At 35.7% G+C, this 72,089-nt stretch overlaps 7 protein-coding genes and 1 pseudogene across 7 annotated transcripts; 4 read left to right on the plus strand and 4 right to left on the minus strand.

The window, feature by feature from the left end:
• Positions 1 to 3,673: 3,673 nt before the first annotated feature.
• LOC111388364 lies at positions 3,674 to 8,635 on the minus strand (annotated as a pseudogene).
• Positions 8,636 to 10,934: 2,299 nt separating this feature from the next.
• LOC111388371 (cyclic dof factor 1-like) lies at positions 10,935 to 13,817 on the minus strand. Its single transcript, XM_023013051.1, has 2 exons — positions 13,495 to 13,817; positions 10,935 to 12,647 (listed from the first exon to the last, which is right to left on the minus strand). The coding sequence occupies exons 1-2, from the start codon at positions 13,726 to 13,728 to the stop codon at positions 11,397 to 11,399; spliced, it is 1,485 nt and encodes a 494-aa protein (XP_022868819.1). The 5' UTR covers positions 13,729 to 13,817; the 3' UTR covers positions 10,935 to 11,396.
• Positions 13,818 to 23,374: 9,557 nt separating this feature from the next.
• LOC111388365 lies at positions 23,375 to 24,333 on the plus strand. The gene is made up of 2 exons (XM_023013043.1): positions 23,375 to 23,883; positions 23,973 to 24,333. Exons 1-2 carry the CDS (start codon positions 23,375 to 23,377, stop codon positions 24,331 to 24,333), a joined length of 870 nt encoding a protein of 289 aa, XP_022868811.1.
• Positions 24,334 to 34,949: 10,616 nt separating this feature from the next.
• LOC111388353 (geranylgeranyl diphosphate reductase, chloroplastic) lies at positions 34,950 to 36,753 on the plus strand. The gene has a single exon (XM_023013032.1). The coding sequence runs from the start codon at positions 35,229 to 35,231 to the stop codon at positions 36,615 to 36,617; it is 1,389 nt and encodes a 462-aa protein (XP_022868800.1). The 5' UTR covers positions 34,950 to 35,228; the 3' UTR covers positions 36,618 to 36,753.
• A 4,075-nt stretch (positions 36,754 to 40,828) lies between these two features.
• On the plus strand, positions 40,829 to 43,902 carry LOC111388346 (malate dehydrogenase, chloroplastic-like). The gene is made up of 2 exons (XM_023013026.1): positions 40,829 to 41,098; positions 42,354 to 43,902. The coding sequence occupies exon 2, from the start codon at positions 42,362 to 42,364 to the stop codon at positions 43,598 to 43,600; it is 1,239 nt and encodes a 412-aa protein (XP_022868794.1). The 5' UTR covers positions 40,829 to 41,098; positions 42,354 to 42,361; the 3' UTR covers positions 43,601 to 43,902.
• A 401-nt stretch (positions 43,903 to 44,303) lies between these two features.
• LOC111388348 (protein EMBRYO DEFECTIVE 514-like) lies at positions 44,304 to 46,810 on the minus strand. Its single transcript, XM_023013028.1, has 2 exons — positions 46,371 to 46,810; positions 44,304 to 44,868 (listed from the first exon to the last, which is right to left on the minus strand). The coding sequence occupies exons 1-2, from the start codon at positions 46,725 to 46,727 to the stop codon at positions 44,557 to 44,559; spliced, it is 669 nt and encodes a 222-aa protein (XP_022868796.1). The 5' UTR covers positions 46,728 to 46,810; the 3' UTR covers positions 44,304 to 44,556.
• A 369-nt stretch (positions 46,811 to 47,179) lies between these two features.
• Positions 47,180 to 52,509, plus strand: LOC111388347. The gene is made up of 8 exons (XM_023013027.1): positions 47,180 to 47,201; positions 47,814 to 48,071; positions 48,332 to 48,403; positions 48,789 to 48,853; positions 50,747 to 50,903; positions 51,490 to 51,573; positions 51,675 to 51,764; positions 52,123 to 52,509. Exons 2-8 carry the CDS (start codon positions 47,820 to 47,822, stop codon positions 52,258 to 52,260), a joined length of 858 nt encoding a protein of 285 aa, XP_022868795.1. The 5' UTR covers positions 47,180 to 47,201; positions 47,814 to 47,819; the 3' UTR covers positions 52,261 to 52,509.
• Positions 52,510 to 55,417: 2,908 nt separating this feature from the next.
• On the minus strand, positions 55,418 to 57,078 carry LOC111388385 (myb-related protein 306-like). The gene is made up of 3 exons (XM_023013068.1): positions 56,801 to 57,078; positions 56,478 to 56,607; positions 55,418 to 56,280 (listed from the first exon to the last, which is right to left on the minus strand). Exons 1-3 carry the CDS (start codon positions 56,931 to 56,933, stop codon positions 55,620 to 55,622), a joined length of 924 nt encoding a protein of 307 aa, XP_022868836.1. The 5' UTR covers positions 56,934 to 57,078; the 3' UTR covers positions 55,418 to 55,619.
• Between the last annotated feature and the right edge of the window lie 15,011 nt (positions 57,079 to 72,089).

A 72,089-nucleotide genomic window follows, 5' to 3' on the forward strand; every position in this document is an offset into this window, starting at 1 on the left:
TTATCGTATAAAGCACTATGATAACATCAAATCAAAGAATCAATTCTACTACAAAACATTAAAAATTAATCATTGACATACATCCATGTGCAAATGCAATCTATCTCAACCAAACGTTCACGTGTTCATTTAAGTATTACCACACTTTAACATGTGAAATCAACTACTTACTTCACAAGTAAGAAATGTCACATGTGATGATCTATCGATAATAAAAAAATCAATATCTCGTTATTACTTCCGACCATAAATAATTTAAAATTCGATCATACGTAATTTATATTTCACAATCACAAATCTTTATATTTAACGAATTACAGATATTTGAATCTGACTCTATTATTTAATTTAATTAAATATTAGTTAAATAATAGATTTACCATAAAATTAGAGAAATTATATATTAAAAATGTTTATGTCCAAAGTTGATTAAACGTAAGACATAACACTTACACTTTGTCGAGTTAGACGAAATTTTAGAGAAAGCTAACTTTCTACTACAAAAATATAAACAAAAGTTAAAAAACGATATTTGGATCCATCGACTTTAATTTGTGCGAATCATCCTTGTGTCTATTTCCTTCGTTGAAGTTTTTAAAATAATGAATTTATCCTCGTGTTTCAATAAACCAAAAGCAAAAGAAGAAGAAAACTAAAATAAAGAAATAATTTCAACAGGAATAGTAAATCTTTCCAAAAAGTGCCAATAAGTTTCACTAATTACAATTTGTTCATTTAAAAAAAGAGTAAATTTGTCATTTTACAAAACTTAAAGCGGTTAATGAAAGATACAAACAATAAGGATGTTTCGTACAAAGAAAGAACAATCTGAGTAACCAAATGCCAAAATTAAAATCATGGGGATGATTTGCTCAATGAAGACAAATGATATGAATGTTTTGCGGCAATTACCATCGCATATCACAAATGTCAAAATGCACCTCTATAAAGTATGCCTTCATTGTGAGTGAAAGAGTTAATTTCATCTGATGCCATTGGAGCCCAAGTGGTAACCAGGCTTCTACAATGAGCACCATTCATATCTCCGTTCTTTGTGGTAATCATCAGGCATTACCTGGTTTCTGAAATAAGACACCAACTTCTAAGAACAGTTCATATAAACAATTTTAACCTAAACAAGTGGACATAAATAAGCAGCATGCTAGAGGGAATGCTCTGATGCAGAATCCGCGGGGCTCATGGCCTCTCAGGCCACAATACAACTACCAAGCAACCAATGTAAATTCTATGAATCCATGTGAAACCACTATCTAAATGAGGCAAGAGCCTCATCCCAGAAGAACTCCACCAAGTTTATAACTAAACTCACTAATCAAAATCCTATATCTTTCAAATAAAAACGGACTTTTGAACAAACGATTAATCTCTAAAAGAAAATTCTTCCTATCTATCGAATACCAAAAAAAATGGATTTAAAAATACAAAAAATTCAAGTACGAAAAATCCTTTCAGCAATCCAGAGGGAAAATACACTATTGACTTTAATTGGTAACTGCTAAAAGTTTTATCATAATCAAGACAATAATTCAAGGAAAATTGAAAAAAGACAAAAGTGTTTACAACTATAAAAACATTTGCCTCAGAGGTAGTGACAATCTTGTATCATCATCATCATCTTTTATCTCTGATAATACTTATTATAAGAAATGCATCACAGGCAAACCAAAAACATAAATTCAGGAAACATATGCGTGGTATGGCATCAATTATTACAATTTTTTATGGTAGTATAGCTGCCTCGCGATGATCCAGCACAATTAGACCAAACATAACACAACCTAGAACAAGCACAAGGTCAAAAAAGAAAATCGTTTGGACACTGGGAGAATGCCTCAGCTGCGATGATTCATATGCATAAATAATCATAGTTTAATCTCATAATTATGCAATATATGCATCACTGGCATACCTTTCACATTCTTCGGTAAGCACAAGGTAGAATTGATTGCAAAATAAATAAATAAATAAAATTTAGATTATGCATCAGAGAGATTCCCATCGACAAATCATCATACTCTCAAGAGAGTTCTGATGTCCCTGTCTGTTTTATCGTCACTTGCATTAACAAATTTATTTAAATTAATTAAATCAAATTACAAAATATTGTATTTCAGCGAAAGGAATCAAGTTCAATAAATTTATAGCCAAAAATAAATAAATAACAAATTCAAAAATAGGAAGGAACAAAATCAGGTTTAACGCCTCGGAACCTCAGATTAATATTCGTTTCATAGTGAAATACTCGAAGTATATTTAACACCATCATCGGCGGAGGCTTATTTCAGTGTAAGATTTTAATCAAACAAGAAAATGAGAATTCCAAGAAAAAAATAAAACCTAAATTAAAAACCGACATTGAAATTAAAATGTGAATTAATCAACAAATATATTGACAATCAAGAAGAAGAGATTATCGACTTAACAGTGAAACGAATTTCGTTTCAGCTCAACATCATGGCGACGGCTGTGATTTGTAGTTATATATATAGCAGTTTGCATTTGAAGAGTTGGGGACTCGGGCTAGGGTTTAAGAATGGATCACAAATATTTGCAAATACACCCCTGTAGGCTGTTCTTTTCGCTTAAATGCCTAGAGGCTAAGGGCATATTTAGCAAAGTTTATAATTGCTTATGAGTCGATCAAACTATGACATTGTTTAGAAAAATCTCCCAACAACTTATTTTGGCAAAAATGCCTAATGTAATGCTACTATTATTAACAACAATAGGGGTACCTCTTGTTTTCTGGCCTGATGGAACACATCCCGGGATTAACCTCTCTCATGATACTCCAAGAATGGAACGGTGAAAGATCCTTAAGGTTGGAGTTCAACCTTTAATAATAGGGTAGTTATACTAATATCACATTTTTCATAGCAACCTCATTATTAATCATCTATTAGTTAGCAAATCGTGTCCCCATTTATAATTTTTGTCCAAAATTTCAGTTTATTTGCTCTAGAATGAGAGACAAATATTTAGCCACAGATTTATATTTATTGTATTTTTTGTTTATTTAAGAATACCATTGATAAGTAAGTGTTTTTCTATCTTATAACGAATTTATTGGAAGTGTATCGTCATTAGGGATAATATGTTAGGTATTTACACTGTTTGGTGGGGATTATTTTAATATATGTCAAAGTCAACAATTAATTTTAATTACATATTTTATGGGACTCACAATTTTTCTACCATATATTTCATTAACTTTTATCAAAATATACTAAAAATCTATTTTAATTCTCACCAAATAGGGGCTTAATGTTCTTTTCCCCAATGATTGTTTAATCTTTGTATGACAGACTTCTAAATCTCTTTCGTTGACATATAAATCGCAGGTCAATGGATAATCTAAAGAAACTATAGAGGATGAATTGCAAGTACTTATGCATCAATTGTTCAGCAACTAAAATATTGCGTATTTTTTAGTCGCTTCAGATTCCTTTGGTGAAGAATATGATCAAAAATGGTGTTCAAGAATACTATTATTAATGATTTTTTAGAATATCTAATGTTTATATTAAGTTTCGATTCATTAAAATGTTCATTTTAACGTACCAGATATGATTTTGAAGGACGACTTTTTACATAGTGATTATCATGTACTACAAAGCTTTACCAAACTAAAAATGATATTGAGCAACACACATAAAAAAGAGAAATATTTGAAAATTAAAGTGTAAATTCGGTTTCAGGTTCATCCCAAAAATGAATTTGAGCAAAGAAAACGGTTTGGACCAAACGACATACTATACACATGAGAACGTAGCATTCCAGAGAATTTTTCTTGTCGAACTCTTGTCTGGATTAAGCATGAGGAACTCTACAAACACTCAGCAATGGTCCAAATCTTGTGATCATGACTGACTGAACGATTGAAGCAACTACGACACAAGTACTCCAGCTCAATATTTTCATTTACATGAATACCGATCATGATTATACTCGAGACTCCAAATCATTAGAAGGGCTTAATAAGGAGAAGAAATATCTATTCTAGACCAACGTATACCATCTGCCACCGCACATTGGGCAGCCATGTACCCAGTGGCTGATCCACCATTTTACTTTCATGTTTTGATTAACACTACTAGAACCAGAAGAAGCAAAAGCTGAAGTTTGCCGCAAACATCTTATGCACTGCAAGAAGCAAAAATTGTATAGGATAGAGAACATTCAAGACAATCTAGAAGTCATGGAGGAAAAGCAAAATATCAAATTCATTACCAAATGAAATGGTAACTTGTACCAGACTTCTCCAATCTCTCTTTTCCACAAAGCTGTCACCACATCTCTTTGGGAACCTCTTAGGCGCGATGAAGTGCTCAATCCACGAGCTACATTTCTTTCAGACATCTTACGTTTCTTGGACCACATGTCATGAGCTCCATAATGAATATCCGATAAGCTGTTAGATTCATCTGCAACACTTGCATCCTCTGGATCAGACCGAAGTTCCATAATCCTCCTTTGCCATTCTTCACTTGGAGAATGGATTTCCAACTTCCGTAGAAGCAACCTTTCAGCGTCTGCATCTGTAGGCAGGGTTATGCCCTGCACGAAAAATATGTTAATAAATGGAAAGGACATGCATTTATGTCTTAGATTTCATTTTAAGTGCGATATCAATTTAGTCACGGTTGCTAAGCTAATAGTACATAACTGAAAGCAGACAACTTCATCAAGAGATAAGTACCTGCGTACGAGAGTCATATAATGCAATCTCTGGCAAATCAATGCAGTTTCCTTCAATATAATGAAGACAAACCTTGATGTTCCTGTGTCCAACTTGAGAAGCTGGCAATGGATGTGACATCAATTCCATCCACTCACAAAGCTGTCGGAGTATGAGAAAAAGGACCTTCACCTGGATAATCCAACAATCACCTAAGAATATGAGGAAGAGACTTTCCTAATTACAGCTCAATATCCACATGGAAAGGGAAAAACGCAGTTCACGTGTAACTTGAACGAGTTGATCACTTCTTAAGAGAAGATGTCACAAGCCTACGCCGTTTTCATGCAATACAGATAGCACTTACCTAATTTTTTTTAGTATTATTTAGATAACTCAAATGTGCAAGTAATGACTCAAATTTATTGATTCTTCATGTTTACGTAAATAAGATATTTATAAAAAATATGTTGCCGTATTTATTGATGCATTAGTAGCTCAACTTTGCTTTTCCACCTAGATACAGCTGTGAAACTGTCTTGATATTGCTTTTGCTACCAAATACTAGTGATCCTGGAAAACTAAATGTCGAAGATAACAGTTCAAGTAAAAATTAAATGTTACAATGTTGAATATTCTGCTGTCTTAGACATAACGAGATGTCAAGGAATACACATGCACTAGTTTTGAGCACCTCTCCTCAGAGATTTGAAGAGAGATCATTTTACCTCCTGTCAAGCCAGAAGGTTCTTTTATTTTTTTTCTGATGAGAGATTTGAAGAGAGGTCATGTTACCTCCTTACAGGTATATCCTCGACCAGCATAGCCAAAACCAGATTCAGGCAGCGCTAGATTGTCCATTCTGCGATATAGAAAATTCTCCACAGATCCCAATGTTGAATTCTTCATTCTGTGACTGAAAGGACCCCTTAAGGATCAGAAAGGGACATGTAACGCCGTGCACAACCCACATAACAGAACAATGCTCAAACCAATCTTTGAAGGGTAAAACAATCAATATGCGAGAGCTCGAGAAAAAAGACAAGTACTTGTCAATACCTTCAGCTATCACAACATCTATCACTGAACTGCCACATGCTGGTTCAAAGGCAATAGCATTGAGCCCTGTTGGGGTTTTGATACCTAATAAATACTGGGCTATAATGTTAACGTGGATTAATTATTTCATAGGCAAAGGCCGATGAATGAAATAAATCCAACAACCAAATCCATGAGCTCCACCCGGCCCAATTGTATTCCATCTTGGATGACTTCAATCTTGACCCGTTTAAACCTCTTAAAGGTCCAATTTAAAACCTAACCCTAGAGTATATATAAAGCTATAACCCTAGGTACTTTCTTGTATGATTTGTGTGGTTTTGTGAGAAAAATAGAAGAATCCCGATTGCCCCCTTGGGTGTGTGAAAAACAGTTCCAAGAAGTGTCCAAAACGTTTGTTTACTTTGTGTAATTGGTGGTTCCTTCATAACCTACCTTTGTGGTGTCTTCTCCTAGCCCTTGCGGTCACAAATCATCACATTTTCTTGTCCTACGTGGGTAAGATTGAAAAGCAACCAAAGTGAATTATATTGGTTGTGGTTTGGAATCGATTGGATTGGTTGTTGGTAGAAAAAGGTATGTTGGACTGAATCCAAAAAGTACCGAATTGAAGATTCTTGGAGAAAGCTTTCACAACAACCCCAAAATATCGAGTTGTAGCTATTGATAAACTTGGCTACCTTATGGTCAAAGAAGGTTTAAGGCAACTTGCAATCAATGAAAGCCCTTGGATCAAGATTAATCCTAGCCATTAATGCCAACTTGCATACCTTGAGTTTGCCTATAAATAAAGGGACTTGGGCCGCACGGTTCTAGTTATTCAGGTGTAATGAAACTAGGTCCGTGTCAAGTGAGTGGGAAAATGAGATAGACTTCTGGCAAATAAGGTCTAAGCTTCGGCGGTACATGACGATGAGGGCGTCGCCAAATTTAGCGCGGAGCAAGCTAGCCCCTATGTTGGTCGGGTGGAAGAGGGCATTTCCATTGCGAAGGTTGGGCCGTAGCCTCAGGATTCACACGTGCAAAAAAGTTTGAAACTTTTGAACAATGAATAGCTACCATATTGCCATAATCTTGCTCCGTGTGTTTCATCCCTCGCTTTTTTTCTAATAAGAAAAACTCCTGCCAGCCAAACAAGTATGCAGCGGGAGGGGCAAAACCATCCCAAGGAGGAGAGTTAAGTGACGAGCCTTAGGGGTATCTTGAAAACTTTTTCTAAGGCCAGGAGTAACCTCCCAAATGACAACAGTCAATGTGTTTGCAATTGGAACACCAGCCACATGCAAAGCACCAGAATCTGTAACAATTGCATCAGCAGCCTTAATCCCACTAGGTTCTGCTATCAATAGAACATTACTTGTGCAAAACCATTTTGTTCGTCCACCACTCTGATTAGGAGGCCATTGGGACCAATGGAGCTGAACAGAGCCCGAGGAGAAAACAGAGCGCACACAGAAATTTGGCCAACCAGTTGTTAAAAAAAAAATCAAATTGCATTAGTTAATGAGACTTAATCAGATGTTAACATCTGCTGAAAGATGATTCATGGGATCAAAAATCAAATATAATTATCGTCAGTTAATTACAAACAGACAGTACCCACGGAAAACTATGAGCAAAGCACGGGGAGAGGAAGTAGGTGACCACTCAATATAGTGAACACCATCATCGTGAGAATCTGTTGAAACATCGAAAATCATAGATGATAATTCAAAAATAATACAAAAACCTAGTAGTAAATCATCATGAAAAATGATGAAAACTACATTAAAAGAAAAGAAAAGAAAATAAAATCAAGCTAGCTAATAGTGTATTACACCACCATGTCAAGTAACTTGTCTTCTGTTTGAAGTCATCAATTTTACAATCAGTTATTATCACAAATTTCCTCCTAATTTTCATCTACACATAATACTAAACATCATAATCATCCTTGCATTACAAATGCTTAAATTTAACAGGCCTTCTTATATATGCAGAATGCATTTAGATTAGGCTGGTTAAAGCAAGGCAGCTGTTAGCCTAAAAAAAAATTGCAAAACACGAGATGTCAAATAAAGTAAAAGCACCCATTCTAGACTTTTTCTTACCCACATGAAGAATCATTAAGAAAATTGTACAATAGCACATTCTTTTGGACTCTAGACAAATTGCACAACGCCGTACAATATTAGCATCAATTTGTAGAAGATACCTGCTTTAACATTGTGAATAATTGTACTTTCCGTCAGCCTCTCTGGATTCAGTATATATATATATATAGGAAGAAATGAATCTGGCATTGATTATGTATTGAACATTCAATGGCAAAAAATAGATAAATAATATTGACTTCTGCAACTAGTAGACAGCACGTATAGAGTACAAACTAGTGATAATATCGATAATCATTTTCGTTTGAAAAAACATGCAACTTAAACAAATTATTTTAGAGCCTTTGACTTGTTAAGGGAATAAATCCAGGGTAAATATCAAAATATTGAACAACTTAAATAGATCTTGGACCAATCCACATTATTAAGATGGACCACAAGTCTTTAACAACTTTGGTTATCAAAACATTACACTTCCATTTGATTCCATTTCGAGTTGAAGAGGTTCCAAAGCCTTCGAAAATAAACGAAATGTAAGTGTAAAATGGTCATGCCAAAATCAAGAAAAGGATTATTAAAGTTTGATCCATGAACCTTGAGGCTGTTGCACAAGTTTCTGCTGCACATGTATATGTGCGCACGCGCGCGAAAAAAATCCTAATAAGAAAAAGAAAAAGAAAAATGCTGGAACTCCAGGGATTAAATCGTGGGATTGGCTCCATGGCCGAGGTGGCGTGACCTCGGCCCCTGATTTGAATTCGGCGGGCTCCATGTGATGCAACATCGAGGTCCGAGGTGAGCCAAACCCGGGATTTAATCCGGGCTCTGAAGCTTCCCTGTGATAAAAATGGGGAGGGCGTTGACTAAAATGACGTAAGAGAGCAGATACATGCTTTCGACACTGGGCTTAGTGATTTGTGTATTGGGCCATTGGATTAGTTTGTTGGGTCTTTTGGAAAGAAGATAAGTAGGCCAAATAATTAGATCGTTTTGTGGGTTAAGTCTTGGACAAGAAATTAGGCCTACCATATCGGACCTAAAGATGATTCTATATCTTTGGTAACAATTATACGATAATACTATTTAGCATCATTGATATTACAATTCATTTAAACGTCACTACGATATACAATTAAATAAGTCACATATTTTTTTAGCATATCACAGTATCATTGATGTTGTAGCACCAACTTTGCTAGATGAAGATTATTTAATAATTAAATGTGCCAAAATGTCTGGGTCCTGCCCTATTAGAAATTTGGGGCCATTTTCTACCTGAACCTGCTCTTATTTATTTAAAAATAAAAAATAAATTCAAACGATAAATGAGAAATAGAAATATTTTAATAGTGTCTTGTCCATCGGATAATAAGGGTTCATTTGATTGATGACATGTACTATTTATGGCGGTCATGATATCATATCTAAAATTTGTGTAATGGGTAGAAGAATTAAAGCTCACTGTACAGATAAAATGTACACGAATTTTTACTGATAATGAGGTGGCAACATTAAATTGATTACTTTGAAGTTTTTGTTAAATGTTCAGTGAAATTATGCAATCTGTCAAATTGTTTGGCAAAAAATTCTATACATGTAGCATGATTGGACAGAAAAGGATGGCGACAAAATTTAGCAGCATAAAGTTTTTTGTGCATGGATGGCGAATATTTTTTCGAAATTTGTTATTTGTACACATGTGTACACGCCCCCTCACAAGAAGGGAGGCCCGCCTATTTTTTATGGAATGGTTACAATTCAATTGTCCATACCCTGCCAGCCAGCCTACTCTGGAACTAAATTATTTGAAAACACAAACATTAGATTTAGCACGTGTGGCAAGGAGTGTTTACATGTATGTATGGAGAAATTGTAACACCAACTTCAATTTATGGTATTCTTGCAAACGGGTCAACAAATTTATTTTTTTGAACAAATAGTTACTCAACTTCTTAAAGTTATGACACCATAATTCTCGATTTACAGTTTCTATCGATTTTACTGACTAATTTTATCATAATGTTTAAATACAAATAATTTGAATGAAAAGATGAAAAATAAGAAAAAGAGAAAGAATAGAAATTCTTAACTTCACTACGCAATCATGTTCTCGCCTGCTAAACGTGCCACTGTCAACTTCTTTTCCCACCACTTCGAGTATGAGAAAGTCTGCTGGTAGAAATTCTTTAGGATGCATTACAATTTTTCACTAAAGGGGTAAGTCGAAACGATTGCAACATTGATTTGAAGTGAAACCCTCATTAGTCAATGGAGAAATCCATTACACAATATCTTTGACTTGTAAACAGCAAGATAGGCTAACTTTGTTCCTGAAGCACTTACCTAAAAAGGATACCAACCACATACATGTAGTTTGAGATCACATCCAATGTTCTCTAATTTCAATTTTCGTCCCAAATTATTGGTTCTATCTCCCACACCACTCTCATCTTTCCCAACGTGAAGTAACATAAAGATAAAATCGTCTTTTCAATTAAAATTAATATAAAATCGAAATCATTGAAGATTGAGGACTCATTTATACAAAATTCATAAATTGAAGATTCCCAACTCCAGTTTTCCCTACATAAAGGGAAAAGGCAAAAGAAAAATAAAAAAGCATAATGGCAAATTGAAAATGCCAAAAGCACTTATGGAACTCTTTGCAGATGGCATTTCTGGACCCCCATAACAACTAATAATTCTTGTACATAACTTGTGGTTTACATTTGATGTAAACATAAAAAATATCTCAATTGCTTATCCACTTGCTGCCCTCATTAACGTATCCAATAGTCATCTGTATCCAACTTTTTACAAGTTAGTATTTATAAATACTTGACAATGAAATGTCTACGTCACGTTGACAAGATCTCAACTTAGAAATTTTTCGTGCTTGGACACCATATCAAAGGGAAGTTTTAAATGAATAGGGGCCGTGACAGGCCCCTATGACAGGGCGCCCTGTCACGGCCCCTGTCCGTGTAGCGCAACCCCATATTAAAATCATTCACTAACATGTTTAAACGATCAGAGAAATGTTCTTTCATATTAATATAGTTCTTCATGTTTAGTCTAATAGGTGCAAAAGATCGCCTTCATTTAAATTTTGTGTTCAACTGAAAGGAACGACTTACATATAGAATATTACACATCGAAGTTCTCAATTTTGATGCAGAAGGGGAAAAAAGAAAAAGAAAAAGACAGCTTCTCAAACAAATTTTCAGCACTTGAGTTACACTGATTGCATGTAATTCAATGTCTCGCTCTTGATCTCCCCTTCTATCAGTGTTTCTCTACAAATATATGTACATTTATAACACAGTCGTCAATGGAACGAAGTACCTCCTTATACTTAAAAGACAAATAACAACTAGTTTTCACAATGGTTTATTCAAGGATGCCCCTCATGCCCAAGGCCTTTCAGGAGAAACTAACTTTAAGCTTCATTTCTGTTGCTAGCATTCAGAGGAAGTAGATGTAAGGCTTGGTAACAAGTAAGAAATTACTCGTTGGAGAAGCCGATAAGTGGTTAAAATATCACTTCAGGCACTCTCCTGGAAGCCAATGGACCTAGATAATGCTGCAGGGTTCGCATGCATTACAGGGGAAGCAGTAGCCACAGGTTTCTTTTTGTCAAATTTTGGCTGCAAGGCCTTAAAAAGGCCTTCTCTTGTTACAGAATCATACTTGATCCCAAGCGTTGCCCATATTGGACTCTTTGCAGCTTCATCAGGATTATCAATCCGTAAAGTTTTTGGGATTACAATAGAACTTTCTGAATTCTTCTCTACTATACATTCTTTACTCTCCGGCTTGTTTGGCACGAGCAATTCCCCATCCCTTGAATGCTTGCCCAATGGTGAGTCGGGACTGGAGCCCAATGCCTTTTGACTTGGTGTAGGCGACTGTAACGATAACCATGTAACGTTCCAATAAGGTGTAGGGTAGAATGGCATGGGAAATCCTGCAGGGTAGATTGGTGGCACTGGAACTGCAGAACCCCAGGGTACAGGCCAAGGAACCTCTGGAAGACACGGAACTGGATACGGAAACCCATTAATATTTTGCACAATGGGCTCGAGGGATCCATTCTTGCCTCCCTCTATCGTTGACTTTGATGTTGTGACGGCCAATCCACTATAATAATCATCACCATTCTCGACAATTTTGCAAGGAATCGGGGTCTCTTGATCAGTTATATAATAACCATTTCGAATACCTTTTGGTACTTCTATCTCTGAAAGATTCAGAACAGAAGCCATCGATTCACAAACTTGAGAGTCGGGAGTGAAGGACAGAACAGTGCCATTAGGTCTAAATGTTGAGTGATTGAATCCATTTGGACTGTCAATTCTAGATGCTTGAAGGGCTTCAGGGATTGTAATATGATGACAATAAGAGGCAGAATTCTTGTTCTTGCGTCTACCAGCACCCACTGGCACATTCCTCATATTACCACCAGCTGTCCAATATCTTTGACAACTCCTGCAGAAATGGCGAGGCTGATTGATGTTGTAATTGTTGTAGTAACAGAACTTTGTATCCATGCTTTTACAGCGAGGACATGGAAGGATTTTGTCAGGCTTTTTCAGTTTTTTGTGCTGTGAATTAGTTTCATCACTTTGATCATTCTCACTTTTAGGAGGATGTACTGATGCAACATCTTCATCAATGTGGGGAGTTTTTGGATCATCAAATTCCAATGAAGGATTAGAGTTTAGGGATTCCCCTGAAGCTGGAGGCTGGTCCTTTTCTTGTGGTTTTGATTCACAACACTGTCGTGCTAATCCGTCCTAGAATTGCAAAAATAAATTCCCATGAGTTGGATCTATAGTCATTTCAGACTAAAACGCCTATAAGTAATTGGCAATACAGTAAATCATTCGCCACGAAACAGTAAACAAGATTAAATCAGTGGGAGAAAGATCTTTCTCCAATTTTCTTCTAATATAGCTATAAACCATTATGGTAGGGAAGATTGCACAGTAGTGATAGAGATGAAGGAAAAAGGAACTAAAATCTCGTTCATTGCAGTGTTGAGTCGTGTCTAATACTGAGTACCAAACATGCACTAAAAGGACAACATCACTAAACTATGTCTTGTAGATTACATATAGCATACAGCAATTCTTGAAAACAAGTACCAGAGCTTGATCAAGCTTCTGTTTGATATTACTGCGAATCCCGACCCTACTGTATACTTGAAACCAGAAAATTGGAGAAAGTAGAACCTTTGAGGCTCATGTTGACGGTTGACCCCAAAAACCGGAAATCAGAAAACTGATTCTTATTCTGCATTCAATTTCAGGTTGATCAAAAATATGAAAAAAAAAAAAAAAATCAACTTATAGATTCAAATTCTGAGTCCAGTAGACAGATGAGTGTATAAGCTACTCAAGAGCTCCTTCGATTTCATAAATTAGATTTGAAATTTTCTTAGTCTTACACAATCAAATTATGAACTACACAATTATAAGAATTTAGGATATTAATTTTTAAATGAAATTAAACAATTCAAGAATCCAAAACACCCATTAAAATCCAGATTCTAAATACCCTGGTAGTCCAAAAACCACCAAAATTTCTCTGGAAAAAGTGACAATGAGGGCAAAAAACTCAGAAAAGTAAAACTACAATGACCTCTTCAATCTGCTGTTTTTCTTCATCAGCATCTGCTTTTTCTGCATCTTCTTCTTGGTCGACTCTGCTCACTTCATTATCATTTAAACAGAACCTATTATCGGACCCACCACAATTTTCATCATCAATCTGGTCGGAAGACTCGCCGCCGGCGACCACGGCAACCTTTTTCCCGTTCCGCAGCACAATCTTCATCCCAAATAGTTTTATCTCCGGTTGCTTTACTTCAACCATTTCTTCCCAAAAAAAAGAAAAAAAAAAACACTTCGAAATGGCAACAACAAAGGCTTTGTTGGCAGTGCTAAGCAGTGATTTTGATCCTGCTAATAAGATATATAATTAAACAAAACAGCTCAAAAAAAAAAAAAGATTAAACCCAACTTTGAGGGCCCAATCGCCCCGTCCTTAGAGTCTTGTGAGGAAAGTAAATTTCGGGATGTGCTCCTGTAGGTCAGGGAACAAGAGCTGTCTGTACACTACGCTTATAAGAAGTCCAATTTTATATCTTAGAAATCGAACCCCCACACTGCGACTGCTTGCATTAAAAAAAAAAAAAAAAAAAAAAGATTAAACCCAACTTTGAGGGCCCAATCGCCCCGTCCTTAGAGTCTTGTGAGGAAAGTAAATTTCGGGATGTGCTCCTGTAGGTCAGGGAACAAGAGCTGTCTGTACACTACGCTTATAAGAAGTCCAATTTTATATCTTAGAAATCGAACCCCCACACTGCGACTGCTTGCAAGACGTAAAAAAATCTCATTCCTATTCTTTGCATCACTGGACTATACCCGCGGCAAAGATAAGTAGATTCTTGGATGCACGAAGCGTGGAAGCTACCTATTTTGTGCTCGCCAGTTGGGGGTGGACCAAAATTTATGTAACTAACGTTAACTGTCTATTATGTGGAGAGAGGTGATTGGTTGGAGTAGGATAAGCGTTGTACCTTTTGATGATTTGTCTGAATTTGACGGCTCTGATGTTACTCGAGAGTCTTAATACTTTTAAGCCCATGTTTGATTCCCATTACTTGGTAATGAAAATGGGTGGAATAGTATTTTTTTGAAAAATAAGTGGTTAAAAAAGAGGGAAAAATTTTTGATTTACGTGTAATATTATTTTATGGAAGATTGTATGGTTGAAAATAGGAGAGAGAAAAATAGAATGTAATGTAATGTAATTTAATAGGGGCCAAACGGGGGCTAAGTAACTATCTCCAATTCAATTGAAGCATTGGACCAATATTATTGTTTCAAAAGTTTCTCAAACACTTATTTTTGACCGTACGTTTACACCATAAAATATTTTATATGTAAATTCAAAATTAATTTACGTAAATCCAAAGGTTTTTCTATTTTTTAACAGCATATTCTCCAAAAATTTCTATTCAACACATCACTTTCTTTCAATTTCTCTTTATAATGACTATCAAACATGGAATAAATTATTTTTGAAATTAGTCTTTTTATCTTGAGAAAAAATATCAAAAAGGCCGTAAGACAAAATAAATTAGTGTATGTTTGAGAAGAGATTAAATTATAAGTTAAATATATTTCTTATCCTCTTATTTCATGAGTATTCAAATTATATTATTCACGCATAACATATTAATCGATTAACCCCCTTCTTGAATTTTAATTAAACTTTTCTTGAATTACGTCTATACATCAAACTTACTTTGACGGACTTCAGAGTATGAACCGGACAACATAAATAAATAAATAAATAAAAATTCACATTTCAAACTTTCACAATGGATATATATCGTCTACTATGTCAGTCAATTACATTGCGTATGTACATAGATAAGGAGAGTTGAATATATCATTATCATGATGTAAAGAAATTAAAAAGAACTTTTGATTAATATCCTAAAGTTTTGATTTTTGGTATTGATTAATCACTAATCTACTTCGAAAGAGACATTTTATATTTTTAATAATGTTTTAAATGCGTGACGGTCATATGGTCGGTTATTACGTGGTTATAGGACAAATTTTGATTTAGATGTGTATTGATTGTCTCCTAGTAATTAATTAGAGGATACCTACTGCTGATTTGAAATACAAGAATGATATGTCAAGATTTTATACTTGACTTGGTCTTACTCAAAGGGGCTTATAGTTCCAACTTTTTTTTTTTTTTTTTTCTAATTCAATTCTTTGCTAATTAATTGACAATATACTTGTCCAATTACATCTAGTAAAAGCTTGAATATAAGAGAGGACATAACTTATTTACTAAAGAGAATGAAAAAAAAAACTATCTATTTAAATTATGTCTTCTACACGTCCCTTCACGTACATGTCAGATTCATAAACTTAACCGGTACACATTTTTCAGTACTTCATAACAAAGATTTAGTTAAAGGGTCCCTTAAGAAGTTTCAACTTACAAAGTAAATATCCGTCTCGTTCAAAATCCCTCCGCCTCCGGAGGCATAAATTACTCTATTATTTAGTATGACATCTTTCAGTTAGAGATGGATCAAGAAAAACAGGAGCCCTTGAAAATCCCCATCTTATACCCTGAATTCAATTTGAATTATGCTAAGCCAAACTCATGTAACATATAAAGAAATGGGTCGATATACAAAACTCTTTAGACTATATATTATGTTGGACGAGATCGTACTTGGCAAGAATAAGAAAGGAGAACAAGTCAAAAATTTGGGCGTTGTCCCAAGAAGTTGATTATTACCTACTATAACGGGGACAGGGCGGCCATTAAATAACCTCCCATTAGGCATCCCATCGCCAAAGTCGATACCACACCAAGGGCAAGGGAGTCTTGCCCGAGCAAGATTTTTCGACAAGTAATTATTGCTCCCAACATCGGAAAGAGAATCCCCCAAAGATAAACTGCACTATTTTGCAATTGTATCTATTGATCAAAAATGCAAAAATGGTCATGACATCGCCAATGACAATGCTGTCAACTTCATGTTAATCTCCACATATGACTATGATATTCTCAGGCTTTTCAACACAAACAACTGAAAGAAAGAGCGGTTGCTTCGGTCTTAAAATGGCAAAAAGAGATAGAAAAAATGAAAGGGTTTTGCAAGAATCAACTGAAGTAGGCAATATTTGGTGAAAGAAGCAATGTTTTCTGCCACAGGTAGATATTCTTGAACTGCTTACACGTACATAAAGCACTGGGGTGAACAAAGTGCAGGATCAACGTTAAGGATAACCGTTTGTCGCAACTTCCATGTCTAAATTCTTCCTTCCAAACGGTTTGGCCAGGTCTAAAAAATAAGTGATTTTAAGCATTTTCTTTATCTTTTTGGTTAACTATTTCATTGAAAAATTCTAACTATTAGAGAGGGACCAATTATACATTTAGACTGTGCCTTCAACATGCCTCTCACGTGAGACTAATTTCATTTTACCATCAATAGCACGTGTTCAATTTTTACTAGATAGCTGACGGATACCGAGTTAACCTTTTATTTAGATATTCATTTAAACCATGTCTTTTACCAAAGATGTTCCGTCAAGTTGCTCCTTCTGTTTTATTATTATTATTATTATTATTATTATTATTATTATTTGGGCAAAGAAGTTATATTTTTTGAGCATGTTTGGTAGTGATTTTTCTCTCCAAAAAATCAATTTTTTGATCGTTATTTCACTATTCCAGTCGTCATTTTTTACTTCTTTTCTCATAAATAGAACCCACTTTTCTCTCTAATGGTAAAAAAATCAATTTTCAAAATCAATATCGAACAAGTCCTTATAAACATAGCCAGCTCAAAGATTAGGAGATTTAGGTCGTCGTGTAAGCCCCGATTTATGAAGGCTCCCAATTTTTAAATTTACATATTTACATATTTTTGCCATTTTTGTGATGAAAATTATGTCATTAATTAATAACATTAAAAAATTAAGATTATAAAGTTTTTTAGTTAATATAAAAAACATAAATATTTTAACAAATTTAATCTACTAAAATATATTCCATAAGAAAAATATATAAATTAAATAGTGCTTTTGAACTCGCCTGCCTTTTTCCTTGAGAACAGCTTCCAGAGAAGAGTGTTATAGTAGATAGATAATTATTTACATGGGTTTTGCCATTCAAATAGGGCCTAATGATAAGCCCTATTGATAGCGGCCCTCGGCCCTTGATTTGAATCTTATTTGGCCCTGTCTCTGTAATAGGGTTCTATTTACATTAATGCAATCTATCATAGGCGCTGGTGAACCACCGAAAGCAAAAGTTATGAAGCTTGGGAAGTGGCACCTATATCTTAACCTGGCTTAACAGCTAAGAAACCCATAGATGAACACTAAGGAATATTATTTGTAAGACAAACATAAAAGTGTATTCCATTATTAATGTTGTATTTCTTGTAGTCATAATTCTTCCATATAAATATGGGGTTTTGGCTCTTAATAAAACGCACTAGTTTATTGGATTCTATTTTTTGTTCTCTCTTTTTTCACTAGTTTATAATCCTTTATCAGCACAAGTCTTTCAAAATCAAATTGAATTAGTTAGAAGGCAATTTTTTATAAACATAATCATCTATCACATGTATCAAAATTAATTTAGTAATATGTGAATTTCTTTCAACATACATGTGCATCATAATGAGGTTGCTTCATTATCTTTTCGTCTTGTTTGTATGCATATTAATTCTAATTTACGTTTGTATGTATAATCTATACACATTAATTAATGATTTATTAAGTAAATTCATACTTTACATCAATTCATGACTTTTGATTCATGCACAATCAATTCTGTCACATATTATTCACGTATTAATTCTACATTTTGATTCTACCACATATTAGTTCCACCTTTAATTTTACCTTAAATTTTTGTATATATAGGATTTACATGCATAATTGGTATCTTTTGCATGTTGGTTAAAAATTTAGCTAATAAAATATTTAGTCAATTTTGTTAACTTGTATATATGAAGATTATTTTTCCTAATGTATGTTTGGTAATGAATTTTTATATATAAATTCATATCCTATCTGTTTGGTAATTAATTTTTATATCATATTATTTTTGTATGGTAACTAATATTTTTAACCTAATTAAATATTTTTAAATGCTCCTTTATAAATATTAAATTGATAATTCATCCTTTTGATTTTTTGAAGTAACATGATATTATAATTAATATTCCAAAAAAATATTATTTGCTCCTGAAAAAAATAAATTATAATTTTCAATATTCTTTTTATTGACATGTTGCTCCTAAAGAATCATAACTTCATAAATATTATATTCTCATAGAAAATATACTCCTAAAACATAATATCTTTTAAATAATAATTTGTTGTTGTTCCTGAAATAGCACATTATAATTTATGTTTAGGTTATATTTTACTTGCTCCATAAGAGCACAATTAAAAATTATGTTTCTAATCTTGAAAGGTAAATTTTTATACAATTTATTATTTTAAATAATAATATGTTATTGTTCCTAAAGAGTATGTCACTATGATTTCGATATTCCACAAAAATATTGATATATTGCTCTTGAAGAAGCGATGATAAAATACAATATGTTTTCTAAGTAACACGTGCTTTAAAAATATATCATTTTTACATTCGTGTTTATTCTTAAAGGAAAACATATAACTCACACGCATGTTGACACCGATTAGTTCGTCTACTTGATTGAATATCATACGAATATGTAATGTTTAATCATAATCTTCGAAATTAAATAACAGAATTATATATTATATTGAACTAGGAGTTCAATTTGATCTTCTTATTTAGCACAATTAGTTGGATCATTACTAGATAAATAATGATGCGATATTAAAAAATTAAATGGATATTCAATGAAGAACTTGAAGATTATTCAATCCAGTGAAATCCTATATGATATTTTTTTTTTCTTTCATTAATTTTTTTAAATCAATTATCATTAGCTAAAATTGGTACCAAAATCATTCTATTTTTGAAAATTCATCAGGGAGATAAATGCAGTTCCATCATCCTCTATGTTGACCATCTAAATATTATTTATATTTAATTGATTTGATACATATATTAGATAATTGTATGGTATTCGCAATGTGAAATTTGTGAAATTACTGCTCAAATTTTAAATTGTAAGCATAATTTTCAAATTATACAATTAAAATGGAGTGTCTTGTTAATACTAGTGATTCTAAATCTCAAACATTTAATAAGTGCTAGTTGGGACGTCGATAAATGACTCAACACTATTGCTTGTTTAATGCCTCTAATTAATTTAATTAAGAATAAAGTACTTTCCATTTCTGTATAGGGAATGTTACTATGCATCATGCCAACATCAAGTTCTCCTTATTATAATTGGCTTATGGTTAGAGCCTGCTTTCTTCATCTAAATTTTTAATAGTACAACATATGCACAATTAATCCACTACATTGTATTGAGAGGAAAAATAAAAAATACTGTGAAGAAATCCGTAGTTTGAACCATTATTTCAAATGAGAGATATTTAATAATGCAATTTGTTGATTGTCAATTTTAATTAGACAATTCTCTTAGCACTAGGGGCATTAAGAAATTGAAAGTAATGTATAAATGTATCATTATCTATATTCTCATAAAAAATCATTCGAATTAAAAGTTCGAAAGATAATTTATTTAGATGTATTTATTGACTAAAGAGATCAATAATATCTCACACATCAGCTTTAAATGCTCCAACTCGAACTGACATCGTAGAGAACAATTAGTTAATATGATATTTGATGCACGGGTGAAGCATAATGTTTTTAATATAAAAATCTTCAAACAAAAATGGATCAATTAGTAAAGATGATCTTGTTACGTGTTGCCACACTTGGCCAACCCACTGGACCCATGGCCCACTTATACCGAACCACGTGGCATCTTAGCCGAAGCTCCCAGGCCTAATGAAGTCAACCAATCTACTTAAACAACACCTATGACGTGGCCTAAATGCTGACACCAAAGTGAATAGGGCGAGCTGGTCTGCCTTGTCGAGGCTCTTCACTTCGAGGCCTTTCTCACTGAGGTCCAGATGCCCCAAGCAAGGCTTCTCCCCAGAAATCCGGTCTTACACAAGGATCATTCTTGATTGATCGATGGGATACTCATCATAGAGTGTAAATGTCTTGTCTTCCGCCGTCGATTAATAAATGTGTAGCAGGCTAGGAAGTCAAGTGTGATATCTATAATTTAACATGCGAACTTACGAGATAAGGCCACGTGTATTCCCAACCGAGGGCCACGATCTAACTTGTAATACTATAAATACTCCCCCATGTATTTCTCACGAGGATAATGCAAGATTCAATACAAGAACTGAGATTATACATTCTTTGCTCTCTTAACACACTTTATACAACTTTATATAACGATCTGTTTACTGTCTTGCAATATAATACTATACGAATTTATATTCGCATTCTACAAAGATCGATTGGTAATTATTGTACAATCGTTATGCAAACATCGGGCCGGATTCCAAATGTTCTCGTCCCGCGCCTTTGAGCTACTCCCACACCCCCTTTATTGCTAGTTCTAAACCGTCCACGTGTCTTAGCGTGTTGGACTAGGGTCACGTGTGTGTAGGTGGGTCGGGTATTTGTTGGCAACATATTTTGGGGTCAAACCGTCTGTGGAAAACCATACCATAACCACGAGTAACCATGTGAAAAAGCTTACTAAAAGAAGAATATTCGATCATTCCTTTGGAAAAGGATTTGTTCTTGGAAAAGAATAAGCAGAAGTCCCATAACTTGCAACGTTTTAAAGTTGAAACGCGAAGGAATGAGTTCGGACGAAGCTATATCCCCTAGGAGGGTAAGGGAAAATGTGGGAATGTCCCCACCGACAGTTGCCCCTGCAGCTCGGCATCGACTTCATCACCACCACAAAAAAGGTGGCATACGAATGGTCTCTCAGTTATCAAAGGAGATGGCTGCAATGGCCACAAACATGAGGGATATTGCCAGCCAAAACAAGGCCATGAGGGAGCTCATAGCCCAAATGCAGAGCCAGAGAGGCTTCCCTATTCCTCCCTATACACCTCAAGGACATTATCGAGATGAGGAAGTCCAAAGCCAAAGGGCTGTACCACCAGAATATAGCCAAGGCAGAAGCCCCATGGAGAGAGAAGTAGAAGTTGATGTTTCCTCCACTTATGTTGCAGGCCGACCCACTGAGGCCCGATATAACCAAGACAACTTCCCACCAGCATATAAGCCAGAGCAAAGACCTAGGAGGACTAACAGCGTATTTGACAGAATCAGCCCCATAAAATCGAGGCTCAGGCAACAGCAACATCCATGCGAGCCCCAGACTAGGCCACAGCCCCTATCCCTAATGACTCACTAGCCGGAGAAAAGGCATGAAAATGTCCCTTGTGCTGCTCCGCCTAGAAATAAGCGCCAAAGGAGAGAAGATGAGGCTAGGACCCAAGCTAGACCCTCTCATCATCCACCCAGATACGAGGCTGAAGAGAACAATGACTCAGATGAGCAGTAGATGTCCTGTAAGTTAGACGATGACGATAAAAATCTACCATTTTCAAGGGAACTAAGAAATGCCCAGGTTTCGAGCCACTATGTGATGCCCAAAATATCAAAGTATGATAGGAAAGGCAACCCGGAGAAACGCCTAAGCATTTATAAAACTTATATATGAGTCTTAGAGGCGCCACCTCAGCTGTGAAGTGTAGGGCTTTTCACTTGACACTTAGTGGAGCGGCTAAAATCTGGTATAATCGGCTACCACCTGGGAGCATAAGGAGTTGGTCAGAATTCAAGAACACTTTCTTGAAAAGGTTCGCGGTGAGCAGAGAGGGAGAGACCCCTATCCAACGCCTTCAAGACATGAGGCAGGCGCATGGAAAATCCCTAAAAAGATTTTTATCATGCTTTACTGACGAAATGACGTATTGCGTGCAAGTCACCCATCGGGAGGCTTTATCAGCCCTAAGAGGAGGTTTGAATATGAACACCTTATTTTGGAGGGACTGCAAAACCATGACTCCACCACCTATGACGCCTTATTGGAAATGATGAGGCGAGATATTATCAATGAGGAATTGATTGAACACCGAAATCGAACTAGCACAGGCCTCCCACCTTAACAGAGACAACGTGCCAGGGGACCAACCTCCTACTTGATGGACTACCAAATAAACCCACATGGTAATGGAAATTTAGGGTAAGCACTGGCCACAACCACTTTGAATGCAGTCCCAACTTTGGCATATGAAGATGTCAACCCAACTACCATCGACCCCCAAGCAAAAATTTCACAATGGGCTCCCCGAAAAGGAAGAGACCGGGGACGTGGTTTGGGGCCTAGGAATAGGCCTAATCAAAGCCCCCTGATCATTGTACGTACCATCGCTTCTATGGTCATGACACCTCCGAGTGTTGAGAGTATGTATACCGCAATCGACGGGAACACCCTTAAGACAGGAGGAATGAGTCTTCACAGGAGAACAGGCCCCCACCTAGGAACAACCAGCGACCTAGGAGTAAGGAAGCCGCTTTTCGTCAGCGGGACGTATCTTCCCGTCGAAGGGAACATGACGTAGAGAGACCCAGGGAAGGACATAGGCATCGTGGAAATCGCTACGCACAATAATAAGCCCCTATTCACGAGGTGGATATCATATTTGGAGGCCCCTACGCGGGTGGTGAAATTAGAAACGTAAAAGGAACTATGCCTTTCGCTAACTAGTTATATCGTGGACAGCAGCTCCCAAAAAAATCAAGTACCACCCATCGTCTTCACCAAGAAGACTCCGAAAGAGTTCACTACCCCCACTGTGATGTACTTGTGGTAAGGGCCGTTGTGGTTCGAAATGGGCTCAAGCGAATGCTAGTGGACAATGGCAATTTCGTTAACATCCTGTTTAGGTCCACCTTTGACAAAATGATCCTGGACCATGAGCTGACACCCACCACCACTCCTCTGTATAGATTCAATGGAGATAGTATCACTCCGAGAGAAAAAATAACACTGGCGATAGAGATGGGAGAGTCCCCCCAAACCACAGTGAACTTAATGAAATTCCTTATTGTTGATAGTCGGTCGGCTTATCATGGAGTGCTGGGAAGACCGGCCCTGAAAGAGTTAGGAGCTGTCACCTCCATCCACCATTTATGCATAAAACTCCCAACTGAGAATGGGGTGATAACAGTGAAAGGTGACCAAAGAGGGTCCAGGGAATGCTATCATCCTGACTGTTGTGGACATGACAGAAGTCCCAAGCGAGGCCCCCTCGAACGAAAAGATGTTGACATGATCAACGCACCTCCCGAGCAGGAAGAACTATCCATGATCAATGAGATCAATCTCCTTGTGATTGAACACGAACCCCAAACACAACTCCTGTTGAGGAGCTCGAAAGCTTCCCGATCGACCCCCGGGACCCCACGAAGGTATTGAAAGTAGGTAAAGGCTTGTGCAATGTCATGAAAGAGAAATTGAAAGACTTTCTCTGTAAAAACCTTGACGTCTTTAATTGGAGGCATAAGGACATAGTGTGCATAGACTCCAAGGTCAGCTGTCACTACCTAAAAATAGATCATAAGGTTTCCCCACATCGACAGAAGAGAAGAGCCTTCAACCCAGAAAGGTATGAGGCTTCGAAGGAAGAAGTTCAGAAGCTAATCAAGAATGGATTCATCAGAAAGGCCTTCTACCCAAAGTGGGTCTCCAACCCGGTGCTAATGAAGAAGCACAACGATAAATGGAGGGTATGTATTGACATTACGAATCTTAACAAGGCATGCCCTAAAGACAGCTTCCCACTTTCGAGAATCGATCAATTAGTAGACTCAACCACTAGGCATGAGCTCCTAAGTTTCATGGACCCCTACTTAGGTTAAAACCAAATACCCATGTACCTGACCGATGAGGAGAGCACCTCCTTTATCACTAATATAGGCCTTTACATCTACAAAATGATGCCCTTCGGGTTGAAAAACATCGGGGCCACATATCAAAGACTCGTCAATAAAATATTTGTGGACCTCATCGGCAAAACGGTGAAAGTCTATGTGGATGATATGCTTGTGAAAAGTTTGAAGGCAGATGACAATGTTACGCACTTGAATGACACTTTTCGAACCCTCAGAAGGTACAGGATGAAGCTCAACCTCCTCAAGTGTACTTTTGGCATTGCCTTCGACAAATTCTTGGGTACATGGTCAATCAAAGAGGAATTGAAGCCAACCTCGAAAAGATCAATGCCCTGCTCGAGATGAGATCACCTCAGAAACCCAAGGAAGTCCAAAGCCTAACGGGACAAGTAGCAGCTCTCAACTGCTTTGTCTCCAAGGCCACTGACAAATGCCTCCCATTCTTCAAAGTATTGAAAGTCGGGGTAAAGTTCAAATGAAATGAAGAGTGTGAAGAGGCCTTCCAGGGCCTGAAAAGGCATATAGGGTAGGCCCCTCTCCTCTCTAAGCCAAAGCTTGACGATATCCTTCAGCTATACCCGGTCGTCTCCAATGAGACCATTAGTGCAGTCCTAACTCGAGGGAAAGGAACCACCCAACTCCCCGTATATTACACCAGCAAAGTACTCCTATGTCTGGAAACTCGCTATCTCGATATGGAGAAGCTAGCATTGGCCCTGATTATAGCTTCTAGGAAGCTGAGGCCCTACTTTTAGGTACACACCATTCACATGCTGACCAACTTTCTCTTGAGGCAAGTGCTACAGAAGCCAGATGTCTCAGGAAGACTACTGAAATGGGCAGTCAAATTAAGTAAATTCGACATTGTCTTTAAGACAAGGGCAGCCATCAAGGGCCAAGCCTTAGCTGATTTTGTGGCGGAGTTCACTAATGTGCCCGAGGTGGAAGAGGTTATGGAACCTGTTGAGCACCTAACGTGGAACTTGTTCGTGGATGGTTCGGCTAGAGACAAAGGTTCGGGAGCTGGGATAGTCCTAGTCAGCGAGAAAGTCACAAGCTGAATTCAGCCATGAGGTTCGAATTTAAAGCCACTACGAATGCTGCCGAGTATGAGGCACTCTTTGTAAGCCTCAGATTAGCCAAAGAAATGCAAGTAAGGAGGTTACGTATCAAGAGTGACTCCCAGCTGGTGGTAAGCCAAGTGAATGGTAGCTTTTTAGCTAGGGATAAAACCATGGCCTCCTACTTGAAGATGGTGATGAATCTCCTCCCATCTTTTGAAAAATTCAAAATAATACAGATCTCTCGTATCGAGAAAGCACATACCGATGCACTCTCTAAACTTGCGAGTAGCAAAGACTCTGAACTACTTGTAATAGTACTGATTGAGCATCTCTTCACGCCGTCTACCGAGGCTGAACGCCAAAGGAAGAAGCCTCTACATAGCTGTACCATCCGTCTTGTAAAGAAGCGAGGGCGCCTTAGAGGAGAGGTGCCAGTTCCCAGCTCTGGGATCACCTCGCTCGAAGTCCGAGGAGCACGCCACATTCTTCCCTTTAGCGAGGCTGAACGTCAAATGAAGAAGAGAAGCGTGGGTACCTTAGAGGAGAGGTCTTGATTCCCAGCTCTGGGATCACCTTGCCCGAACTCTAAGGAGCACGCCACATGCCTCCATTTGGCGAGACTGAACGCCAAAGGAAGAAGCCTCTGCATGACTGCATCATCCACCATGTAGAGAAACATGGGCGCCTCGAAAGAGAGGTCCTGATTCTCAGCTCTGGGATCATCTCGCCCGAACTCTGAGAGCACGTCACATGCCTCCCTTTAGGTAGGCTGAATGTGAAAGGAAGAAATCTCTACATGACTGCACCATCCACCATGTAGAGAAGCGTGGGTGCCTCGACAAAAGGGTGCCAGTTCCTAGTTCTGGGATCACCTCGACCGAACTTCGAGGAGCACGCCACATATCTCCCTTTGGCGAGGCTGAACGCCAAAGGAAGAAGCCTCTATTTGGCTGCACCATCCACCATGTAGAGAAGCATGGACGCCTCGGAGGAGAGGTCCTGATTCTCAACTCTGGGATCACTTCGTCCAAACTCCGAGGAGCACGCCACATGCCTCCTTTTGGCGAGGCTGAACGCCAGAGGAAGAAGCCTCTGCATGGCTGCACCATTTACCATGTAGAGAAGCATGGGCACCTCAGATGAAAGATCCTGACTCCCAGCTCTGGGGTCACCTCAACCGAAATCTGAGGTACACGCCACATGCCTCCCTTTAGCGAGGCTGAACGCTAAAGGAAGAAGCCTCTAAATGCACATCCCATCCACCATAGTCTCACCTCCTCAATTCGAACTCAATAGAGAAGTCCAGTCTAATAATCTATTCAGTTTGCATTGAATACTTCATTCAATGTGGACATCACGATTTATTTTAAGTGATGGAACTTCAGTGCAACCCATTAAGTCATCATTTAGATAGCCTGATTATTAACTCATCCTTAAGCTTGATTATTTCAAGTGATGGAAGTTAGGATGTTAAGTCCGGATTATTAACTCATCCTTTAGTTTAATTATTTAGCGAGGTCCATTCACTAGATATTGAAAAATGAACAGAACATTGCAAAACATGACATTCATTGACATTAAATATATTACAAGAGGTAGGCTCGAGGCCAGTACATTCGAGTGAATAAAAAGTAAACTATGCTCCACTTAGGCGGATGGTGGGGGTGCCTTGGCAACAGGCACCTCCGCAACTTGAGTTTCAGAAGTGTCTGCTTCATTATCCTCGACCGCTTCATCACCGATTGCTTCCTCAACAGGCGTCTGAGAAACTTCATCGACAAACTCCAACTTCAGTTGTGATAGGTCGACGCTTGGGAAAAGCTCCTCAGACCTATCCAGCACCTTAGCATAGGCAAAGTTCCTTCAATACAACCCGAAGCGCTGATACTCCACAGTGAGATGAAAGTTGGCAATGTAATTCTTAACTGCCTCCTCCCTCGCCACCTGGACCTCCTCTCTTGCCTTTTTTAGCTCGTTAACATGCCACTTTATTTGATCATCTAAAAACTTATAAGCATCTTGGGCCCTTGCTAACTCCCTGTTAGCCTTCTCCAGGGCCTCGACCGTTATCCTTTGGTGATTATTGGAAGTCTCCACCTTTTTTGTGAGGGAAGCCACCTCACATTGGGACTCATAGACCTCCTTTTTTGAGGTCTCGATCTGGGCCAAGGCAGACTCCAACCTAGCAGCATCTTCAACTTTTTGGGCCTTCATCTTCTCTGCTTTAGCCCTTATTTTCTTCAATTCCTCCTCAGTGGAGGCCAACTTGTCCTTCGATGACTTATTCCTCGTCTGAAAATCAACGAGCATCTCCCTACACTCAAGTGTGAGACCCAAAGTCCTCACACTTTAGCTCACCAAAGCCCTGGTGAGGTCCACCGTATCGCAACTTGAGGCATGCAGTTACCACCGATCGGTCCAGAACTTGTAAGAACTTTCTGTGGTGCTTCGAACATTTGCCGACAGCGCATCGAACAAAGCTGGTGCCAATACCTCATCACTCCTCGCCAGAAAAATTGGGGAACTTCGCTTGAGTCCTGTCTGGCCTCTGTTTGGCTGTCTCCTCCTTAGCTTCTTCTGCTACCCTCCTGGCAACCTTTTCCATGGCCACTTCAGCCTCAACCTTCCTCATCATTTCAACTTTTACTGCCTTCATGGCAGAGTCCAACAGCTTCGGCTGAGGAGGGGCTTCCTTGCTGGAATGGGGCACCGATGTCTCGAACTTCTTGAAAGAACTAGTGATATGAACCAGCCTCCTCTTCTTATGGGAGTCCTCAGGGACATTTTCTTTACCTCGAGGCTCCTTAGCCTTCTCAGATTTCTGGGGGCCTCTTTGCTAGACCCCCTGGGGATGTTGTCTTTGGACAGCCTCTCTAGCTTGCCCCTGTCCCTTTGGCCCCACTAGAGCTCGGCTTCAGGGGTCTCATCCCAACTGTAAAGGTAGTCTTTAGAATTGAGGCCCTATCTGGGATGTGGTATTCCCTCCTCTTGAACTTATCTGCAAAGCATATAACAGGTTAGCACCGAGGATTAACCTAATAAAAAAATTTGATCGTGTATATATGCACTTCTTACCCTTAGAATCCATCAATTCGAAATCAAGAAAGCATCGACTTCAGTCAATGAAGTGGTCGAAGTGACGAAGCTTCAAAGGCCACTTGTATATGTTCTCTATAACCTCGAACTTTTCCTTGCTAAGCTCAAACCTTGTACTAGAATCTACAGAGCAAGTGGCAACAGTTAACAAAAATTTGAGAAACTTCGCAAAATGTAACTCAGGCTGGGACACTCACGAATTTCGTAATACTGGGTCGGTACTTTGAAAGCCAAGACTTTGTCCCCTCCACTACCTGCCACCTCTCATTCACCCAGAACTACAACTCCTTCCATCCCTTGATGGAAGAAGGTAGCCCCACCATAAAAGGTGCGTGAGCCCCCCAAGGAATAATATAATACCACCCCTTAGACTCATCTTTGCCTAGGACCCAAGGCTCGAAAAGAGTCTGGAATACATGAAGGGGCATATCCTCGCCTATAGAAACCTCCTTCCATAGGAAGTACGAGCCGACCAACTGGCTCCACCCATTTGGTAGAACTTAGGTCGACGACAACATGAAGTTTCTCAGCACTGCCCTGAAGAAGAGATGTAGAGAAAGACGCATACCTACCTTAAACAGGTACTCACTCACTGCCACACATCTGGGCCTCGAATAGCAGGCCCGTTCGTGGGCCTCAGGGACCAGCATTTCTACTTAAACAGTACCTCTCCCTAATTTCTCCCAACCTCTTTGAGGTCATGTTTAAAGGTATTCTAGACGCACCCCATTCCTCATTATAATCTATAGGTTCCTCCTCTATGGCTACCTGCCCAGCCTCGGCATCCTCTCTAAGCATCATCTCAATCCTCGACCTAGCAATGGTGACTAAATCCGTCCCGAAACCGGTTGCCATCTATATCGACAAACACAAATTCACAAATTCTGATTGAAAAATGGAATAACTACAGAAATGACTAAGAGACGAGGAATTGCGAAACGTCGGAGTATGAAACCAGAGCAAGACCGGACGCCGAAAATTTGGGAAATTGCTAAGAGCAAATGACAGAAATCAAAGGATGAAAAAGGGTTCAAAATGAGAGTCTTTGGCCTTTTATAGAAAGCCAAGACGAACCCCAGCCCTTGGATTGAAACCCTGTAAATCTCAACCCTTCATTTCCAGGTTAAATTCGAAGCGTAGAATTTGAATTGTTTTTGAAATCTACGCCTCAGATTCAAACGTGACTCTCACGTACCTCTCCAAACGCGTCTCCTTCTAAAAGGTCCAGCTGTAGCCATCATTGCACATTTAGTGCAGCAGCCATACGTGCCTTTGAAGTTGAAACGGCTCGACTGCCTTTTCTTGGTAACATGCGCAGAACATCAAATCATTGACACAAACATCGAAGACAATCGTGTCTTCACAAGCCTCGACAGGTTCGATCCACACACCGCCTCGGCTTCTGCCTTTTTCGCAATTCAGCCATTTCAGCCACATCGTCACAAGCCTCGATAGGTTCGATCCACGCACCGCCTTAACTTCTGCCTTTTCGTAATTCAGCCACATCTTCACAAGTCTCGGTAGGTTAATCCACGCACCGCCTCCGCTTTTGCCTTTTCGCAATTTAGCCACTTTAGCCACATCTTCACAAGCCTCGGCAAGTTCGATCCACTCACCGCTTTGGCTTCTGACTTTTCACAATTCAGCTGGTTCGATCCACCCACCATCTCGGCTTCTTCGCCACCTTTCTCAATCACAGCAACACCATAACAGCAAGCATCACATACTAATCCGAACATGGTAACACTTTCAACTCCAACCATAATATAAATATCTATACTTGGACTTGGGGGACTACTATTTAGGGTACAAAAATTCTTTCAATTTTTTTCACACAATCGCTTCACCACAATAAAAGTCCACGTATTACATAAATGACCATACTTAGACTTGAGGGACTATTGTTACATGTTGCCACACTTGACCGACCTATTGGGCCCATGGTCCACTTATACTTAACCGCTTGATATCTTAGCCGAGGCTCCCAAGCCTACTGAAGTCAACCAACCTACTTAAACAACACCTATGACATGATCCAAATGCTGACACCAAAGTGAATAGACCGAGGTGGTCCACCTTGCTGAGGCCCTTCTCACCGAGGTCCAGATGCCCCAAGCAGCTCCTCGCCAAAAATTCGGTCTTACACAAGGATCCTTCTTGATTGATTGATGGAAAACCCATCATAGAGTGCAAGTGTTTTGTCTTGTCAACCGTCAATTAATAAATGTGTAGCAGGCTAAAAAGTCAAGTGTGATATCTATAATTTGATTTGCGAACTTGTGAGATGAGGCCACGTGTACTCCCAATCGAGGGCCACGATCTAACTTGTAATACTATAAATACTCCCCCATGTATTTCTCACGAGGATAATGCAAGATTCAATATAAGAACTGAGATTATACATTCTTTGCTCTTTTAACACACTTTATACAACTTTATACAATGATCTGTTTACCGTCTTGCAATACAATACTATACGAATTTATATTCACATTCTACAAGGATCGATTGATAATTATTGTACAATCGTTATGCAAACATCTCACAGGATTTCAAACGTTCTCGTCCCGCGCCTTTGAGCCGCTCCCACGCCCCCTTTACTGCTAGTTCTAGACTGCCACGTGTCTTAGCGTGTTGGACCAGGTTCACGTGTGCACAGTTGGGTCTGGTATCTGTTGGTAACATATTCTGGGGTCAACAGTTCCCATTAAAGAGACGTAGACTCTTGATGAGTATTTAAACATAACTAGTTTTAAAACCCCTTAAGAAGTTCAAATACTTGAAGTAATAAGGCTTGAGATATGTCAATAAGTTATGTCATTATGAAGAAATAAATAGAATCGAAAAGAAAAGATTGTCGACAAAATTTTTTCACATAATGTAATGCATCATATAGGAAGGAATCAAAATAAATGTGTCAAAATATATTGATCGAAGAATGGTTAGCCAAATAAATAGACACAATCCTAGCAGTTTAAATTTTACTACAGAAGTCTGGAATTTCTAGATCTACCATCCGAACACCAAAAGATCTATACTTATGCGAAATGAAAATGAAAAAAGTAAGGTTGTAATATGGAATGTATGATTATTTAAATGTTGAATTTTTTGAAGACTTATATAAATAGATAAGTTATCATGTAGTGGATGTAATCACAAGCCTCCACCTTATTAGTCCGACAATACATGAAATTTGATATGTATATAATAAATGTAATTTTAGGCAATTTATCTTATATATATTTAATACTATTATTGAAAGATTTAATATGTTTGAAACATATAATTCAAGTAACATTATCATGAAGGAGAGTAAATGAGCATTGTACTCTTTTTTAAAATTTTGATGATGTATATTCTTTGTATAATTTCCACTACATACAAGATATTTTTGCCCCCAAACTAATTTTTTTATGTATGAAACTCTTGAAAAGATCAACAAGAGCTATTTTTCAAATCATCATGTTATTACAATCACTAAATATCGACAAACATTTCGTATGAATGCAGTGTTATTTGAAGAGATTGACATACAATATATCAATATTGAAGTATATGTGAGCAGTGGAGGAGCTAGGAATTACTATTACGGTGGGCTAAAAATTTTGAAATTTTAATGTACGACTAAAATTTATATATAATAAGAGAAATTCATAATATAAGTTACCTATTGAAGTTGTACTCGGCGATATTTTATAGCATAAAATTCATCTATAATAGAATCTAGATCTAAATTCATACTAAATTCTCGTTCAATGTTTAGTGTTAAACAGTCAGCAAGAATTATTAAATTATAAAATTTCCAAATAACTCAGGAAAAGTCAAATTATATCGTTATTAAATTATATAATTTCCAAACAATATACACCCAACGATACATTTCAAGTGATTTTAGGAATATCCAAAATAATTGCGAAAGATTAAAATTCCAAAATACAAGATTTAAGTTCCCCCTTTACCTTAAAAAATAAAACTACGTCCACCAATCTCCACCACAAGCTAACTTTAAAAATTCGATCTGTGCCCAAAACAATCTGCAAATTTCGAATCTGGATGCGATTACTCAATTTTTTTTCACCAATCACCCTATTACTGTAAAACTTAGCACGAACAACTGAAGAAATCTTTAAATAGCTGTACATAAAACAAGTAATTATTCTCGAAAAATTATTCAAAATACATCAAATTACCAATTCAATTTTAACATTCAGATTTGAAAAAAAGAAAGGGTCACGGATAGGACTCACCGGCACTCACTGCAGTTAGTAGGGCACAGGTCGACAGTGAGTCGGCAATCGGCGGTTCCGTTTGGCGCGGCTTCGGTTTTTAAATAAAAAAAATAAAAAAAAAAAAAAAAAAAAATTTGTTGCATCTGAGCCTTGGTGACAGTGGGCTGCAGCCAAGTGCAGCCCACCATTAAATCCGCCCCTGTATGTGAGTAATTTTCGCAAGTATAACTTCAAATGAAGTAAAATGGTAACCAATTATCAAATCAAATTGTGGTTTGTAAATCTACTATATTAAATTACGAAATCAAATTAACACGATCGAGAAGATTATGAGATTGATAGTTAGGATTTCCAAATTCACTTAGGTTATTTAACATGCACCTAATTCCAATTCATTCAGCCACCGTTCATACGTGTCAACGATGAAATTAATCCAATGTAGCTAGTGATCTCTCGAACAACACTAATCCTATTTATACTCCTAAATTTACTATCTCTATGTAAATTTAGACACATACGAACACATTAACCTATAGGAATTCAAATTGGATTGTATAACCTATAAATATCTTTCGATCTCTTATAATGACCCTGTTTGAACCCCATTAATTTCTTGTAATGTATTATAGAATAATAAATTAATGGAAAATGTATGAGTAAAAAAAGGAAATTTTTTTTATTTGCGTGTAATATTATTTTAATGAAAAATGTGTGGTTGAAAATGAGTATTATAAAAAAAAAAGGAAAGAAATGGAAAAAATGGGGCTCAAACATGGGCAACACCTATCTTAATTATTGTAAGAGCTAAAATCATACATAACCTCTTGATCTCGGTATTATCCCTAGATCAATCAATTGTTGCTAGGCAATTGAAGCATGAATAAAACAATAAATAATTGACACATATTGAAGTGGCATGAAGCCTTGCAATTAAACAAAATATTAAAAATCCTAAGCTACATTGTCATCCTGACATGAAAACACTTAGCCACTCATAACAATGGAATTAAACAAATAAAAGTTAAAAGACATCATCAAGTTCAATTACAATTAATAACATAAAAATAACTTCGAGCTGTTGTCGATCCTTAGTCACACGAATTCCAACAATATTCTTTGTCTCCTTCCTTGCGTAGTATAAATCTCCCGACTATTTTCAGTAATTCCCCAATTAAAATTTTGATTGCCCAGCCAAATTTGGAATTTTTCTCTTCTTTCTTTCTTTTTCTCCCCCCGTCCGAGTCATCTGGGTCTCCTTAATCTCCCTTCTGTCACAAGCTGTTTGTAGTCCAAAAGGATCATGCTGCCTGCTTTTGTTTTCTTTTTCAATTTCCGAATTTAATTCCAATTGCAAGTCCAAGTAGCCCAATCGAATATAACATTTCTCCCCAAGGCCTCCACGCTTTCAAATGTTGCAATTTAGTCCATCAACTTATAAAGTGTGGGATTTTATTCCAAAAACACAACTTTCATTCGACATTGTCCTTCTTGATCCGATTTCGGGTTTTCTCTTAAAATAATCCAGAATATGTAAGTAATGAAGTATTAAATCCAAAATAACGCTGACAAAACCCACTTTTAGTGATTTAAATAAGTGTAAATTCAACACTTATCAATATACCAGATATGTCTACAACAATTATCAATATACCAGATATTTATTTTTATTTCAATTCAACAATGTCTACAACAATTATCAATATAGACAAAATTCGATCTAATCCTGAAAGAACCAATGTAACTCGTGACATGCTAGATGACATCGTCTAGTGTTGAAGTCATTTTCTACTATGATATTTGTCAAAAATTTAAAAGTGGGGGAATATTATAGTAATCCAGTTGTTATAGACGTTTGATGTGAGCAGAAAATTCTGTCTCCTTTTCTATTGCAATTCCATTTCCAAGAGTAGTTGACGAGTCCAAACTAGAGAAAAAATATTCTTGACGGAGTAGCGAGCATTTTTGTCAATGTCGATGGGGTTGGTTTCCTACTCCAGCTGACTCATAAAGGGCCACAATTATGCAACACGTGATAAAGCGGCCAAGTAAAGTTTCACCTTCCTCGGTTTGGGGGACAAATTTCATCTCACGAATTTCATTATATATTTAGTTAATAACACAATAGAAATTGAATGACTAACATAAAAAAACCTATAAATCAAGGGACATCTAGTGAAATTTTTCCTTCCAAAATTACCCTTGGAGTACGTGGCTTAATACAAGCCACCTAAAGACATGCAAAATCAAGACCCTCCTTGAAAAAGTTAAGTTTAGGCCGTACTTACGATGGAAAAAAACAACACAAAAGATCTATCCCCATTATCCTCAATAAATCCCAGCCCTCCATTGCCACCCATCCAACGGTTTACATTTCCTAAAATCACATAACCATATCCAACAAAATCACGTCCACTCATAAAAACACCAAATCTTTATCATTCTTGATCATCTTCTATCCTCGAGAATATCGAAAATGGCCTCTATTGCCCTCAAATCCTTCATCGGACTCCGCCAAATCACATCGGAAAACAAATCAATAGTTCTAACGAAACCCAACACCCAAACCTACCATAAAATCCGTATAAATGCCTCAAAAACCAGCCCAAGAGTCAACGGAAGGAACCTCAAAGTTGCGGTGGTGGGAGGTGGCCCGGCAGGTGGAGCCGCAGCGGAGACACTCGCTAAAGGTGGCATAGAGACGATCCTGTTCGAACGGAAGCTTGACAACTGCAAGCCATGTGGTGGTGCTATCCCACTTTGTATGGTGGGGGAATTTGACTTGCCACTGGATATTATCGACCGTAGAGTCACTAAAATGAAGATGATTTCACCGTCTAATGTGGCTGTTGACATTGGCCGGACCCTTAAGCCCCATGAATATATAGGGATGGTCCGCCGTGAAGTCCTCGATGCCTACCTCCGTGACCGCGCCGCCACTGCCGGAGCCACCGTGATTAACGGCCTGTTCTTGAAAATGGACCTGCCCAAATCCACAGGTTCTTCCTATGTGTTGCATTACTCGGATTACAACGCCAAAACCGGTGGCGCCGGTGAGAAAAAGACAATGGAGGTCGACGCCGTCATCGGCGCCGACGGTGCTAATTCCCGTGTGGCAAAGAACATAAACGCCGGTGAATACGAGTACGCCATTGCATTTCAAGAACGCATTAAAATCTCCGATGACAAGATGAAGTATTACGAAAATCTAGCTGAAATGTACGTAGGCGATGACGTTTCACCTGATTTTTACGGCTGGGTTTTCCCAAAATGTGACCATGTAGCTGTTGGCACAGGCACAGTAACCCACAAAGGCGACATCAAGAAACTCCAAATTGCCACAAGATTGAGAGCCAGGGACAAAATTGAAGGAGGAAAAATCATAAGAGTGGAGGCACATCCTATACCAGAGCACCCCCGGCCGAGGCGAGTACTCGACCGAGTAGCTCTGGTCGGGGATGCAGCCGGGTATGTGACGAAATGCTCCGGCGAGGGGATATATTTTGCGGCCAAGAGTGGAAGAATGTGTGCAGAGGCAATAGTTGAAGGATCGGAAAATGGGAAAAGAATGGTGGATGAGAGTGATCTGAGGAAGTATTTGGAGAAATGGGACAAGACATATTGGCCTACATACAAGGTTTTGGATGTTCTTCAGAAGGTGTTTTACAGGTCGAATCCGGCGAGGGAAGCATTTGTAGAAATGTGTGCAGATGAATATGTGCAAAAAATGACATTTGATAGCTATTTGTACAAGAGAGTGGTGCCTGGGAATCCACTTGATGACTTGAAATTGGCTGTGAATACAGTTGGGAGTTTGGTGAGGGCTAATGCACTTAGGAGGGAGATGGAGAAGCTAAGTGTATAAGGAAATTAATTGTGTTATGAGGGTTATTATTTTTGATATGTTACTGAAAGATTTTATTTTAAGATATGACAATGTATGAAGGATCATGTGTTGCTACCATCTGATTAACTTTCAGGAATCCATTTGCCAAAATTTATATATTGATTAAACTTCAATAAACGAAGCATCTCAAACGCTACTCCGTTTACGGAGGATTATATATATACACGAAATGATCTTCTAAACAATGATGCTTAGATAATGTTAAGCACGGGTAATGTGGCACACCATTTGATTGGTGAATAAGTTAATAATATGTCTCATGTATTTAATGATTTATCAATTGAATGATGTGCCACTTTACTAGTGTTTAACATAAACTAAGCATCAATGTTTAAAAGATCATTTTTATGTATGTGTATATATATAACGGTTGTTAAGTCTAGCTTTGCTATAAAAAGTTCGACTTCATCTCCCTCTTCTCATGGAAAGGAAGAATAGCGAGTCTAATAGTTCTTTCTTGATATATGGTCTTTCAAAACCAAATGCACTTCTTACTTGCTTTCATCATCGCTTTTTAGTTTTATTTTTCTGAAGGGTATTCCTAGCTTAAGATTGTAATTGTTTGTGTTCACTTTTAACTCCTTAGTTTTTTTTTTTTTTAAATAAACTCATTGTAAATTTTTATACTTTGTCATATGCCTTCCGATGATCAGTAACTAATAAGTTGAATGTAATTCTTTCAAGGTAAGTATTATTTTATACTAACATACTAGAGTAGGTGATAATGTTACCATTTATCTTTATATAAGCATTTTATAAATATAAAATAATAATATATTTTGTCTGTTGGAAAACAAAAGGGAAAATTGCAGCAGGTCCCAAACCTTTCAAATTTTTGCAGATTTACCTTAACTTTCAATTTGTGTCAGCAAAGGTCTCTAACCTTTAAAAAATATGCACCTGAGATCCAAATAGATAGAAACCGTCCATTTGACCAATAAAATTGAACTTTGACCAATTTTGACTAATTTAAAAGGGTAACTTTGCTATTTAATCCTATAAAACAATTAAAATAAATTATCAAAACAAAATAAAAATAATAAAAGGAAAAAATATTCATTTCCACCCTACCCCCAATTTTCGTTCACTTCAATCGATTCCTCTTCCTTCACCGAGGTTTCTATGCGAACTCTTCTGTTGGCTCTACTATCAACACACTGTTATTGTTCGACTGCACCTTAGCCCTAGTGAATGGTCCATTGTGGTGGATTATAGGAAATGACACCGGAAATGGCTTTTCTTGTGCCTTGCGCTTGGAGGAAATGGTTTGAGTAGTTGAACCACCGCTACTGTTAACGGAGGCAGATTTTTGCTTGTGGTCAACACCTCTTCGCCTTGAGGTGGGTTGCTCCGAGGGCATAGCCTCAGGAGGCTTCAACTGAGTTACGCGGTGGAGTTCCTGTACAGTCTCTTAGCTTTTCCTCCATCTCACTGGTATTTTTAGGCAAATTCTTCAGTGGCTTATGGGTGAGATGTATGCATTTGTATTTGTACCACTTAGTCGTTTTAATCTGTAATGCAGCCCACTGTTAATGGGGGTTAATTTTCGCATGTGGCCGCTGATACATACTTATTAGGCACTTCAACGAGCTAATTATTGATGAAATTGAGTAGATTCCTATTCATAATTGTGTAATTACGGTGTTTGTAGGCTAAAAGTCCAAATTGGAGGAGAAAAGAACTAAATGAAGGAAGAGGAGACCAAAAGTGCACAAAAACATGACTTGGAGACCAAAGTGTTCAAGTGTTGAAAGTTTGGGGACTATGGTTGCAATTTTGGAGGGCCAAAGTGATATGAAAATTAAATGTTAACGACCAAGTTGTACACGATCAAAGTTGAGGGGCCTTGTGTGCAACTAAATGGAGGACTAAGTTGGAAAAAGAAATGAAGAAAGCCCCCGGTCACGCGTGCAAGAAGCCCTTTGTGATCTCTTGAGGCCAAAAACATCTCAAGGTGTGCGTGCACCACAAATGCCCCGGTGCGCGCCGCTTTCTTGCTCGACAAATTTTGCCTATTTCGCGTAAATTTCGAGAAATCTTCCACAATTTCACTTGAGATGATTTTTGGCCATTTAAATACCCAAAAGTTGGTCACTTCTAGGGCAAGATCTATAGGAGAACACTTAGAAAAGCTTTAAAGGAGAGAAGAGGGAAGAGGGAGAGAATATCTAGCAAGATTTGAGAGTTTTCCTCTATTTTTCTATTGTCTTCTTCATTTTTGTAATGGGTTCTCTCTTTATTTTCATTTTTTTTTTGTTTCTATTTTGCAATGGGCTAAGTGTTAAATATTGGGATTTATGATGTAACTTAACACAAGTTTCTTTAATGTCAATATTCATCGTTTAATGCTCTAATTACTATGTTATCGAGCATTTATTATTGTGCTTAAGTTTTTATCATGTATGTGGCCAATATATGATTGATTTAAGTTGTTTGTGCAACTATTGAGAGATTGTTGTGCATTCTTGACCAAAATAATTAATGCCCTATGTTGTTTTAGAAAATAGAGATATACTCCAAACCCCAAGTGATCCATTGAGTTATTTTCATAACGATTTAATGTGGTCGGTTGAATTTTTATCAACATAAAGATATAGTAGATAAAACCAATCAATTATGATTAATTTCGCTCAAGAGAGCTAATTAACTGAAAATCGAGTTTAACAATGTAACGAAGTAATTTGCATTTTCTATTTGTTGCAATATTAAAGAAACGACTGTTAAAAGACATCGTAAATCCCAACTCAATTATAAGTCAAATTTCCTTTTCTTCAATAATTGTTATTTTAATTGATCTTCAAATTCATTTTCCTTTCCTTTTCACATATAAAATCTAATTGTGTTTTTTCAATTGTGAAAATTGAGTCAACAATTGTATAATTAATTAAAAAAATTCCTTGAGGGATCAATACTCGGACTCATAAGTCTACTTTATTACTTGAACGCGCCATTGCACTTACGGTATATAATTTTAGCTGATAGCCACCGGTGAGTATCCGCCATTATTCAAGTTTCCGGTAGGGTGGGAGATGAATAGTTTTTCCTTTTATTATTTTTATTTTGTTTTGATTATTTATTTTAATTGTTTTATAAAATTAAATAGCAAAGTTACCCTTTTACCGTTTTAAATTGGTTAAAGTTCAATTTTATTGGTTAACTAACGGTTAAATGTACAGTTTTTATTCATTTGGATCCCATGTGCATATTTCTAAAATGTTAGGGACCTTCATTGGTATAAATTAAAGATTAGGGTAAAGTCTGTAAAAATTGAAAAGGTTTGAGACCGCTGTTGTAATTTTTCCAAAACAAAAAGTAATTTATTGTGAACAAAATATAAAAAGATAGTGAATTGGTGATCAGAAACAGTGCTTTACAAAATAATAATAATAATAATAATAATAATAATAATAGAAAGAAAAAGAAAACAGAATTCCATTTCGAAATATCCTAAATATTGTCCTATGTTTACATTACTATCATTAGCTAGAAAATCTTATTCTGTCATACGTTTGGCTCACATTTTTTAAAATTCATTTTAGATTTCACTTTTAATTGAATCCAAAATTTTGACCAACTTTTTAATTACATATTTTATCATTTTTTATTAAAATTTATTAAAAATCTAACTTTCAGCTAAATCAAAACACTTCATAAGTTGAATGTGCACAATTTTTTAAATTGAAAAAAAAAAAAAAAAGGAATTAAAGTCCTTTTCATGCCCACCAACCATCCAATATATTTCTTTTTTCATCAAAGCTATCTCAGCCGTCCGAAACCCCAATTCCTAGGACCAAGATGTTTGGAACTATATCAGAAAATAATGTAGCGATTATTAGATAAAATTTTATCAATTTTTATTCTGCTTAAATTTATATGTCTTTAATGAAATTTATAATTTTTATCAACATTTCATTTGTAAATTTTGTCAATTTTTATTCAAATTCGACTAAAATTTTGTTAAACAACATCCTAGCATCACCTGAAAGAGATTCAAATATTTGAGCTTCAAATCCACGCTGTTCCAATCAAAATATTGTTTCTTTATTTAAATTACACAAAAAAGTGCAACCATACAACAAGTGAAAACATTATTTTTGGTAAAAGAAATGCAATTATTATTTATTTATTTTTAAGTGAAACATTTTACGTCGACAAAGTGTGTCGGTATATGTAGGTGTAGATTTGGTCGAGGACATACGGCGGAGAAACTTAAGCTAAACAAACTCATCAGTCAACAAATACACACACTCCAGCGTGTATTTGCGTGTAAAAAGCGGCTATTTAATTCGTTCGACCCATTTCGAATCACCCACCTGGAAAGTTTCTGTTAAAGGTTAACAAATCCTGTTTTGCTTTCTCTAATCTCTTTTCATTTATTTCCGTTCGGTAAGAATTTTCTGTTCTACACGAACCCTTCAGAAAACAAGGAAAAAAGAATTGTAAGTTAATTCTATCTGATTTTAAGATTTTGATTCTTAGTATTTGATTCTAACTCTTTAATTTGTAGATCTTGCGGTTTGTATTATATTTGTGAATGCGTATGTGTTAATTTAATACGTGGAAGATAAATTTATGGCACTTTGTTCTGTTCTTCCACCCAGATTCAGACATGAATTTTATGGGCAATTGTTTTTCTTTTGAACCTATTCCTTTATTAATTTTTAGTTATACCAATGGGAATATACGGCATTTTAACGTATATTGTCTGTTTAGCTGAAATGGTTTTAGTTTTTAGATTTATACTGAAGACAATTTAGAGAAATGCCAAGGCACTTACGGTTGAACGAATGCCTGAATTTGGGACCTGATTGTCAGGTGTATTAAGGCTTCGGTTCCATCTTGTTAATAGTAGCCCAAGGCCTCGTAAAAATCTTGGAATTTGAATTCTGGTTTGAGCTTTACATGGACGAATTGCTTGTCTTCAGCTCTGGTACGATATCGAGGCTTGAGTTCTATCTTAAAACATTAACCTTGCCCAGAGGAGTCGCCCAAATTTTTATATTATTTATTATTTTTATATTTATTCGATGTTGGGTTGGGTTATCCCTTTAAGGAGGACCAGTGATTGTGTGGGTTTTGTTTTTAGTGTAAACTTCCATTGACCAAATGTTTTGTGAAAATGATATGATTTGGTGCCTTTCTGATACATCATAGGTGATTCACTCCAAAATTGCAATTTGTGTTTAGCATTCCACATTAGTTATTTCTGTTTGAGTTCGAGTAAGTTTTATTGTAAATTTCCTTGAATGATAAGATGGTCCGTCAAAATGATAAGAGGATTTCTGCACTTTCATGATACCAAAAATGTGATAAATAGCAACACAAAAAGATTTCATGATCAATGAGCCTTTGCAAAGAATGATGTTGCCGAGAATCTGAAATTTCTAGCTTCATTCTAGAGATCTTTTAGCATATGATGCTTGAAGTTTAGGTTTGATTTGCTTGCTTAAATTGCCTGTATTTTTCTATTATGCTTTAGCTGTAAAGTAGGTCATGGAAAGCACTAATTCACTTGTCTATTTCTTAGAATGCTGCTGAATCGCAGCTATTACTGTTTTGACACGCTTCAAGCACTAATCTTAGTTGAATGTAATATGCTTCAACTTGGCCTTAATTTGTTGATATTGAAACTCTTCTACTGCAGTGCACTTGTAAATTGATGGTTTGAAATTGTATTTCTTTTAATTTTTGCAGGTTGTAAGATGGCAGCGACATCAACAACCAACTTTTCAATTGGACCTGCTGCATCTGCCAGCTCCAAACTAGGCCCAGTTTCACAGTCAAAGCCCTTTCGTATCAGATTCAATCCTACAAATCACCTACGGAGTTTCAATGGCCTCAGGACTGCTAACTCTGTGAGCTGTGAATCAAAATCATTGTTCTTAGGCAGTGAAAGCAGTGCAGTTCTTAAGCGCTCTTATATTGGTAAAGCCCGAAAATATAACATGATATCTTATAGAAATGTCCAGATTCAGGCATCTTATAAAGTAGCAGTCCTTGGAGCTGCTGGTGGTATAGGCCAGCCACTAGCACTTCTGATCAAGATGTCACCATTGGTTTCTGCACTGCACCTCTATGATATAGCAAATGTAAAGGGAGTTGCAGCGGACCTTAGTCACTGCAACACACCCTCTCAGGTATTGGATTTCACTGGAACATCTGAATTGGCCGCTTGTTTAAAGGGTGTAAATGTTGTTGTCATACCGGCTGGCGTTCCAAGGAAGCCGGGAATGACCCGTGATGACCTATTTAACATTAATGCTAACATAGTGAAGACCTTAGTTGAGGCTGTTGCTGATAACTGCCCCGATGCCTTCATCCACATTATTAGTAATCCTGTTAACTCCACCGTGCCAATTGCTGCGGAAGTCTTGAAGCAAAAGGGGGTATATGATCCAAAGAAACTCTTCGGAGTTACCACCCTTGATGTTGTAAGGGCAAACACATTTGTTGCTCAGAAGAAAAACCTAAAGCTCATTGATGTCGATGTCCCAGTCATTGGAGGTCATGCTGGGATTACTATTTTGCCCTTGCTGTCGAAGACAAAACCGTCAGTTACTTACACCAAAGAAGAAGTTCAGGAGCTAACCGTCAGGATTCAAAATGCCGGGACAGAAGTTGTTGAGGCAAAGGCTGGTGCAGGGTCCGCCACTCTTTCTATGGCATATGCTGCAGCAAGATTTGTTGAGTCCTCGCTTCGTGCTCTTGATGGGGATAGCGATGTCTATGAGTGCACCTTTGTCAAGTCTGACTTGACAGAGCTCCCATTCTTCGCTTCAAGGGTTAAGATAGGACGGAATGGGGTTGAGGCATTGATTTCATCAGACCTCCAAGGATTATCCGAGTATGAACAAAAGGCTTTAGAAGAGCTCAAGCCAGAGCTGAAGGCCAGCATTGAGAAAGGTGTAGGTTTCATTCAGAAGCAACCTGTGACTGCTTAGAGCTTTTCTAATGTTTCAATCATCGAGAAGAAATAAGGGATTTCAGCTATCTCAGATATGTTGATGCAACAGCATTCCAGTTTTGTAGACGACTTGAGAAATGTGTTCGTTCCCGTATCCCCCCTTACTACGTATTGAAGTGATTTTATCACCGAGATAAGAGTAACTGGTGTAATAGGATTTTGTTGTCACGTGAGTTATGTACTACTTAATGACATTGCTTGGAATGATGTCAATCGTTCATAGTCCATGGAATCTTGCATTTGTGTGGGGGTAACGTTAATTCACTCCTTTCAAATCAATTCTCGTTGCCTTTATATTGTGCTTACTCGCAAATAGCAAGATCAAACAAGTATCTTGTATTCGGATATCATCTCCTTGTACAACAGCTTGTCTTGGTTCAGGATCCAACGTTGAATGCAAGCTGCAAAGGATCGTTCCAAAACATCTCCATTAAATGGACTTCTAAAGCAGTCTTTCGGATGGGAAAGAATAATGCTGGAAAATCAAAGGCAGAATGGCATCCACTGGTTTTACATCAAAAACCAAAATATATCGAGACATTGTATAGTTCTCGAAGGGATTACCAAAGAAAAAATGTTTAAATAGTACCGCCTCACCAGTTGAATAAGAAAAGCTACTCTAGAAGAGGTAAAATATCTTTTTAGTTCTCTTCGTTTCTATTCATTTGAAAGAGCATGTGTCGACCATATAATAAATGGCGTTCGATCATGAATCAAATGGTACAAAAGAAGGAAGGTCAAGAAATTGCAACAGAAAATAGCATAAATTCAATGCCAAAACACAGTTTAGCAAACAAACAAGCAACGGACATCACATTTTGTATAGCTAAGAAGTTGATGTAGAAAAAATATCTGAAGATGTTTCTTTCTACCAATACTTAATATTTTTAATATTTAATTAAGTCCATCGCAAATAAAAAATAGACTGTTGCCTCAATGTCTCCACCTTCCTCCTCTACCACGGCCTCGACCATGCCCATGCCCACGGCCACCTCTTCCACCTCCACTCAGTGCCTTATTGACATCATGTTTTGTTTGCAGGTTTTCTGGCAAGGGAAGTATGTGATCCACACACTTTCTGAAGCTGAAATCATCAACTGATTCATCATCCCTTATGAGGAAGAAGCAACGACTTCTAAACTGAGGATGGAAACGAACTTGGAAAGCTTGAACCCCGTTGCCTATCTTTTTCTCTGGCTCCAAATGACCTTTCTTGAGCAACTCCAGTAACATAATGTGCTCATACTGCAATATAAGGCAAGTAAAAAGATAAACAGATCCAGCCACATTCCTGGAAACTTAAATCTAACGTGTAATTTAACATGCATATCAACAGTTGTAACTCCTGTATTCCAGGTTAAGAGCGAAACATTTTCTCATTGAAGACTAATATTAAACAATGTCAGCTAACAAAACATGGTAATGATCTCTACGGCTCTACTTGAATCTGAAAGGGAAGTAAAGGAAAAGAAGAGCATGGTTATTCTAAAAAAGTAAACAAACAAGCATAAACTATGAAACTAAAGTTCACAATTGTTTGTTTTAGTTTACTGTTTAAAATTCTAATACAAAACTTTCAAGTAATCATACTAGCCATCGCTGCCAAAAGGAACTCGAAGCCCAAAATACAATGTTCACCATTATCCCATCACAGACGGCCAACAAATTCTACATTCAAATCAAGACCATTAAATGATAGAGTCACAGACAAAAGAAAAAAAGCTTTAACAAATCCAGCTCCCAAATCCCTGCTCGGAAGTAATTCTGGAGCCATAGTTCAAAAGGACAATACTCATTCACGCAAATATGATCAGAATAGGGATAATTGACACAGATACTTAATCTTGGTACAATCAAAATAACTGATAGTTCTTACACACAGTTGGCCTACATTCAATATCCAGCTAGATTGTCTAATGAAAGACCAGAAGCACTTTAGATGTTCTACAACTATGAAAACCCCACATACACCAAGTTAAGATAAACAATCTGGTGCATGTATGATGCTGACATCTAAATTTTAAATTGATAAAACTTCTGAATCTAAGATTCATGGAGACAGCAGAATATTATAATACCCCTTTGATTTTATTTTTTATGGCAAAATGGTATTCAACTTTATGATGTAGATGTTCTGGAAAAGTAAAAACCTTTGATGTGCATCATAAGTTCATGATCAATACAAACTATCAAGTCCTAGTCTGAGCAAACCCAAAAAACAGATACATCAATGCATTTAGACAACAGATAAATTAAACATGCACCCTGCAAACCACCTTTTAATAGAATCCTAGCACTACCTCCAACTTCCTTACCTCTATTGAAGCAAAACTAGTTTATAATCAAATTTCTGCAGAAAACATCACGACTCTTGGGATTAACAATATTTTATGCCTTCCCATTTAGATATCTCAGGGTAGGGTCCCTTCACATGGGTGGATTGGACCTAACATACAAATCCATCCCCAAAATTAATTGATTTGTGACATTTTCTCATTTTCAGAGTTGAGACAACCCCAGCGCGTTCCCGTATATCATCCCATTGTCTCCAAAATTTTCACTAATTTCACAACAATATTCATTTTCTGCAAACATGTTTAATCATCTGAGCATAAGACAATCTTGCTTTAAGCACAGTTCCAATATAGATAACTTCGGCTATCGTAAACAATTTCCCCGAAACATCTGTTAATTTGATCAATAAATAATCCCTAAAAGGAAAATAAAGAGCTCAGCCATTAATTTACCTTATTCACATTGATGCTCGGAGGCCACGTGTGCAGAAACTTGTAAAAGTAATCAAACATCTCCTTGGACGATTCAAATACCTTTGGACCCAAACTGACCGGAGCCGACTCCACCGTTTCTGCTTCATTGTCTTCCAAATTCTCTAGCCGTTGTTCTTCGACTGACTTCTCGTCAACCTTCAATTTCTTCCCTCCATTCTCTTCCTCCTCTTCTTCCTCCCTGTTGCGTTTCGAGCCGCCGCTGTTTTCAGAAGTGGCTGGCGCCGAATCAGCTAGCGCCGGCTCGGATGCATCGGCTGCTTGGGGTTCGAGCTCCATGTCTTGCTCGATGGTTTCTGGAGCTGATTCGTCGGCCATAACAGAGGTCTTGTAGTGCTCGATAAACCCTAGCGTCTAGCTTTATAAACCCTTCCTTTCCTTTTCTTATTTGCCCTTCTCTCTTCTTTTCTTTTCTTTTACGGGTAAATTTCATCAGCAGTCACTAAACGTTTAATAACATTGTAATTAAGTCACTAAACTTAAATTTATTTCAATTAAGTCAATGAGATTCGGAGATCTATCCTGTATCGATATACATGTGGGTTCTTGATATTATCCACGCGCATATAAATAACAATCTTCTTTTTAATTTATCAAAAATCAAATTTGAATTTCATCGTCGACTTCTGAGCAGAACTACGACTTTTCTCCATCTTTAGTCTAAAGGATCCATTCCGAAACACTTTGAAAAAGAATTCATACATCATTTGCATTCAGGTACGCTCATTTTAGTTTTACCAGTTCTGTTTTTCTTTTTAGCCTTCAATACAATTCTTACTGAGATTTTTGTCCGTAAGCGATTGCCTAAATTTTCTGGGTTCTGGTTTTCTTTGCTTTTGTTTTTCCTTTACACACACACACACACACTGATTCTTAGATTTTTAGATTTTTTGGTTGGAAATTTCTAATCCTCGTCTTGTTAAAACTCTTTTTGGTAGCTGATAAAACTGAGAGAGAAAAGAATTTATTGTGTTTAGTAAGTAACAGCAATTGCACTATTATTTAAATACTTTGAACTTTATTTCTCATGAAAATTAATTTGGAGAGAAAAATCATAATCCCAAATTTTTTACAAAAATAAAAATAATAATAATAATAATTTTTTTTTAACACTCATTTGCATTATTTTTTTCGGAAATTATGAAATGAAAAAGTTTGTGCTTTAAATTCTGGTCTCTGGAAATCGATGGTTTGTGCCAAGTTAAAGTATTTTATTGAATTTAATTTTACTTCGGAGGTAAGACAAATAATATATTCACGTTTGTACTGAAGTGGTCTCAATTTTCATCAGTTGAAAAAAGATAAGGAAAAAAGAGTTCATTCTTTTAAGCTGCTTATTAAATTCATATTTCAAGTCTCTTAATGATTGATGAATTTTTGTTAAAAGTAAAATGACTTTGGTAGGACGCAATGGGAGAGCCCTCTGTTGATCACATGCCCGCATCATTGCAGTCACTGCAAAGGGGTGAGGCTTCTGCGGAGAGTTCACACCCTCAAACTGTTGCTCCATTTATTTCAGTAATTGATATTCAGGATGATGAACAACAACTAGTAGCTGGTGAAGAAGACTGTTTGATTCAAGTTATGGAATGTCGCATTTGTCAGGAAGAAGACAATGTTAAAAATTTAGAGATTCCTTGTGCTTGTAGTGGCAGTCTGAAGGTATCTTTGTGGGCTCAGTCGTTTTCTTTATTTGGGCAATTTTGCTATCTACTTACTTAGTCAGTACGTATATGTGTATGCCCATGTTCTCTTTATGATGGTGATGATATCAAAAAATCAAATGTAACTTCTATATGTAAGATGACTTTAGTGCTTATGGTTTCGTAGTCTCAATTTGCCTGTCCATGGTTTGTTCATTCGTAGATTTTTCTGTGACCTACTTCCTATTGTTTCTCTTCTTGTTCCTATGAAAAATCCAGTATGCGCATAGGAAATGTGTCCAGCGATGGTGCAATGAGAAAGGAGATGTAACATGCGAGATTTGCCAGCAGGTGTGTTAATGCTAATTTGTTTGTTTATTTGTTGATTTTTCTGCTTTTTGAGTTGTGATGCTTCAATGCTTAAATGCCCCATACAATATTTGTTGAGATTTAGTACTTTCTATTTCTTTTGTACAAGAGACCTGGCAATTGAAAATAAATAAAATCATGAGCTTATATACCCTTTTAGTTTTTCACACACTTCTTGTTATGGACTAGATTCCAGCTTTGAGTGAGGGTAAATATAGCCAGTATGATTTGTATTTCGGTGGTTAATCATTGCAATCTTGAGACCTGATGTGGAAATATATGCCAGGATTGTACAGAATATAGGTGTTGTGAGCTGTACATTTTTATTTTAAGCTAATTTGTGCATTTAATTTTCCCCATTGTACAGCGTTACCAACCAGGCTATACAGCTCCACCTCCTATCCAACCTGATGATACCACCATTGAAATCAGGCATGTTTTGAGTACTTGGTCCTTTCACTTATTTGATCAATTCATTAATGCGTTCTGGGTGAGGCTAATCGTTGTTTACCTATTTGATAACAAGCCTTTGGATGTATTGATATAGCAATTTTATTTAGTACTCCCTCTGTCCCACAAAAAATAGGGTTGTTTTCATTTTCACACAATTTAAGAAAATAATATAGGTTGAAATATAATCTTTTCTTTCATTTTTTTTAATATATCCCTACATTAAATAATTATTTAAATAAAAACAGTTCATATTTGTTGATAACAAGGCAATTAAATAGGGGCATATTAGAAAATTAAGAAATCAATTATACTTTCAATAAAGAAAGTGACCTATAATTTTGGATTGACGAAAAAGGAAACCAACTCTATCTTTATGGGATGGAGGGAGTAACAAAAGGTGATCTTGGAAGCTAACTTTGTGATATCTATAGAAGCAATGCTTATGAATAGTAACATATGTATTTTCCAGAAATTTCAAGGTTTCATTATTGTGTGTCTATGTAGATACGCAAAAAGCTAATCATTTGTCTGGTATTGGCCAAAGCTTGCTAACGGGGTGGGGCTGCGGGGGCTGCTGTTGTTGACATTGCCTTTGGGAGTGGATTTTTCATAAATGAAGCAGGGAAAGAAGTACTAAGTCTTGGGCCTGTGGATTAAACTTAATATTTGGGTATTAAACTTAATGTTATTTGTATATTGAAATAAACTGGATTTGTTGGTTGATGACTGAATGTCTGTTGATGTCAATAGTTGTCTGTTTCAAGTATCAACAGCTTTTCATCATCTTGATTGTGCCTTTTTCCCACCCATGTGGGGAGCACTATGAAAGATGCCAATGCTGCCCAGAGGCTATAATTTAGGGACTTGAATCATGCATCGCTTGTATTTGATTCTCATTCAATCTGTGTATTAGTCATTAGAGATCGCAAGTAATGATTTTTAATTGCTTTCTGTTAATGTGTAACCGTTGGTTAAGCTTGTCAACATGTATTGGATCAGAAAAAGAATAGGTATCTTTTTATGGTGCGAGTACAAATATTAGACAATATTGTTTTGTAATCTTTTAAATGTATGCAATATAAACATTTCTCTTTCAATTGATAGAAAATTTTGGAGGATTTTTCTTAGATATAGTTTCAAATAATGAACAAGGTGTAGCTGAACATGGTTTGCGATATCTAAGGTTGAAAAAAAAAAAGAAACAAAAATACTTCCTGGCATGGAAGAAGTGCATGGCCCACTGACGTAAATATATTGAATAAGGTAATGGTTTTTGCAAATGCAAAATTGGATGTCATATAACAAGAGAAGTAATTCCTGTTAGTAGTCAACTGACCATGGTGTGGATATAGGAACCCACAAAACAAATGTACTGCCATTGATATGAAATTTATGATATACCATGTACTAAATGGTGGTTGTGCTCGTCTTCTTTTTACAAATCCCAAACACTTCTGCAGCCCAAAGCATCAACCTTTTCATGGCCACATGCCGTTGTTTTACCCCATCAGCACCATAATCTCTCCATCACCATGTGGCTTGTCGCTATAACCCCTCTGCATGTCTAATTTGACTTGTTACAAAAACCAGATAATGGTGTAATCCTACGTTCAACTTCCAAATATGTGTGATTGATCAATGTTCTAATATTTCTTTGATCCCCACATTTTCAAGAGATAAAATTGTTTCAATTAAAAACTATTTAACATTTACTCTTGCTCTAATCTATTAGGCCTTCCTGTGAAGCAAAAAATTTTGCTTTTGAGTGACAATCACTTCCACCAATTCTTCGTAACGTTAGTTGGTTAATGTACTAAGTTGCATCAGTTTAAGTCGTTTGAACTAATAAACTCAGAAATTATACCTTTACAGTGGGGGCTGGACTATTGCTAGTTCTCCTTTGGATTTGCGTGACCCGCGACTTCTGGCTATGGCGGCAGCTGAACGTCATCTTCTCGAGGCTGATTATGATGAGTACGCTGACTCAAATGCTAGTGGAGCTGCATTTTGTCGTTCTGCTGCTTTGATTGTAAGGAACTGCTACTTAGTCTACTCACATTCACATAGGATTATATTATTTCTCCGATGACTTTAACCTTTTAAATAATTGCATGATGCTAATTGTAAGTTCTAAATGTTATGTTCTTGTTTCTTGTTATCTTTATTCTTTAGTAAGCATCCAGTGCACTGAAAGCCTTTGTTCCCTCCCTTTCACTCTCTTTTTGTCTGGCACATACATGTAAGAATACAAAGATATAAACAGATGCCAGTCCCCCCGCACCCATAACAACAAAGGCAGGAAGACGGAAGGGAAACAGGCGCTAATCTGGTTGCTAATTTGTCGCGTTGATAAGATTTTTTCCAATAGTTGGTTTGTACTGTTCACGCTTCCTCTGGGTTTATGAAAATTGAGATTCAACAAATATACCATGGTGTAGTCCTGTCACTCAATTCTATTTAATGGTCATTTTTCGCCAATTAGGAGTGAAGGTGGCAGAACAACTTGATCTTTGTTTATCTCTGCTGCCTACGTTTTTTGGGTTTCTCTATTATTTATAGCTTGGTAAATTTTATATTTTATTTTTGATTGCTTTTTAATCTATCTTCTGTGTCAGCTAATGGCTCTTCTACTCTTGAGGCATGCTTTAACATTGGGAAATGGTGGCAGTGCTGATGATGATGTATCAACCTTTTTTTCCGTGAGTTGAATTTTCTGTTTCTTCTGTTATATGCATGCCTACATGCTTTAGACTTGTATAGGCACGGTTGCTTACTCAATTTTGTGATTGACAATTAACAGCTTTTCTTGCTTCGGGCTGCCGGCTTCCTTCTTCCCTGCTACATTATGGCTTGGGCCATCAGTATGTTGCAGCATCGAAGACAAAGGCAGGTCAGAATTTTTTCCCCTAGGGAAGATGCATTTTGAAATTAATTACTGAGCATGGGTAATTACTGGATAGTGGTAATTCCATCCCTAGTTGTGTTTTAATGTTATTCTCTGATATGAAAAAATAAATTACTGAGTTAAAAAATGTTCCATGACTGCTGATATATTTCTTTTTATCTATTAGAAGATTGGTGACTCAGTAAAGGGTCACCCAATTCTATTTTACGTATATGTGGTAGTAAAGATGAGATACCGCCAATGTGATGATGTATCATTAATCTCCATTCGTGTTGAATTGTTTAACTTTTATTTTTTTCGAGTATTTACTTATTTCCGTTTCAACTCGTGTTTGTTAAATCAGGAAGCCGAAGCTCTAGCAGCAAGTGAAGTTGCTTTCAGGCTGCAGGCAGGGCAACATGGGGGTTTGCAGGTCACAATAGCACCCGAACCTGGAGCAATAACAGGACCAAGCGTGAATCCTCATCCAGAGCCCGTTTAATTAACTCTCAGCTTTCATACATCCTGCACACATTGACATATGAAGAACTGAAGATGACAGGTTTTTTCTTGTAGAATCTTGGTGTGTTTTCTACAGAACTCTGTATTCTGTTTCAGTATTTTCTTTTTCTCTGCAAATTTTAAACCAAACTTGCTCGAATTGCACCTTTGTTTGTATTCAGGGAATCTTAAATTTACAGAGCCGTTTTCGAATATATCGAGTATGACAGCGTTTGTTTTGATCAGATAATTCAATTGTCCGATCTGAATATCCAAGTATTCTGGTTTGAATGTTCGTGTTTAGATGGGGATTGATCACGTGAAGTCACCTAGTTTTGAGTTTGCTTGCAACTCCTTGTGCACCTATCTTTGATTTTGCAACTAAAACGAAATTTCTATTTCTATTTATTTCACGCAGAATAAATAAATTAAACAAAAGTTTGAATAACTTCTGTTAAGATTTGAGGTTCCATCTTAAAAGGTCAACCTTATTAAGAGGAGTAGTCCAAAATCTTATTAGTTGATCTATGTTTCCATCTTTAATCGATATGAGATTTCTATCTCTTAACATGCCCTTGCAAGATAGTGGTTCATTTGAGCAGACCAATTTTAAAATCTTATGTTTATTTATTGAGTCTTATTCGGATCGAATCATTTATTGGAATTTAATGGATTCTGATATCATGTTAATTTTTTATATTTCATCTTAAAAAGTCAATTTTATTAAGAGAAGTATCCCAAAATTTTATTAGGGGGTCAATGTTTTCATCTTTAATCGATGTAAGATTTTTATTTCTTAACAACCTCTACCTAATAATACAGCACAAAGGATGGTCCTCATGGGACCAAAGCCAAACTTCTTGTCTCTGCATGTGCCTTCTTGTCTCTGTCCGAATGCACGTGGCCCCGAGAAGGTGTTTTTTTATACATTTTATAGTCCCTAAACTTTTAAATTTATTTCTACCATGATGACTCCATCCATTTTCGTTAAGAAATAACATGGGCTATCGTGACCTGCTGCTGCAACGAATGCCAGCCTACAACTCAGGTTTTGCTCTAAAGGTAACAACACTAGGAAATAACGTGGTCTAGTCGCGCTTTATTAATCTTTTTTTCTTTTATAAAAATCGTTTATTTGGCTTTTATTTTAATTTTTTTTTTAAAAAAAAATTGTATAATTGATTAGTCGTGGGATTTACTAAATAAATATAGTATTTTATAATTTTAGATGTTTAATATGTTTAATTTTAATTATTAAATAATTTAGAATGATTAAAAATTTAAAATAATATTAAAAATAAGAAATCATTTTTTTTACGCCAAAACTCCTACAGCTATAGTTTGAAACTTGAATTTGAATAGATTGATCTTCATGCTTGACCTCACTTTCTGATTTTTTAGAGCAATGTATGCATATGATCATCAATGTTTGCCACTTCTGAATGTCTAAACAATGACCATTTTTCTTTGTGAAAAGTTAATTATAATTGGTTTCGGTACATCATATGCAGCCTACGAAAGAAAATAATGTTGTTTTCAAACACTAGTTAGAACTGAGCGAGCATTGTACGTTATTCTGAAATACTTTATAAATAATGTAAAAGTAATAATTAATACCAATTGATTCCACACAAATCTGTAAAAGATCCATGAAATTCACGGAAGTCATCACGTAAAAAATGTTCATCAAAATCTCCAAAAGTTCCAATTGAATACACCCCCTCAGAAGCAATCTTGGCTGAAATTTTCTTTGACTTTTTAATTATGATGAATGGATGTTATAATTAGATGAAATAAAGAAAATTTATGCTATTGATCCCCAGTTTATTAATGAGTGTCTAGTTGGCTCCTAACCTTTAAAAATGAGTATGTTAGTACTTAACCTTCTGTTATTTTGTAAAATCGACACCAAAGTTAGCAAACTATAATAATCACATAATCTTTACATATTTAAATTTATGAGATTTGCTTCTTCTTCTTCTATTTATTTTTTTAAAACTTAAACTAGTGCTCATAATTTTGAAGTGGTGTTTATACAAGATTTTTGCAATGATTTTACGGAGAAATGGGAGGAGATTCTGCAAATATATTTAATAAAAAGTATGGTAGTACCAACTTAGTACTCAAACAGTGTAAATGGGGGACCGACCCACCAATTTTTTCCGTCAATAATGTATACATAGGTCCTAGAAACATCTTATTGAAACAATAAAATTAATACTAACAAAGCAGATCGTTCTCGTTCGTCCTACATATGAATTTAATGAGTAATCATATTTCTTGATATAAAATAATCCAGTGATCTAGACACAAGAGCTAAGCCATTGAGCAAGTTGTCCAATATCTTATTGAAACAATAAGATTAGTACATGTAATAGGAAACCTTTGTTCTCATTACATTCTTTAATGGACCACCTTTGAGGTCTTTTTTCCCATATAAAGCATTCTAGCCATATTATTAATGATTACCAACTTTTATGTTATTTATTGCTACATAATACCCACACTTAGAGTCTGTATAGACTATTTTGCCAAAATGGTAGAGTTCGAGTAGTTATAAAAAGGTTTAGAAATATTATTAGTTTTTTGATAGACGGTTGTATGAAGAAATGCTTTTTGATGTTACTTCAGAAACGAAAAAGAAAAAAGGTACTTATTTCAAAACTAAAGGGGAATACTTTTAAAGAAACTTAGGGTGCGGTTGGTTTCCATTTTCATTTTCAAAACGATTTTTAGTTTTCCCCGAAAACGACCCATTTTCCGCGTTTTGAGCGTTTTCGACATTTATAACTGAAAATGTTGAAAAATGATAAAAAGTCGTTTTACATTTTCAGTTATAAATTTTAACTCGTTTTCGAAAATGCGTTTTCGAAAACGACGGACCAAACGCGTTTTTCGCGTTTTCGAAAATGGAAAACGGAAAATGGGCCGAAAACGGCAAACCAACCACGGCCTTATTTTTTTCACAATAAATAAAATTGTTCTAAAACTTTATCTTTTTTGGCATATGCAATCATACATTAATTAGCATGGATGATATTGCTCCAGAAATCCATGAAATGGCAGCTAATTGGACCTTCCAACAATTAAAAATCCAAACTTGAGATATCAAGTTTATAGTTTTCTGTTTGAGGAATTTCAAAATCTGAAAAGCGTCATAATAAAAATCAAAACCTAATTTTCATTTTTCAGTAGCAGACACACAAATGGTGCACAAACAGTTGGTTCCACTGGGATTTATTCCTATCTGGTACATATCCAAATACACTACCAAATTTACACTTTCTCTCCTCCAATACATATATATGGCATCAAACTATTAGTCGAATAGCTAAGCTGTTTTGAAGAAGATTTGTTTCTTCAGAACAAATTAGAAGTTTCTCCCAAGGACATGTCCACTATTTCTTCCTCTCCTTGAGTAGTTACATCATCAAGAAGCCATTTCTCTAGCAAAGTAAGAGGCATTTGATTGTTCAAGTCTTGTTTTTTTTCATCCTTGAAAACCCCATTTTCAGGTGTGAAATTCGCTGCAGCCTCACCCGACTCATCAGAATTCAAGCTAAAGAGGGAATGATGCCCCCCTGGTGTTTTTGCACTCATTTTCCCTTCACTAAGGTTAGAACTGGTTCCAACTGAAGGGTTATTTTGAGTACTAACTGGTCCTCCTTGGGATGATTTCCGCGAGTTTTTCATCCAGTCTTTGAGTAAACGAGCAATATTTTCTGTATTGGACGCATATGTAGATGTTTGGATTGGGAAAGGCTCTGAATCAGGCAAATTATTGTTGGAGTTTTCAAGGGATAGAGCCTCAGACAGAGCTTGTTTCACCCTATGAATATCAGTTTGAAGCCTCCTTTCCCACTGTCCTTTAGAGATTGATTTAGAAACTGAGTGCCTTTCTTGGATATTAGCATCATCACCATGTTGGAGCTTATTGAGTTTCTTTTTCAAGTGTGTGTTCCAGTAGTTCTTAACATCATTGTCAGTTCTTTCAGGAAGATAAGAAGTTATGGCTGCCCATCTGCACGAAAACAAATAGAACACAACTACTCATTTCCATGCTCTCTCAAAGACACTAAATTAATAAATTTGTCATTCTACATTAAGTGTTGGAATCCAATCTCGTCCTTGACTCTTCATGAAAATTGTATTTGTGTTCTAGGCAAGTGATGATTGATCTAGCCCTAATTTGTGCACGCGAAATGAATGGTATCATACCGATTTCCAAGAAGTTCTTGGAGGTGGATAATAATCTTCTCCTCATGTTCAGTGAAGTTGCCCCGTTTGATCCCCGGCCGGAGGTAATTATTCCATCTGAGCCTGCAACTCTTACTGCACCTAAGCAAACCTGATCAAAAACACCAAAAAACAAGAATTCGAGAATAATTATATAACAAATTATTCAAGAAAAAGACTGATCTAAACGTGTCATGGGTATTCAAGACGGGCGGTGGTGGAGCAGAAGTATATTAAATTCAACTCTTTAATGATCCTAATTCCTTAACAACCATAAACCCGAAAAAAAAAAAAAAAAGGTTTACCAGCGTTAGAAGGAACAGCCCTCCAATTCCCAGGTCCACGTTCTTGAATGTATGAAACCAGGATGATATCTTCTTCCGGAGTCCATGGCCCCTTCTTTACACCTAATTTATCACAGCAAGGTTGTCTGCCCATATTAAAAACTTATTCAAATCAGTCCTTCAGAAGGAGACTTTTTTCATACAAATTCTTTTCTCTCTAGTTTCTGAGGGAGGTCATGGTGAGTAGAAAAATATGCAGAGAGACAGGCTTCTGATTGAGAGTGCGGACTTTGTCTATTTGTGATATATAAAGAAGAGACAAGTACGTTGACCATTCATCGAAAATTGAGGGTAATGTGGTGCGGAAAACTATACCCGAATTAACTCAATATCATATTTTGTCCAACAAATATTGGGACAAAATATGATATTATAGGCACAATATGAAATATAGAGATCACAAAAACACAAGAAAAATGTAATTTATGAATAATGAAGACTTTATTATAATATATGGAGAATTAAAACAAAGATTTTGTGATTACACTATTTCTAACTTTTAGCGAGTTTAAAACAACAATTTTCTAAATTGTAAAAAGAGCCAAATATATATAGGGAATGTCCAATCCCTAATAGTATAGTTATAGATAAAAAGGAATGCTCACAATACGTCAAAATAAGAAACGGGTCTGGACCGGATAATTAAGCAACTCAAGTGCCCAGCTAGTGAAATTACGACGACTTTTATTTTCAATCCATAATTTGATCTCTTCAAGTTCAACACAAATTTCAACTTCCAATTCGATTTAGAAATCAACTAGAATTTGCCAAACAAACTTCGAATGAAATTCCAAATAATATTTCAAATAGAATTTGGGTCACACTTTAATTCTAATAAACTCAACATTACACGAATTCCACTGCAATGAACAAAATTTGAAAATTCTCCATTCAAATACAAAGTCCACTGCAAAGAATAAACTTCAATTCTTTAACAAAAATATAAACGAATTTCTCCATAAAAAATTTCAAACTGAAAATATTCTCTGTCTTCGCCAATCCAACTGGAGGCAAAAATGATCTAATAATCACCAAATACAGTTTAAAAAAGACCTATAACAGATTCACAATTGAATGCATCAAAAGAAGAAACTTGGCTAGAATCAACACCCTCAACCAGATTCAAGCCATCAACTAAATCAGCAAAATTGTGCTTATGTGTAGGGCTCAATTCGGCCCTTATACCCACGAGCTCGACTCGTGGGCCGAGCCGAGTTTCAGCTCGCGAACTAGTGGATTTTTTTAAATAGATAAAATATAAATACTCCTTCATTATTTGGGCTTGGATCGGCTACTTAAATTTTGAGTAGGCGGAATTAAAAATTGTACATGAACAACTTGTGACATATACAATTTAAAAAAAAATTAAAAGCAGTATAATAAAATAACAAATTTTGATTACTATGGTTAAATTAAATATCATTTATTTGACGACATAAAATTTTGACATATTTATCTTGTAATCGGAAATGAGTGTCCTGCCAATCTTTCATGAATATTAATGCTTCAACAATATCTTATTTCAGTCGGCTGCTGACTCGAACAAAACCCTTTTACTTGTACTAAAATCTGACTCCGAATCTACAGTACTAATTGGATGTGTCAGTAAATCTTTTGCAATTGCAGAAATTATTGGCCATCGTCGTTCGTACTTTCGCTAGAATTCAATAACTTCTTCGAAACTTTTTTTAATTATTTTGTTAGTATGGATATTATGATTAAAGTAATTAATTAATTCAGTAGGCAATGTATTTGAACTTGCCTCTGATGTTTGATTACATACAAAAGACAAAGTATTACTAGATGACCCTATTGCATTTACATCATATCTATACGTGTTAATGCATTCGAATAAAGTTAATATTTCAGCGTCATCTTCTTCAATATCAGTGTAAAGAATAGGTGCGGAGAGTATTCGATCAATATTTGTACCCATTCGTTCTACATATAATTTATACATTTCACATAAACTTTGTTCTAAATTATATACATGATAGGTGTATTAAAAGTTAAAACTTTTGAAATTTGAGCAATTACATATTTAGTTTCTGTTAAACTATATAAGGGGCCCATAATGCATGTTAAAGGAAATAATATACGTAAGTCTTCCAAATAATTTCTAAACTTTAATTCCATAGAATATATAATTGCCCTAAAATCTGGGTCAGTTTGTATTTATGAATTGTCTTTACAATTATATAAAGACATTTGACTACCATACAGGTAGTGAGATAGTAAATCCTAAATAAATATTTGTAATGTCATAAAAATGTCAAAAATTTTGAACTTTTAGAACTAAAATCCAATCGGATTTATTCAAAATAGCATTATCATCATTTCTAGTATGCCTATTGTTATAAAACTCAGTTATTAAATATTTAAAACCTTCGCATGACTTTAATAATAAGTAAATGGAGTTCCATTTATGCTCTACGTCACTAATAAATGTTTTAGCATTCATCACCCCAAATTCGGCAAAAAATTCCTCAAATATTTATTTTCTAGCAGAGAGATCGTGATATATATATTAGTGCATTCCTAATTATTTTGCATTTCATCTTTAATATGTTTCAAACTATCTTACACAATTAAATTTAAAATATGGCATATACAATGAATGTGAAACAAATAATCATCGAAATCAGACTACAATACCCTACACAATTTATTGATAACTACTTTATTAACACTAGGGTTGTCAAATGTAAAAGAACAAATTTTACTCTCGCAATAATATTATCTAATAATGGTCATAATAACATTACACATATTGTTAGCGTTATGAGAAAATTCAATAACTTTAAAAGTAATAATTTTTTACACATACACCAAAGTGGGGCTATGCAGCGTGCAACTACAACTATATAAGATCTTTTATTAATCTATTTCCATATATCCGAAGTTAAAGATATAATATTCCCATATTTTTGCAAATTCATAATCAATTGTTGTTTTGTTTGAAAGAAATATTCTATTGTATCTGAACAAAGAATATTTTGACTTACCCTAACATACTTCAGTTGAAAATATTCTTTTACGTATGAAACAAAATGTTGGTTATTCGCTATTGCTAGAGGTAGCTCAGCACAACGGCAAGTTTCACCATTCTCGTTCGAGCATTCTCATCTGAATACATCTATGTAGTGAGGGGCGAAGTCGTAGAATTGACGCTTGAACTAACAAATTGCAGTCATGTTTGATCGGCTTGAAAAAAGTCCATGTTGGCCGCATGCATTTTGTAGTAATGGTTGAGGTGGGTGGTACCAATAACTTTTTGCCATACCAATCGTTGTTGGCAGTATTTACATACTGTTTTAGACTTTTAGATTTCATCGATAACACGATCCATTGAAATCAATTTGAAATGATCCCAACATTTTGCCTAATTTTTTCCCCTTTCACTTTCCTCAAGCATCAGGAATGTCTAATTCAAGTTCCTCCTCCTAATCCTCTTCAGGAATATCAACGTTATCCTAATTAATTGGATTATTGCTTCCACGTGCAGCTAAATTTGGAATATTTTCGTGAATGGTACTTCATTTAGACCCAAAAATTGATTCTGATATTGACTTTGCAACGTTATAGGTGATTCACCTCCAACACCGAACAAGCCCTCAATAAATGAGTGGTTGGATTCATTTGTGAATTGTGATGAAAATAAAAATGTATAGACAACATAGTAAGTACAATGACTCAAGTAAAGAGTACAGAAAGAAAGTTATAATTTGTGTAAAATTGTGAATTCGTAGTGTAAGAATTGAATGCATTGATACTGAATAATTGAAATTAAAGATGAAATTGTAAAAATGAATGTAGTATATTGTATAATTGATAATTGTGGAAGAGAGTGAGAGAGAGACAGAGTTGTTGATGTTGTTGTGTGAAAAAAAAAATGAAAATTATAGGGGGCATTTATAGAGAAAAAAATCAGTGGCCATTATAGCAACTTTAAAAGTTTATTGACTGTTGCAAAAGGTCATTAAACTTTTGAACAGTGATTGAAACGGTCAATGTTCATTGCGAGCCACGAGCCTGAGCTTGTGGCCTAGGTGAGCCCACAAACGGTTTGCTCGAGCCACCCGCTCGGTTCGTGCTTAGGCTCATCATTTTGCGAGCGAGCTTCGTTTTTACGAGTCGTGTCAGCTCGACCCATTTGACACACTTACTTATGTGGAGTCTTATGGCAAAAAATGGGTATGTTACTAAAAATTGAATACAATGACACCATTGATAATGTTGGAAAGCAGATTCACCCATAACTTCTAAATTCGACTAAGATGTATTCTTTAAAAAAGACCTCAAATTAGACTCCAAAGGTAAACAATTCAACCCCAAATCCACCTAAGTTCTTAAAATGTGTTGATGGATCAAAGATTTCGTGTAACACTGCAAGACATATAAAAAGGAAAAAATATGGGGCTCCTTTACTAACCTTTAGGACTCCACCTTCAACATGACACATTTTTTGAGTCAACAGTAATTAAGGAGATAAGATTTCTCTTCAGATCTAAAACGTGTCTTACTGTATCAAGTGTTCTAACCGTCTTATCAAATATTTTTATCTAACTCGACCAATACCATCTACAAGATGCATTATTACCGGTCATTACAACATCTTTTGAAACTTTTTCATAGGTTAAAAATAAATCCCGATTGGAACATATATGAAAAGTGCAAGCTAAATCAAGAATCCAAGTCTCGTAAGGTTTGGAATTGTAGTCAAACATAAGTAAAAACTCTCTATTAGTGTTAGGATGTTCTGCAATACTTCTTTCCTTTAATTTTCTGATTGTTGATTTGCAGTCAATTTTGCTTTATTCTGTAACTTATAATAATCCTTTATCAAGTGCCCCTTTTTCCAGCAATAATTACAACATTTGAAGTTAGATTTCCTGCACGAACACCATCAATAATGAGATCATCTCTATAAACCTCAGATGCAACAAGATACCTCATCTTCTTATTTGAATATAGAGTATCATAGATTTCTTCAATGATGAGAGTATTACGACTACATAAAATCATGTCTTTAAAAGACATGTATGAAGCGGGCAATGAATACAATAAAATCAATCACAAATCTTCTTCATCATATTTAATCTTTAAGGTCACCAAATCAGCGACGATTTCCTTAAAAGAAACTAGGTGATCCTCAAAATATGTACCTTTTATCATACGATATGAATATAGAAGTTGCTTAAGATACAACCTGCTAATAAGACTCTTAGTCATACATAATTGCTCCAATTTTAACCATAATGTAGCAGTTGACTTCTTCTTCAAAACGTCTTGAAGAATATTATTTGAAAGATTAGGATATATCTAAGATAGGACCTTTCGATCCTTTCGTTGTTTCTCCTTCAGAGCCCAAGTTGTGGGCATCTTGTCAAATCCCAATAACGCACCGTCCAAATCCATCTTAGCGAGTAATGCTCACTCTTTACCTGTCATAAAGAGAATCTTGTGTTGCAATCTAACAGCAGAATATCATACTTCATAGTTGCCATCACAAAAAATCAAATTGAGCTCTTATCTTCGTAAAAAACCTTGATCTTCCAAAGAATTTCAAAACCAAAAACTTTGATATCAATTTGTTGTGCGGAAAACTGGAATCGAATTAATCCAATACCCCTTTATTGGAGAAAATACGAGATTAGGTGCAATATAAAATAAAGATCACTGAAATATTGTGGAAAATTGAGATTTTATTATAATACGGAGAAAGAATATAAAAAAATTGGGGTTTACATTGTTTCTAAATTTTAATGAGGTTAAAACAACCATTTTCTAAATTGTAGAAAAGAATCAAATATATAGCGAACAATTAGGGGTATCCAAACCCTAATAGTAGAGTTATGATGGAAAGAAATGCTCAAAATGTGAAATAGGCCTGGACCGGATAACTATGACGCTCGAGCACTAGGCGGGCATCAAGTCTCTGTTGAAATTTTAAAGACGTCATTCCAATGCAAAGCCAGCTATCAGGCAATGAAATTGTGACAAATTTTCTCCTCGGTCCATAATTTGATATATTCAAGTCCAACACAAATTTCAATTCTTATTAAGCGTTTGTCTAAGCCCCATTACTTTTATAAGAGTATATTTTTGAATAATGTATTGATGAGAAATGTGTAGTTAAAAATTATAAAAAAAAAATCTTTGAATTTGCGTGTAATATTATTTTATTGAAGCATGTATGGTTGATATAATGTCAAAACACTGTTTAAGAATGTATTTTTTCGAAAGTATGAGGCTCAAACAGTTGGTAAGCTTTCAATAAGAACTTCAACTAGAATTGGAAGAATTTCAAATAAATAGAATTTAGGTCACACCCTAATTCTAGCATATAAAAATTGTCACTCTCTGCCTAGAGTCAAAATTAGACCACAATTAGCATTTACTCATTCGTTTGCAAAAGTCAACTGTGTTCACTGTGTGGCATTCATTTGCAACACTTGTTTTCTCTTGCTTAAATTAGGGCAATCTAGATTTAAGTTTTAAGCACGTTCTTGGCTAAATTTAAGTAAAGATTGTGAAATGTTTCCGTTTTGCATATTTGTTTGTATGAATTAGGATGCAATGTGAACTGGCTTAGTTTGACAATAATAATAACAATCCAGATTTAAGTTTTAAGCACGTTCTTGGCTAAATTTAAGTAAAGATTGTGAAATGTTTCCATTCTACATATTTGTTTGTATGAATTAGGGTGCAAAATGAACTGGCTTAGTTTGACAGTGATAATAGCAATCCAAATTTAAGTTTAAAGCATTTTCTTGGCTAAATTTAAGTAAAGATGGTGAAAAGTTTCTGTTTTACATAGTTAAAAGGTTATACCCTAACCTTAAGGGTCCCCCACCACCCCTGCCCTAGAGTATCGTGAGGGAGGTAAATCGCAGGTTATGCCTCCAAGGATACAGGGTGGAAGGCTGCTTGTACACTTGCACTTACCCAAGAGCCAAATCCATATTTCAGGATTCGAACCCTTGACGCAACAGCCTCAAGCAAAGCTGGATTTCTCCACTCTCTCCTTTTACCACTTGGAGATGTGCCCTGGGGGCTTCTGTTTTACATAGTTGTTTGTATGAATCAGGGTGTAAAGTGAAATGGCTTAGTTTGCCAGTGATAACAAGTGCAAAATTTATACTTACCCCTTTTTGGTTTAGATGAAAATAATTTTTTAGTAAATTTTGATAAAAGGCGATGAAATGTGTAGTTGAATTGCTATGATCCATAAAATATGTAAAATTGTACTTAATTCATATACCTTTCAATGCGGATTTTAGTCATTTCGAGTTGGATATCCTTTTACTTGTGTGTATTTTCAAGTTGCACAAACTGTCCACAAATTAAAGGCTTTTATGATGAAAGAAAGGAAATGAAACATGATGGTTGCAGCTAGAAGTTGAGAATTAATTGAAAAAGCAACACCATTAGAGTGTAGAGTGGATTAGTTTTGTAACCAATCGAGCCTCTTTGCCGATGTCATAAATTTATAAGTATTGTTTTTTTTTTTTAAAGAGAGCCTTCACATTTTGGCTACTCATAAAATTTTCGATTCCCATGAAATATATAATTAAAATTAATTATTGACTTTGATCTCAACACTAGAAAAAATGGCACTACTGATCAAAAGATTCGATATAGAGGTTTCGTAATTTTTGTAATACCAAAAGTCAAGCACTGTGTTGTTGCTCCCAGATAGACACTAAAATGACCTTAAATGTACTCAGATAATTTAGCATCTGTTTGGCCCTCCATTTTTGGAAATAAAAATGAGTGAAATAGTATTTTTTTTTTAAATGAGTGATTGAAAAAGAATGAATTTTTTATTTATTTATGTGTAATATTATTTCATTAAAAATTGTATGATTAAAAATAAAAAAGGAGAACAATGAAATGAAATTTAATAGGGACAAACGAGAGCTTAATTCCACTAAAAAATTGTGATTATTGGAGTTCCACGGACAATGATTAGTACGAAACCAAGCTGATAGGCTTATTTGTCGCGCTCATATTTATAAACTAGTATTTCTAAAAATTCAGTTTGAAGGTACGAAAATAAGGATGAACAACTTTGTGCATCATTAAATTGATTAAGAATGACTCACCAATCAATTTGTACCAAGATACACGCATCAATGTCGAAGGAAAAGTCAATATCCCCGTGCCACCAAAGCAGATGAGAAATAAATGAATATTTCTCTTTCCATCATTGATGCTACGATGTCAACTTAGATGGCACCATACGATATATTTCATTAAAAATAAGATTATGTTACTCGTTTAATTGTACTTCTCATTTATTTTCACTTAAATGATGCTATCTAGAACGATATTGTAATACAATTGCTCTTAAATAACATTACTTTAAATAAACAGTAGTGAGATAATTCATGATAAGTTGTCATAATATATGAAGTTCGGGATATAACACTTGTCCTCGTCAATTGCAACCAGTGCTTCTTAGCCAGTATACCAGCACCACTATTTTTGACACTACAACAACGATAGTTTTCGTTGGTGTCGTAAAGATTTTTGTGAATTTCAAATCTTGACAAAGTTGCTATTGGTCCATGAGCTACCGAATTTAATGAGTTCGAGGTAGGTTTCAATAATTAAAAATTCACCAATTAGTTGGTGTAATTGATATGATATGTCACTGTTACTTCGCCCTTGTTTGGGCTCCATTTAAAAGGAAAAAAAAATGCATTTTTCTTTTCCTTATTTTTGACGACACATTTTTTATTAAAATAATATTATACATAAACTCAAAAAAATTTCTTATTTTTTAATCATACACTTTCCAAAAAATCAATATTCCAAAATATATTTTTCCAAATATCTGTTTTTATTGGAGACAACTCTGTTTCGTGGATTTATAATATAAAATAAATTAATTTTTAGTTAAATAACAAATAAACAATTGTATCAATAACCACAATTTAAGGTAATATATATGTTGTTCATGCCAATATAGAAATTAGAAATCAAACATTTGTCGATTTATGATATCAAGAAATGAACACTTGACTTCAAATTTTCAAATTTTTATTTCATTTGTCCGTCTTATAAGATTGTCTGATCTTATTTATGTAATGCAACTAAAATATTATTTTAATAGGAAATATAAAAATACAATAAACCAGTAATTTAGAATTAACATGGACAAAATAATTAAAGTGGAAAAGGAGAATTCTAAATTACAAAAAATTACCAAAATAATCTTTAATTTCCAACTTCCATTGACCAGACAATTAATTATGTGAAGTATAGAGAATAACTGAGGTGTATATGATGGTTGAATGCTACAATAGAAGATCGTGGAATCACAAATACTATTCAAGAGTGTGTTCATCATCATTTCTACTAATTTTATCTGATTATTGGCCATTAATTAATTAGTTTTTATAATACCGTATATTTTACTCTTTCTTATTAGGTAATTATATTCACACCACAATTTTTATTTGTTTCACCACATTTTAATTGAACATAAGGTTATTAATCTTTGTTCATTATAGCACTTATATCTCTAACAATTTTTCATGTCATTTTTATCCTCAAATTTTTCATTAGCTAACACTTTTTGTATTTGACAATAGTTTTATATTCAAAAGTCAGTTAAAAATGGCATAAAACAACTTATTTTCTCATCATATTTTTACAAAATAAAAAAAATAAAAAGTGTAAAAACGAGACATACTAATTAGGAAGGTTAAAGATAAGAATTCACTAAAAAAAAGTTAAGGAAATAATATAATATATTTCTTTAAATGTAAAATTACGTGACTCGTTTACTTGTGCATCTCATTTATTGTCACTTAATGCTACTATCTAGATCGATGTTACAACACCATTGCTCTTAAATAATATTACTTTAAATAAATAGTAGTGAGAAAATTCACGAATCGTGGTCATTATATATGAAGTTTCTGATATTACATTTGTCCCTGTCAATTGATACTTGTATTTCTTAGCCCCTATACCGGCATCACTGTTTTTAACACTATAACAATAGTCGTGTTATTTGGTCTGATAGAGAAACTTGTGAGTTCATCAATTAATTGATGTGTCACGTCATTGTTAGTTAGCATATACAAAAAAAAGGGTACTATGGTGAATGATCTACTATGTACTATTGGTGAATAAGGTTGTGGCGGGTTTCAGAAATTAAATGATCCTCAAATTAATTTTTTTTTTAACGAGGTGTCCCAGCTTACGCCAGACTATATCCTCGTCCATGAACTTCCGGCCCCTCAGTAGCTCAGGGAGGTAAATCGCGAGATGTGCCCAAGTTGATCAGGGTTCGAACAGCATTTATACTCCTGGCCCCAAGGGAGCCTCCTCCATGGTTATTACATCACCAAGCTGCTCCAACCCTTCCTCTGGTTATTACAACACTCAGCTGCTCCAACCAGAAATCGAACTCCCCACGCTGGAGTTGCGAGCCCCGCACTGTCCTTCCTTTGCCAATTAATTGATATCCATTGTTGTTACTTAGTACAAATTAAAAAACTCTATTTATTGGATATATAATATAAAAAATAAATAATTGTATCCATAACCACAATTTAAGGTAATATATATGTTGTTCATACCAATATAGATTGATCTTAATTACTAATTTATAATTTTCTTTTTTCTTTTTTTTAAATACAAATGAAAAGGCTGATCAATTAATTCACGTTTGAATTAGCAAGGTCACTGGGTTCCATCCCAGAATTTTACCATTCAAATTTTAAGCCATAATTGGACTTGTTCTTGATTTTTTGATTAATAAATAATGCTATTCACAGTCGTTCACTGCGGTAGTCATTTTACGTGGTATTATACATGGTGGCTTGTGATTTAATATAATAATATGGTAGTTTTTATTTCCTCATATATCAAATTACTAATCAACACATGTATGTCACGTAGGACAACTACGATAATGAGTGATTGCAAATAACATTATTCTTTTTTATTCATCTTGTTGAATCAATCTCACATGTAGAAACTAGAAATCAAATATTGGTTGATTTAAGCTGAATATCTAGAAATGAACACTTAACGTCAAATGATCAAATTTTCATTTCATTTGTCCATCTCAGAAGACAGTTGTTGACTAAAAAAAATGGGCCTATAGAATCTCGACATCATCCCTCTCCACATAGATATCACCTGCATACTGAACTCCGTTAGACAGCAAAGGCAACTTTTGAGAAAAAGGTCCTGCGACCTTTTGCATTCCGACGATCAAGTAAACGGCCGAACAAGAGAAATATGAGTGTAAGAGAGGGGGAGGCGATTTGGCTAAAGTTCAAGAGCATACATTTGATTGTGAATGAAACTCAAATATATATAAGAAAATGTAAATGGGCCAATTGTTGCTAATGGGTCGAGTTTCAAGTTCAAGATGGGGCTCCTTGATTTAATAGGTCCAATCCAATTGAATAATCAATATTACATCGGCATATATGGGTCCCCTCCATTGCGCACATGTCACGTAGTTTATAGGTGTAACAACGGCCGTGATCTTATTTCTGTAATGCAACTAATATGTTATTTTAATAGGAAACATGAAAAATACTGTAAACCAGTAATTTAGAATTAACATGGACAAAATAACAATGGAGAAGGAAAAACCAAAATCACGAAAAATTATCAAAATAATCTTTAATTTCCAACTCAATTAATTATGTGAAGTATAGCCAATAAATAGAAGTGTATATGATGGTTGAATGCTGCAACAGAAGATTGTGAATCAATTATTACAATACTGTATTTTTTACGATTTTTTTTTTTTAAAAATTTGGCTCAGATTTGGTGGGATTAAAATCAGTTTTTTAATAAATTTTGATAAAAGTTGGTGAAATGTGTGATTGTAAAGTTACAAATCCCAAAAATATGTGATTAAAATTAATTGTTAACTTTGATTTAAATTAAAATATAATTTTCAATCCTTACAAAACAGGAGATTGATAAATCAAAAACTTATTAGCCAGATTCACAGAATTTTTATCTCTCTCCCGTTAATATTATTCCAGCAATAAATATTTTCCTCGGAAAGTAGTTCCAAGGAGATATTATGCTATTTGTACAAAGTGTGTTTGCAAATTTGATTGATAAAATAAGTGTTGATAGAATCCAGACCATTGATTTACAATAATTTAAAAATCTGTCTTTAAAATGAATGGTGTAGATATTATTTTGTCAATAAATTTTATAAACAAACTCTGTACATATAACACAACTCTCCAATGAGACAAAAAATGATGAACAGTTGCCCTCCGGGACACAGCTCAACTGGTGGATCAATCAACATTATCTTGCTTCCAACGGCAGGGTGGAGGTTCAAATCCTGATAGGAACCTGCGGCCATATTTTTTTGGTATGGAGCAATTACTTTGGAGGAGGATCTCTTGTGCGCAGAAGTGTACTGTGATCAGTTGAGGCATAACTCGCGATTTACCCCGTCCAAGATTCTAGAGGCAAGGGTTTTGGGGGTACAAGATTTAATCTAGTGTAAGTTGGGATACCTGAATATCAAAAAATAAAAAATAAAAAAAAAATGATGAACAGTACATCTTTACATACTTGAGTAAAGTGTGAACATTACTTCGATCTTGTATAGTTTTCTTGAAAGGCGGCTGGATCACCATCGGGGCCGTACAAATTGATATGACGAAACTATTGATTCTTAAATTTGTACTATAGTCGGCCCTATTCTTTGACTGTGTCCAACTGCACTCGATCATTTCTATTAAATGCATGACTGGCCTTATAATTGTTCGGGCCCTCTATCAAATTAATATGCTACGTGTTGCCCAAAAATCAAGTGGTCATGAATGCATATGCATAATTGATCACAGTCACACGAATTCATATGTAACATTTATGTAACATTTCACAAACACAAATTCATAGGTCACATTTGGTAAGTTCTTACTTATAAATATCACATAAAACAAATTAAGTCACAACTCACACCAAAACAAAAACTAATATGTCATTTGTAAATTAGGCCCTTGTTTGAGCCCCATTCTGGTAAAAAAAAAAAAGAAGAAGAAGGCATTTTTGAACAATATATTGATGGGAAATGTGTAGTTAAAAAATAAAGAAAAGTTCAGAATTTGAGTGTAATATTATTTTATTGAAGAATGTGGTTGAAATGGAATTAAATCACTGTTAAAGAACGTATTTTGATTAAAAAAAAATGGGGCTCAAACAAGCAAGGGCGGAACTAGGATATTACTTCAGTGCAAGCAAAATTTTATCGACGCAGAAAAAAGAGTAGGTCGTATAGGAATTGCTCAAACCAATATGCTCGAAATTCAAACCGTAAAACAAGTCTATTTAGTTAAACTATGAAGGAATAAATGCCTCAAAAAACGTCTAGAAATTTTGAACAAATGCCATCTTATATTCTCCAGTGGCATCTTCTCGACATTTCCATCAAAAAACCCCAATTGAGCCATTCCAACACATATTCAAAATTTAAAATGGTCCATACCTTTAACTAATAGCAACTAAATAAAACGACTGTTCATTCTACATTTCAATTAAAAAAAGACACACTCACACACACAATTAAGCCAACACATCATTGGAGTTAATTACCTCAATTGTGTCAAGTGACTCCAACCAAGAATAATCAGGCTTCCATTCATGCAGCTATAGTAAATGATTGATCTTTTAATAAGCCAAAATACGGTAAGAGTCGATCTTAGCGGTGAAACAATTTCAAGGAAATAGTCAAATAGAGGTTCGAATTAAGAAATGGCAGCCCTAATTTACAACATATTCTATTGATCTCTTCTTCACTTCAGCAATCAGCATTGTTATCATTGGGGTTCTACTATCTCATTTGCACCACCAGAAGGCAAAAACCATCTCAAGTCCCTGCGCGATTATGTCTTTAAACCTTATCATCCTCTTCTTCATCAAATCGATTGCTATGTATCTCCAGCTCTATTTGATCAGCCTCATCTCTTCATTGCCTTGGTCAACCAGCTCCTTGATTACTTTGACGCTGACCCGCTCTTCAATGGTCGAACCCCTATTCACCGCTTTCCTCCCTCCATGCTACTGCCTTTTTCCTCCGCTTCCTCATTTTGGACAACAACGGAGGGCTCTTGGGCTTTACTTGGATTAGCATAATTTGAAAAAAAAAAAAAAAAAAAAAGTTTGGGCCTTTGGGGTTGGGCCCAAAAGTCCAATACGGGCATATGCCCACATTCAACTTTATTGGGCTCTGCCTAGTGGTGGCAATGGGCCGAGCCCCTCACGAGCTCGGCTTGCGCTCGTGGCGAGTCAAGCTTGTGGCTAGTTGAGCTTGGGCTTGGCTCGTTGAATTTGGGCGACTCGACTCGTGGGCTCGTCTTTTTATTATTATTATTATTATTATTATAAGAGAAAAACACAAATAAATGAAATAATGTAATGAAAACACTTTTAAAAAAAATAAAAATAATTTAATGAAGACACTTTTTATTTTTATATCATATTGTAATATTTTTTATAAAGTATAAAATATTTATATAATGAAGACAAATTATTTTTTGAAATACATTTACAAAAAATATATTTTTTTATTTCTTTTTAAAATAGATAAAATGTAAACTCTCCTCCTTTATTCGGGTTTGGGACCGGCTACATCAATTTTAAGTAGGCAGAGTTAAAAATTGTACACGAACAACTTGTTGTAACATGTATAATTTTTTTAAAGAAAATTAAATTTAACGATCAAAAAATAAAGAAATTTTGATTAATATAATTAAATCAAATATCACTTACCTGACGACATACAATTTCAGCATATTTATTTTGAAGTCGAAAATGAGCGTCCTATCAATCCTTTACGTACATTAACGCTTTCAAAACATCTTCTTTTAGTCGACTCCTAATATCAGTCAAAACCCTTTTACCTGAACCAAAAGAAGATTTCGAAACAACAGTGCTAACTGGAGATGTCAGCAGATCTCTCGCAATTGCAGAAACAATTGACCAACGTCTTTCATACTTTCGTCAGAATTCAATTATTTCTTCTGAACTTTTTTTAATTGTTCTGTCTGTTGGCATATTATAATTGAAGTAATCAATTAATTCGAAAGGCAGAGCATTTTGAGTTTCGGCCGATATTTGATGAGATGCAAATATAGATGACATGACACTAGATGAACACATTGCAGTTTCATCATATCTAAATGTATTAATGCCTTGAAATAAATTCATTATTTCGGCATCATCTTCTTCAATATCATCTGAA

The sequence above is a fragment of the Olea europaea genome, unplaced genomic scaffold, assembly GCF_002742605.1.
Source record: "Olea europaea var. sylvestris unplaced genomic scaffold, O_europaea_v1 scaffold489, whole genome shotgun sequence".
NCBI lineage: Eukaryota > Viridiplantae > Streptophyta > Magnoliopsida > Lamiales > Oleaceae > Olea > Olea europaea.

Excerpts from the sequence above, each read along its gene's own strand:
- LOC111388371 (XM_023013051.1), bottom strand. The coding sequence starts at position 13,728 with ATGGTTGAAGTAAAGCAACCGGAGATAAAACTATTTGGGATGAAGATT. Across the intron at positions 12,648-13,494 it reads AAAAACAGCAGATTGAAGAG|GACGGATTAGCACGACAGTG; the intron begins GTCATTGTAGTT and ends TTGCAATTCTAG.
- LOC111388365 (XM_023013043.1), top strand. The coding sequence starts at position 23,375 with ATGATCCTGGACCATGAGCTGACACCCACCACCACTCCTCTGTATAGA. Across the intron at positions 23,884-23,972 it reads ACCCCCGGGACCCCACGAAG|GCATAAGGACATAGTGTGCA; the intron begins GTATTGAAAGTA and ends CTTTAATTGGAG.
- LOC111388353 (XM_023013032.1), top strand. The coding sequence starts at position 35,229 with ATGGCCTCTATTGCCCTCAAATCCTTCATCGGACTCCGCCAAATCACA.
- LOC111388346 (XM_023013026.1), top strand. The coding sequence starts at position 42,362 with ATGGCAGCGACATCAACAACCAACTTTTCAATTGGACCTGCTGCATCT.
- LOC111388348 (XM_023013028.1), bottom strand. The coding sequence starts at position 46,727 with ATGGCCGACGAATCAGCTCCAGAAACCATCGAGCAAGACATGGAGCTC. Across the intron at positions 44,869-46,370 it reads CGAGCATCAATGTGAATAAG|TATGAGCACATTATGTTACT; the intron begins GTAAATTAATGG and ends CTTATATTGCAG.
- LOC111388347 (XM_023013027.1), top strand. The coding sequence starts at position 47,820 with ATGGGAGAGCCCTCTGTTGATCACATGCCCGCATCATTGCAGTCACTG. Across the intron at positions 51,574-51,674 it reads ATGTATCAACCTTTTTTTCC|CTTTTCTTGCTTCGGGCTGC; the intron begins GTGAGTTGAATT and ends GACAATTAACAG. Across the intron at positions 51,765-52,122 it reads AGCATCGAAGACAAAGGCAG|GAAGCCGAAGCTCTAGCAGC; the intron begins GTCAGAATTTTT and ends TTGTTAAATCAG.
- LOC111388385 (XM_023013068.1), bottom strand. The coding sequence starts at position 56,933 with ATGGGCAGACAACCTTGCTGTGATAAATTAGGTGTAAAGAAGGGGCCA. Across the intron at positions 56,608-56,800 it reads GGCTGTTCCTTCTAACGCTG|GTTTGCTTAGGTGCAGTAAG; the intron begins GTAAACCTTTTT and ends GTTTTTGATCAG. Across the intron at positions 56,281-56,477 it reads CAAGAACTTCTTGGAAATCG|ATGGGCAGCCATAACTTCTT; the intron begins GTATGATACCAT and ends GTTTTCGTGCAG.